Source organism: Diabrotica undecimpunctata, chromosome 1 (assembly GCF_040954645.1).
Source record: "Diabrotica undecimpunctata isolate CICGRU chromosome 1, icDiaUnde3, whole genome shotgun sequence".
NCBI classification, from domain to species: Eukaryota; Metazoa; Arthropoda; class Insecta; order Coleoptera; family Chrysomelidae; genus Diabrotica; species Diabrotica undecimpunctata.
Window position 1 is genome coordinate 178565007 of NC_092803.1, and position 72089 is coordinate 178637095.

At 32.5% G+C, this 72089-nt stretch overlaps 2 protein-coding genes across 2 annotated transcripts; one reads left to right on the top strand and one right to left on the bottom strand.

The window, feature by feature from the left end:
- The first annotated feature begins 2113 nt into the window (after nt 1–2113).
- LOC140432619 (uncharacterized) lies at nt 2114–26903 on the top strand. The gene is made up of 4 exons (XM_072520647.1): nt 2114–3012; nt 4270–4512; nt 9881–10244; nt 25970–26903. Exons 1-4 carry the CDS (start codon nt 2277–2279, stop codon nt 26319–26321), a joined length of 1695 nt encoding a protein of 564 aa, XP_072376748.1. The 5' UTR covers nt 2114–2276; the 3' UTR covers nt 26322–26903.
- On the bottom strand, nt 16082–21987 carry LOC140432620 (uncharacterized). Its single transcript, XM_072520648.1, has 2 exons — nt 21053–21987; nt 16082–16530 (listed from the first exon to the last, which is right to left on the bottom strand). Exons 1-2 carry the CDS (start codon nt 21845–21847, stop codon nt 16195–16197), a joined length of 1131 nt encoding a protein of 376 aa, XP_072376749.1. The 5' UTR covers nt 21848–21987; the 3' UTR covers nt 16082–16194.
- Nucleotides 26904–72089: the final 45186 nt, after the last annotated feature.

Below are 72089 nucleotides of genomic sequence, written 5' to 3' on the forward strand. Positions count from 1 at the left end.
AAGAGGACAAAAATTTAAATAATAAGAAGACACTCAAACAGAAAAAACTCAACCAGAATTCAGAAGACAACCAAAGACATGCAACTTGTCTCTACTGCTCCCAGAAATATTTTTCTTCAATTGACGGATGGATTCAATGCCGAAAGTGTTTGGAATGGGCTGACGAACTGTGTGCGGGAGTTGAAGAAGACAAAGATGAATTCCTTTGTGAACATTGCTGCGATGTTCCCTTTGCGTTAGCCAGATAAAGATTAGGTTTTAAAGACATTTTTTCTTGATATTATATTTGTTGTTTGTAGAAGGGGTCGTTTTATTCCCAATATGCAGGTAAAATGATGCCGTTACTGTTTTTTTTTATTTTGTGTATTCTTAAAAAGCGAATACAGATTTTTTTTCAAAAAAATTCGTGTTCTGTTAATATAAATTACCCTTTTAGGAGTTTACCCTATTAAAATGCAATCTTAAAATATTTTGCCATTTTGAAGAAGTTTTTTCTTGAGATCATTTTACCTGCCTCTCCCCTAAATTCGACAGAGAAAATCTAGAAATACTTAGGGGAAATTATACATGGAGACTGGTGACAGGAAGATGCCCCAGCATCTTCTACTTGCCTACTACCATTAGAACAACAAGGCAGTAATAATACTCAAACAGGGCTAAAGAAGTACGAGAAGAGTATAGGGAATATTTTCTAAGCAGCCATTGAGAGATTCCTTGTCAACAGATTTATGTAAACACTTATAATATTGTATATTGTATATTTTCATTTGATTTGAGAATTAAACTGCAAAAAAATTGAAATGTGCATTTTTTTACTTACCATTGGTAAATTTCTTTTTGCTGGTCTGCATATTAAACCACCTTGCAAAAATAATAATGAATTATAGTACGGCCACTTAGACATTTTCAGTTCATCATTGCCCTGGCCAGATTTTGTCTTCTTAATTTTTTTTGATTCGTTATTAAATTGATTCCTTAGGTTATGAATTTTTCTTTGAATCTCTTCCACTGTAGTATTAAATTCTTCTGCCATTTCCTTATATGCATAATTTTTTTTTAATCTGTCCTTATAAATTGCACTTGTAACATCCCACAATTCAGGTTTACATTGATACAAGTTAATTAAATGTTCTACTTCAGCTTTCAACCACTCTTTTTTATCACCCATCTTGTATCACGACACAAGTATCAAAAATAGAGTAGTCTACAACTTTTTGCAATAAATGGCCGACAGTTTCAAGTTAGAACTATAAATAACTGACTACTATTTACATCTATCGTTATCGTTATAGATGTCTCGACGCAAGTTGCTGACAATCGAAATAGTATATTGCTGATATAAATTTTTCACTGTTTACATTAGTAAAGATTTATGTCTGACACAAATTCCATACAATAAGTGTCAGATCTAAACCACCAATACCGGACCGTCTAACGTAGGTATCAGCTTGAAATGCGAATGCGAAGTCAAGCGATGGTTAGCGATGAAGTGCGATTAACTTAAGGACTGGCAGGTGCAACGTTGCCAATCATATTGTTTTAACAGTAAATGAACTGTTTTCGTCATGACATCCCTTGTTTCTGTTTTGGTTCATAACAGCATTTCTACTGCTTTTATAAGATGGACATTCCATGATAATGTTATGCTTAACTTTGTTGAAAGCTTTCTCATAGTGTATAAAAGCGACGTAAAGATCTATTTGCTTCTCTTCTTTCGAAACCATGACAAAAGCCAAACTATCCTTCAGTGATTTAAAATCACTGGAGTTGTAGGAAAAGTGTATTATTAACTAAGTATTTGACAATGTTGAAATTGAACAAATTAATAGAAAACTAAATGGGTCCATACTAATCGCATAATTAGGTCTTATGAACTTTCCTACAACAATATTGTGAAAATACAAATATTGTATTGTTATATAAACAATTCATTTGTGTTCTCTATGTATAAATATATGGCTTTTTTTGTCTATAGGGATGTAATCGATTATGATAAAAATATATCTTCTCACCGCATATAAGCATATACATAGTAGTTGTAGTTCTAATGAATAAAAGGCCATAGGAGTAATTCTGCGAAGAACGGTTATGTGTCATACATGTGTCACTTTTATTTACATACACACAACAGTTTCTCGCTCCCACTTATTTATTACAGATATTTTATTCTTTTCTAGCCAGGAATTTCAGAAGCAGTGAAATGAAAGGATAAAAAGAAATTGATTTAATTACCTGTAATTATTTTTCTAGCCGGTGACCTTCTTTAGAACGAATGTATGACAAAGTTAGTTACAAGTATGTCCAACACAAAAGTGCCTGAAGTCGAAAATTTTCCAAAATCTGGGAGAGTCAATGAGGTTTGCCAAGAATGGATGGTTAGAGAAGACAGTGCTCTAGCTTATCGCCTTCAAGATCAAGAATTTAGTGAACATTTTTCTGGTAACAAGTTTAGAAACGCATTAGTTCGTGAAGATTTTCCAAAAGCAAAAGATGAGCAAGTTAGAGAGCAGAAATTGGCAGAACAAGCAGCTGCTATTTACCAAAAAATGTTGGCAGAACAGGAAGAAATGGACAATAAACTAGCTAAGGAGTTATCCGATCGAATTGAAAGAGAAGAATGGCTTAAAAGGAAAACCATAGAAATGCAAGACCAAGAAGTAGCAAAACAACTACTAGAAAAAGAGCAGACAAAAGTTGAAAAGGTACATCATTCCCAATTACCAAATCCAGCATACTCTCCTCAAAAAGCGCCCAGTTTACCACCCAAATATGAAAACCAGATTTCACCACATCGCCCAAATGCACTGAATTACCAAGCAAATTTACCAAGAAGACAAGCTCTACCAATGCCTTTACCACAAAAAACCCAGTACCTGGAACATTACAGGCCTCAACATGATCAGACAGATGAAATAAATAGTGCAGAATTATATAATGAACCATATTTATCAGGTCAGCAGTTATCTGATCAACTAAACAGGATAGATTTAGCAGATATAGGTTCTGATATAGGTAATTTAAATGTTATTCATTAATAGATAAATAATATAGTTGAGTTTCTTATGTGTATTAAAACACTTGCGTGTTAATGTTTAATCTAAAATTCAAGCATTGCAACATGATAATTCATAATTGTTATTTGATGTTGATGAAGAGGAAAATATACAAAATATGTGTAGTTTTTATATAAGTCAAGTTTTTAACAATGCAACTTCAATCCAATGAATCACATAATTAAAAAACCTTAATGTATCCCTAATATTTAGGTCTATGTATCAAATGTGATTAGTGAGGAATTTTTAAAATGTCAACTATTTAAGGATACACTAGGCACTAGTCAACTGGATTTTTAAAATGAAGAACATATTCACATTTTCAAAATTTCTTTTTTTACTTTTCAGCAATATGGAACATGAGAATGTTTAATCCATAATGTTATAAAAGTTCATATAAAATTTACAGAGGCTATTCAGTTGTTTTGGCATTTTTCATAATTTTGTCATAATGAATTTTTAAAGCTATTAAGCTATATTTAATATGTACATATTTATAAATACAGTTTATTAAAGTTCTATATTGTGAATTAAATTGATACACAAATGAAAGAAACATAAACAGAATTCTTACTATAAGATTGTAAATTATCGTTAGTGCTGTCAGCATTCTGGCCACACACAATAATAAGAAATGTTTTTGTATATTTAATCAATAGAATTCTAAAATGCTCAATGTAATCACGATTACATTTTTCTTGTTATAATACCATGTTGACGCATAGGAAAGATCGAGCAGCTCCATGTGTGTTGTATTCTTAGATGTGTTGGGGAAATTTGAACTTTAAGGTTGATGTTATAGAAATTTAATATACAAGTGACGTCACTTTGTATAAATCGTGAGGTGAAATGATTATACTATGCAAAATACTATATTTTAATATTAAAATAGCATTGGATGTGGTAGACTTTGGGTATATGTTAGCATTGGGACAGTGAAGCTGAATTGTTAAAAACAATTGGTCACTTTTTGCATTATAGCAACAATATGTGATTTATTAAGAAAATCAAATTTTTGTCACCTAAGATTTACTTAAGGCTTAATTAGCTCCAACAAACAATAGTATGAAGGAAAGTAATTTACTGTAAGAAGTGCTGGGGAGATTCAGTCCAACTTTCTATATAGGTTTTTATTTGTTTTTACAATAAATTACTATAAACTATAATTTATTTATAGATAATGATCCATTATAAAGTACATTAAAAATATTTTTAGGCATACCATTGGATGAAGTTACTGAACGTCAAATACAAGAGCAACGAGATGCAGAATTGGCCAGAAAACTTCAAGAGCAAGAAGGTTATATAGAAGATAGGGATAGATTGCTTGCAATTGAAGCTCAAGACAAGGAACTGGCTAAACTGTTACAAGAAAGAGAAAGGGCTAAGGCTAAACGTGCCAGGGAAAGAGCGAAACAAAAGGCTTTAGCCAAAAAACAACAGATGGAACAACAAGAAGGTATATTTTATGACTTTATTGATACAATTATAAAATAATTGGTGCATTAATGTGTATGTTTAACTTTTATTGTATTTTTTATCTGGGTTTTCTCTAGATAAGCTTGACACATCCATTTAGAATATTCACACAAATTAGATGATTTCAAGTAAAACAGCCATTTCCTTTGTAGAAATATTAAAGTATCTTCGTAGTAAGATTATCTTTTTGACTAGTTTGTTTGGATAGTTCAGACAATTTCTACCTTAGTATGATACTTACTGAGATGTAGAGACACCAATGCTTCACAGAATACAGGATGCATTTAATTTTTCTTATTTTTGCACTTTAAAATGTTGATCTATATATTTATATATATATATATATATATATATATATATATATATATATATATATATATATATATATATATATATATATTTCTGCTGGATTGTTGAATAATTAATTGTATAATATAGAGTATAATGGACTTAAGGCAATATTGTTAGAACAATTTCGGATTTAACAACTACCATCGACTTTGGATGACAGAAAGTAGATCTACTGTGTATCTGTGAACCAAATCCAAACTGCTAAAATACTTGCAAATACATTTATCTTCCAGAAAACCACATGTCTGTAAATTTGTTTTATATAGGGCAGCATAGTGTGTACCTTAAGGCATGCAAGCTTGCCTTTTCTCTCTAAAAATATGTTCTTTGTTTACACTACATGGCTTATCTTTAAGTACTCATCAAGCAGTGTCAGTGGTGGGGCCTTTCTCCATTATCCAAAGTAGATGGCGCTACCTAGTGAAGTCACTCTTTTAAGTGAGAAGTTTGCTTAAGAATCATTTTTCTGTCTCTGTCTGTCTGTCTGTCTGTTTTGGATCTGGCACTAGCTGATGAGACTCAGTAAAGACAAGACCTATACTGCGGATGAAGAACCAATTCAAATGCATAATATGCTGCCCTCTATAAAACGAATTTTGCAGGTTTTTTATTCTTCTCGATGTGCCTATCCCTTACGAATGTTGGCGATCATCATGATAATCTTTATCTTATCTGCAGCAGCGCGGTAAAGCTGCACAGATGTGACAGACCTCCTCAGTTGTGACTCAGCCAGTCCACGGGATCTTAAGTATTCTCCGATATAGCCACATCTAAAATGCTTCCATTTTCTGCACATATCTTCGTTCAAGGTCCACGATTCAACACCATAAAAACACCTGATTTTCGTTCTTATTAATATATTTATGGTTTTATATTTAACTGGTTCATTTTTGGCATCTCTTCTCTCGTCCATTAGTTTTAGGATCTCAACTGTCATCCATGATTTTTGTTTCATTAATCTATCTGTCTTTAAGTGTTTATCCTTTACATTTTGCACTATTTCTGTAATATGTTTGATCGTTTGTTCTTTGTTCGATTCGTCTCTAATTGCAGTCACTTGCTCGTCAGGTTTTTTTATAGGTTATATATAATTTGAAGTAACTGAGCCCTTTAGGACATTCAACAATTGCGTTGTCTTATTTTTTAATCACATAAAACGAAAAAAAAAATTTTTGAACAATTTCAACACTATGATTAACCTCACAAAAACCCTTAAACACTAAGAAAACATCTTTTTGGGGGGTTTAAAGGTGTTTCGCCCAATTTTTTATTGTCCTAAAGGACCCAGTTACTTTAAATTATATGTAACATATAAAAAACCTTGATTTGATCTATTTTGAAGTCTATAAAATTGAGAAAATCCCCAAAAAAGGTAGCGCACATGAAGAAAAAATCCAAAAAAAAAATAGAAAAAAAAACTAGAGCTGCAGCCATCTTAAAAAAAAGTTATATGGTTTGTGGTGGGTTAAGATTGTGCCGAGTCTTATTTTTTAATTACATAGAACTTAAAAAATGAAAAAAATTGAATTCTGAAGGTTAGTGAATTTTGTCCATCACGGGGGTACCCTTTGTTTTTGGAACGTAGGGGAATTTCAAATATTACATCTAATATGCTAGCAAATATTTTTCCAGTTATAATTAAAACTCAATCTCTGACTAGTGGTCATACTAACTTTGACTATTTATCTTAGTAACATTTTATTATTTTCATTAAGTTTATTTTTAATTATTAAATTGTGTTGTCAAATATTTATGTGCAAGGCTATTTAATGTAGAAATGAAGTTTGCTTATTTTTAAAACACTACATAAAATATTTAAAAATATGTTACAGTAAAGAATTGTAAAATAAACAATTAGTTCCAATGACCTTCAGATATACTTAATTGTTACAATGTTACAGCACAAAACGCATACATTTTAAATATTTGTTTACTCAGTTTTTTATCTTTTTTATTTAAATATTAGCAGGTAAAACAGGCCATAATTTTGCGGAAACAACCAAAATTGTTATTTTTTTATAAATGAACATATATTTTTGGCATAAGATATAAAAATAAAAAGATATGTATAAGATATATATAAGAATGTAGGACTGGGCTCAAGAGTTAGACAAATAGGTCACTCAGAACTATTAAGAACTAGAGAACTTATAATATTGTGCTAATTTACGTGAATACAAGTGATTATTTCAAATAGATAATATTTTTTATAGTTGAAGAGAAAATAGAAAATATCACAGTTTTAATAGTTTTAATAGAAAATATGTCCTTCATTGCCTTAATCTTTCGTTAATGATCTCTATTGGTAGATCCAGTTTCTCATCTTTTGTACTAGCTTTGTTTGGTAATCGTGCCATTTTTTTTTTCATTTGATAATACATTTTTCTTGTCATTTTTTCTTTTTCATTTGTCTTTAATAATCATCGGAGGAATTATCACTGTTTTATCATGTTTATATACGCCTTTGCGTTAACTGCGTTAGTGGTGCAGTGGTAAGAGCATCTTGTCACTAAGAGAACTTACTATGCGTTAAAACTCAGTGGTCATGAGTTCAAATCCGGCATTTTTATTAAAAAAAGAATCTTGTTTGACGGACCACTCACCCAAAAAAAGTCAAAGTTCGGATGACCTCCTGGTTGACGTCTGGTGTTTTCAGTCGTGCAATCGCCTCTAACATGACTTAACTACCACTTACCTAGCCGGGACCGCCGGTTTTACCTGCTCTGCGAAGCATTGTGTGTCTTTATCATTTTTAGAGATGAAAATATCGTTGTCGGTACCGATGATCGAACTCATGAGTTCAGACTTGATATACCAATATATTTAACCGCCAACTCTCCCAAGATACCGCAGTCGTTCGGACATAATAAACGATTCTTTGTCAATGAAGCCGACTTCACTTAGTTGTAAGGCAATTACCTAAAACGTACACATGTTTAATGTTTTCTTTCCATTTGTGAAACTTTTATTTTGGATTTAGTCACAAGATATATGTCTACCTGTTTGATCGCTTTAATGATTTCAAAGTTGATATTTGTTTTTCCCAATGTCCTCCACAACTTTTTTTGGGGCAGTCTGTCTTAGGTCATTTTTAAGTCCACATAGACCGAGTGTACTTCTTAGTTAAACGCAGTATTCTTTTCAACTCCTTGTGTTGAATAGAACAGGCGATCTGTTTCTTGTGAAACAGACGTTTTACGGTCCATGAGTTTTTTCTTTGTTTTTAAAAATTTTGCATATTTATTTTTCTTTAGGGGCGATCTGACGTTATCCCATTTATGCTTTCGTTAATGCTTATGGTAAGAAACGCTACTTTTGATTAGAATCTCCGTTCTTTCTGTGCTCCAACGTCTGCCAAGTCATAAATTTAGTTTGCCACAATGTCTTTCCCATGTTTCAAATGAAGCAACCTTTTTAGATGTCCTTGTTTAAGTGTTCAACTTTCCATTTCATATAGTAATGTACAGGATGCGTAACATCTAAGTGTCATAGCTCCCAGTTAATTTGAAAGATTCTGTTTACAAAGAAACGTTTTCATTATATTGAAAACATTTGCCGCAATTGTCACGTACCAACCCTTGCTGGCCTCCTCGGTTACTGCCGCAATATATTGTCGCATAGATCCTAACTTCGATTACATGGAACGCATTTTATTATTTTTCTTCCCTAGTCACTGTGCTGTAAACCAAAAATCTGCCTCAGTTCATCACGACTTATGCGGCAACCAGCAAACAAATTATTACACTTAAACACATTTAAACGTTAGAACCCAAAATTGTTTACTATATAACAAACTCATACATTCAAATAATTCGTTCTAGTTCATAACTGCATAAAACTGCTGGATAAATTCGTTTCTTATTCGTGTTAAAAAAAGACTAAAAACCCTTACGTGCGTATTCTTTATTCTAATACGCTGGTCCTTTTGTGGGTGCCTCTTGTCCTCAACATAAGACGGGAACCAAACTTCTAAGTGGTTGATTATGATAGACTCTCATTAAAAAATCTTCTTCGAAGCAGTTAAATTCGATGTGTAAGAAATTTTACATTATAAGTTTAAAATAACTTAATTTTATTTGAGAACAGTTACAAACGCTTTTATTTTACAATTTGTGTTTAACAAAATACTAAATTTAAAACTTGACCTCTTTGCTATGTCTTTATGCGTACATAATAATGCGTGGTCAGAGCGAAATCATTTTATTTAGACCGTGGTGTGCGCCGTGGGACTTGATGTTGTCAAACTTCTGTGATTTTACTATCGCCAAGAAGCTGCAATTTATAGGGAATTGTCCGAATGACTTTTCAAAGGAGTTTTAACAAATCTTTTTCATGGGCCTTTTGATTGCCTTCTAGTTTTTAAACTCAAAGCAATAAAACCTTTTGTTCTAATCGACTGTTAAAACCTTTTAGTAAAAATATAATGACAAAAAATACAAGTGTGTGATTTATGACTTATATTTACATATTAAAAGGTAATAAAGATGTTACTGTAAAGATAAATAGATATGCAGGTGTTAGATCAGATTACCAAGGGTCAGCTCAAATTACTTGTTTTTGGAGAGATTCAGTTTTTTATCGAGCTTGATCTAAATTAACTGGCGATTCAAATATATCCAAAAAAGAAGTCTGAGATGCAGGTGTAAATTTAAAACAATTTGAGAGATTTATGAGACATTTAAGGAACTATTTTTCGACCCTTTTTTGTAGTAAGATACATTTAAAAATGATACCATGATACAGAGACGCTTTCTATATTATTATTAAAGAAATTAGGGCCGTATTAAGAAAGAAATATGGTTTGGCTATATGTTACAAGGGTGTAACACTAGCAACCTATAGAAATACGATATCGTCATCTTCTCATTGGAGTTTATTTGAACCTATACACTATTATTACTCCGCTACTTATTCCTACTGCACTGCTTTGATTGATATTTGTTTATGTAGGTTCCTTGTTGTTTGGTTGTTCTTATAAAACTATTATTGAATTTTAGATCTGAGAACACCTCAAGAACGTGACAGCCACCAAATCATGCCCGATGATTCCTATGCATTTCCTGCCGATATTGTGCCACATCAAAATACATCATCTGTGCCTAGAACAGTTGCAGCTCATCCCGATTTGTATGCTATACCTAATCCCGATGAGGATGTAAGTTACAGTCTTCCAGTCGATGTTCTGCCCAGTGGAAGCGCAGTTGCCAATAATTTTAAATCAAACTATAGTCCTAGTAAATTTGATTATAGGACTGAAGTCAAAGAAGTCAATCATTTAGGTGCTATAGGCCCTAATCCGTCCTTAGATAAGGGAATTGCTTTAGGTCTGCCGGCCAACAGACCTACCCATTTAGATTTAAGGTAGGTGATAGTTTAAATATTTATTACTACCATTTAGTAGTTTATTTTTGGAACTAAACTTTACTAATTTCCAAAATTATGTTAGTAGTTATTTTTTTATGAATTTGTCCAATTGCTACATAGCATTTGGTATTGTGGATATACTGGAGGTGGACTAAATATCACTATTCTGTGATTTAACAACTGTGATAAGAAAATAACAATCACGACCTGCGAATAACAACAAAATATACTGTGACTGTAATTTCGGTCTTATTCTATGTCTAGTTCTTGATCGCTAAAACGTGATATATCACCTTCTCGTCTCAGTCGCAAAGTTGTGAAATGAGAGACGTGTAACAGGATAACAAGGAACGAGATAGAGGTAGTCGGCGCATCGGCGGTATTGTGAAGTCTCTTTCTAATTAGGAATGCAAAGGCAAAAATAATATATCGTCATTGGAAAAATATGATTAGTGTAATATTAGAATGTAAACAAATATTTGAAGAAAATGAAAAGGGTATTTAGAATTTCAGTTTATTATTTGTATGGATATTTAATAATTCTTATTCTCATACATTTTAAAAATGCCATCGGTGCCAAATAAAAAAAGGAAAGTTTAAAATACGCATACGACTATTTCGTTGCTATGTTAAATCACAATCACAGATAAAAATCACAATGAATGAAAAATTAACAAACAAATCTATCTTTTACAAAAAACTTATCTTTTTTTAGTTATGTATATCATATATGTTTTTCTAAAACATATATGATATGCTCTTTTGAAGATCGCTTGCAATTATGTATTGATATCGACGGAGACCATTTTTAACATTTATTATAAATTCAACGATTTTTGTGTTATTTTAGTTAAGTAAATATTTTGTTTTACATTTAATTTTATTTGTATATTAAACGTCGTTATTGTCTTGTCACTTTTAACTATGTAGGTATTTTGATATTTTATTAAATATTAACAAATTAATTATCAGTCGAAATTATGATGTATTTTTTCACGACAAAGCTAAAAAATTCAGCTAATTTTTGTTGAAATTAATGTTTGGCCCAAAAAATTACAAATATCTCACAAATTAAAGCAGTTAGGTATAGGGAATATTTAGTAAAAAGTTTGACAAAATAACATTTTATTACAGTACTAAAATACAGGGTGGTCCATTTAAGAAAACTCGAGTTTCAACCCACTATGTATATCAAAATTAAATATTTCGCTATATTCATAATTTCAGAGAATAGTAGACCATATTAAAAATCTTTTCAACATAAATATATTTTTTGATATCGAATCTCTACAATTCTACAGTGTTAATTTTGCTACGGAATTAATAAAAAAACGTAATGATCTTTTAAACTACCTCGAATACCAATGCCAAACCTTATATTGAAAAAAACGAGAACATCGAGAAGAGTCGAAAAATGTAAAAATATACAGGATGTTTCGTTACAAATGAGTAATCGAACTCCTCGCAATAATGCCGCACCCTGTATGTATATATATCTAGTCTTACACAAGTTTCGAGAAAGACAGATATATTGATCACAAAATTCGCAAATACCATTGTACATGCAAAACAATTTACAGAACGTTGACGCTCAATGACTACACACACTCTGCTATATGGATGTGAAAGCGCAACGATAGAATGAAAGGCATTTTAAGACTTGATAGACAGATATTGAGACAAATGGAGACAATCGTATATCTCTCCAATACACAAGAAAGGCACAAAGATGGATCCTAAAAACTATAGAGGGATCGCAGTGATTGCTACTATAGGCCGACTATACTCAAAAGTACTACGAAACCTGATAGAAAATGATATCAAAGACAAACAACCCGAAGAACAAGCGGGATTTAGGGCCGGACGCTCCACTATGGATAATATCTTCACATTAAAAATTGCAATGGAAAAACGAGTGCAGAGAAATAGAGAAACTCATATAGCTTTAATAGATTTGGAAAAAGCATATGACAGTGTACCGATCTCCCAACTATGGATAGAAATGGGTAACTTGAAAATAAACCCAATTCTTATTAACGCCACTCAAAAATATTACGAACAAAACTTTGCGAGAATTAAAATGGGACAAGAAATCACCTCTCCTTTTCAAACAACAAAAGGACTACGACAAGGCTGCTGTCTGTCACCCACCTTATTTAAAATCTATTTGGACAGATCCTTAGTGAAATGGGTAAAAAAATGTAGAAACATGGGAATAACGGTGGAAGAAAACAAGCTATATACACTTTTCTTTGCGGATGACCAGGTAGTAATTGCCGAAGACAGCTACGATCTTAGCTATATGGTAAGAAAACTGCAAGAAGAATATGAGGTGGCAGGTCTAAACATGAATATGACAAAATGTGAATATCTCTCAGTGGGAACAGATGAAATATGTGACCTAGTCTTGGAAGACGACAAAATCAAAGGCGTGCAATCCTGCAAATATTTGGGGGTCATTTTCAACAAGAAGGGAAATAGCGCAGATGAAATCAGGGAAAGAATAAACAAGGGCAGAGCAGCGACCCGTGCCTTAAACTCCCTTCTCTGGCAAAAAACAATTCGACGAGAAACCAAAAAACACATTTACGGTAGTATAGTTCAAAGTATTACACTTTACGGTTCGGAAGTATGGGACGTCACCAAAGCTAATAGAAACAAACTTATGACGACAGAAATGGATTATCTGAGACGAAGCTGCGGTAGATCGAAACTGGAGAGAGTTAGAAACGAACAAATAAGAAACGAAATGAAAATGGAGAGAAATATCAATGATGACATAGAAAGAAAACAATTAATCTGGTTCGGACATGTTAAAAGAATGCCAGAGTACAGATGGCCTAGGAGAGTACTGGAATGGATCCCTCCTGAAAGAAGAAAGAGAGGACGACCACGGAGAAGTTGGCGCAACGATATTGATGAAGCAATGGCGGCAAGAGACTTAGAAGAGGCAACTGCATATGACAGAAAAAGATGGAAATTGGGGGCGGAGAAGCGGCGACAGCCGTAATAAATCCGTTATTATATATAGACAGATATTGATGCCAGAAGAAGCAAGAAATGCCTCAACCCTGGTAGAAAGAACAAAAGTAATAAAATATAGATACCACAACATTTGATGCATACCAACCAGTTGAACAGGCAGGATTTAGAAAGGGGTATAGCACAACCGACCACCTTCACACCCTTAAAATATTGATAGAAAATACCAATGAATACAACCTTCTAATATACCTAGCGTTTGTTGACTATGAAAAAGCGTTTGACAGCATAGAACTATGGGCAGTGGAAGAAGCGCTAGTTAATTGCCGAATAGATTCACGGTACAGAATGTTAATCCACAATATATATCAAAACGCCACTATGAGAATTCAGCTAGACAGAGATTTACAAACTCCATTAATTAGAATTTGTAGAGGTGTCAGACAAAGGGATACAATCTCACCCAAACTATTTACTCTGGCGTTGGAAGACATTTTTAAATCTATAGACTGGGACAATAAAGGGATTTGTATAAACGGGAAATATTTAAATCATCTAAGATTCGCCGATGATGTACTCCTGATAGTAACAACTATGGAACAACTACGAATAATGATTTCAGACCTAGAAAAAACATCTCTTGAGAAAGGACTAAAAATGAATCTAAAGAAAACTAAAATAATGACTAATACAGAAGACAGATCAGTAATTACCATAGGTGAAACAAACATAGAACACGTCCAAGAATATATTTACTTAGGACAAGCTATCAGAGCAGACAAAAGTAACCAGACTAAAGAAATAACCAGAAGAATAAGAATGGGGTGGGCTGCATTCGGAAAACTCTCATATACTATCAAAAACCAAAAAATACCTTTAACATTAAGAACGAAGGTATTTAATGCATGCGTCCTACCTGTTCTGGCATATGATGCCCAGACGTGGACGTGTACCAAGAGCAACTTAGATAGAATAAAGAAAACTCAAAGAGCTATGGAAAGACAAATGTTGGGAATATCGTTGAGAGATAAAAAGAGGAACGAGTGGATAAGATGCAAAACCGAAACAACAGACGCTGTCGAACATGCATTGAAATTAAAATGGAAATGGGCTGGGCATAACGAAAGATATCAGGATGGAAGATGGAATAAAGAAATTGGCCGCTGGAGACCATATACTGCAAAAAGGTCAAGAGGTCGACCGCAAATGAGATGGAAAGATGACATTGAGCAAAGTGCAGGTCCAATGTGGAAAAGACAAACAGAAGACAGAGACAAATGGGAGAGGCCTATATTCAACACATGAATAGATTTTGGGCTATAGATAGATAGATAGATAGACCACAACATTGGGCTAAATACACAAATACACTATTTCTTTTGAATCAGTTTATTTAGTTTAACTTACCGCATTTTATGTTTTAATAAACGAAACATCCGTTTTATAGATCAAAACTTCTGATTTACATTCATCTGTTTTATATTGAAAGTTTGAATATATCATAATATTACACACTAACTAAAAGCTTGCAGACATTTCATTATTTATCTTTATTATTTCTAGTATTAAATGTATTACGGTTATCTGATAAGAATTTTATTGTGTTTCATGTAATATCTTCTTTCGTGGGTTCTTTGCACATTCAATTCTATCATTCAATTTATACGAGTTCAATCAAACGTATTTCGTCGATGTTAGAATTATGAAATGGCTATTACTCGATTAACTTTTTTGATTTTTTTTTTGTACAGGGTGTTTCATTGGGAAACGGAAATACTTAAATGGTGAATATAATTTTTTTATCGATTTTGCTTATTTCTTTCTGAATCCATAACTTTAGAATCACCGTGTATATTTTTATTAAAATTTGACACACATGTCTCATTCAGAACCCAAAAGACCCACTTACTACTTGCACTTCATTACGTTCGTTTAACTACGTCAATTTTGAAATTTTTAAGAACTCTGAGATTAAAAAGCAGGTAAAAGGTAAAATAGTAGGCTTTGAAAAAATGACAGTTTTCATAATATTACCTTTTTAATCGGTTTGTGTGGCTTGTCTTTATTGTTCAAAATAATTTTTTCTATAGAAGAGTTAACAGATATGATCTGGGTATTAGGAGAAAGTTCGAGAAATTGCTTACTTGCATGAAGAAAATATCACGAGCGATATCCTGAACGGAGGAAGCCAAACGCAAGAGCTTTTGAAAAATTAATGGATCGTTTTGTTCGCACTGGGTCAGTTGTATATGAAAAAAATGAGAGAACCAAAACTGTTCTAAGTGAAAAAAAGGAATATTTTTATAGGAACATTAGTCAAACTTCGGCGGCAAAAATCTTTCGTAAACATAAACTGCATCCTTACTGCATACAGTTACATCAAGAATTGACAGTCGATGATTATCAACGCAGGTTAGCTTCTTGGGTCATCTCTTTTGTCTTCGTGTACATTTTGCTTCCAGAAGTTGGGACAAAATGCTGTCAAGCACCGTGCCAAGGCTATAATCTCCTAGAGTTCGTCAGCCTCAGGGTTATCGCTTAGGCAACACTTTTTTCTCCACTCCATGCATCCCATGGGCATGATGGTGGTACTTATCGGGATTGGACAGCACAGTAGTCGCAGAAAAAATCTCAATGTATGATAAGCCAGTTATGATGCGGCTGTTTATTTGGTTATACCTTATTCACACCTTTCCTACCTATACGTCCATAGGAGGTTCCCATTGTGTGGAATCATACTCAGTATGGAGATAGATCCTCCCGCAGTCTTATACTGGGACCGATTTTTATGACTTATCTTCAAATTTAAGGCTAAAAAATTATTTTATTTTTTACAAATAAACAGACGAATTAAAACAAAATTTATTATTCCTTGCTAAAATATTAAAAAAGTTTAAAATAATTCTATGTTCACAGTTGAATAGGTATTTTTTTTTGTATTTTTTGTTAAAGATGTTTTCTTATCTCATTTTAATGTTGAACGTTTTCGGCTACTTCTCGATACTTCGGACTTTCTTGATGCTATTGATTTCTTTTTTACTCCATCCACGCTGGCTTCCAATTCAAGTTCTTCTGTTCTGGTCAATCGTTTTCCAAAATTTTTGGGATCCATCATACCACATTCTACCAAGTATTTTGGAGGTTTAATTTCTTGACGATCTTTATATAAATATTCACAAAATACTCGAGTTGATCTTAAATGTGTTATACCCTGCCAGACACTAGCCATGCTCTCTAGTTTAGGTGGTATATATTCGCACTGGAGCCATTTTGTGTAGAGGTCCTTGGGCGGAGGTTTTACCTGTCAACAAAACCGCATATTCAAATATAAAAAGTAATGTATCTTGAACTATATCAAATATTGTAGACCACGTTAGTGAGTTATTATATAGAAAAATAAAGAAGTAGTACAGAAGAAATATAACTTTCAAAGATGTTGCTAGTACGAATGACAAAAACAATATCTTAAATATTATCCTAGAAAATATTAAAAAGACAAATAGTATAGTTGTCACTTGTCAGTTTTTAAACATGTCCGCATTATTCCGCATGTCAGTGATTAGAATGATAAATTAGAGGCAGTTTGGGATTATTTATATCACGTACATGTGTATATTTAACCATAAAACTATAAACGTTCAATATCTACGCTAATGATGTACGTATTTTAAGTTTTTATTGATAATAAACTGAAAAAACTTATTCTGAAATCAAAGTGAAGAAAAAACGCCCTTTATTGTTGAAATGAAAAGAAAACTGATTTTCTCATTTGTTCTCCTCGAACGTTTAGAAGAAGCGGTACTAATCTGACTTGGCAATAGCAAATAAGTGTGTCCTTGATATTCTCAAAAAAACCACAAAATGTAGATAATCTGGTCATCAATAATACAACGATCGAAAGAGTAACAACATATAAATATTTAGGAACGTGGCTAACCGAAGATGGAGATCAAACAAAAGAAATCAGATCTAGAATAGAAATGGCAAGAAACACGTTCATAAAATTGAAGAACTTACTTTGCAACCGTAACCTTAATCTAGAGATTCGCACAAGAATGCTACATTGTTACGTTTTTTCTACTTTACTATACGGCATGGAAGCGTGGACAATAAAACAGTCTGAAATCAAAAAATTAAACTCCTTTGAGATGTGGTGCTACAGGAGAATCCACAGAATATCGTGGACTGAAAAAGTAACTAATGTAGAGGTGTTACAAAGAATGAAGAAAGAATGTGAAGTCATAAAAACTATTAAAATTAGAAAGATTCAATATCTGGGTCATATAATGAGGGGCGAGAAGTACGTATTACTTACATTAATTATGCAAGGGAAGAGAAACCCAGGACGACGCAAAATATCCTGGCTAAGAAATTTGAGAGAGTGGTTCGGTTGCAGCTCATTAGAATTATTCAGCGCGGCCAATAAAATTAAAATAGCTATGATGATTTCCAACCTCCATAGGAGAAGGAACCTGAAGAAGAAGTGTCCTTGCCGAAACGTTGTAAAGATAATGGTTTTACCAAAGCTTTTAACGCGGAGTCAAACCGGGAAAACCACATATAGCTCTCACGGAAACACCAAATCCAATATATATATATATATATATATATATATATATATATATATATATATATATATATTTCTACACTTTAAAATATTACGATTCCACCCAACTTGCTTTAATAAAATGTTGATATGAGGTTTTTCGTTTTAATTTTGCATATAGCAGCTTAGAGGGCGCCACCAATAAAACCTTCTGACACAAATGTAACCTCAATCTTTTGTTGACATAAATCGAGAGTTTCATTGCGATATATAGTTCATCCCAAACCCTTCTTTCAGTGCGTCATAGTTGATCGAATTCTCTCTAACACATTAAGCTAGAAGTGACAGAAAAAAACGTGAGTCTGTGATTATTATACATAGAACTTTGAAAATGATTTATCGTAAAGCTAATTCTACTTACGGATGTATAATTGGTTGGAGTTTAGAATACGCTAAATAGATATCCAATCAACGATGCGCATAAATATAATTTGACGCAAATTGTCTCGATCATGACAGTACTTTCATAATGTCAACTGATAAAATGATAATTGTCATTCCAGGTTAGTATTATCAGAGATTTTACAGTGAAATTTTTGTATTTATTGTCATAAAAATATTTTAAATATACCGAAATATATCGAGGAAGAACAAAGACTAATATTAAAATTATTAAATTATTTTCAATTAGAAAAAGAGAGATTACGATCCTACAACTGTCAAATTTAACTAAAATGTCATGCAATAATTCTCGACATTCTTAAAATCCTATATGACGTCAAAATTAGTGACGCACTGAAAGAAGGGTTTGGGACAGACTGTACCTAAGTGGTGTAGATACAGTGAATTTTTGAATTTAGCAAGTCGGTCGAAAAATGGATCTTAGCCGGGTTTTAAGCAATAATTTTTCACAATTTTTGGAGAAGATTATCCCATGTCTCGCTGAACTGGTTTTTGTGTTTGCGAATGAAGCATTACACCAGTCAACTATTTCCCGCAAATTTCAACTTGTTCGCTCCAATCTCAGGCCAGGTCCACCCAAAACTACAGTCTAACAGCAAAAAAAAATTGATGAGGTTCGTCAGCTAACACCGTGTAACATATCGGGAGATGGAGGCATCTTTGGGCATTTCAAAGACCTCAATCCAAAAGATCCTGCATGAAGAACTGGGTGTTACGAAGTTGGTTTTCCGTTGGATACCTTATTTACTCACACAAGAGCAAAAAGCGGTGTTCAATTTTTCACATGCGAAAAACCATTTCATTTTTCGCTGTATTACATATTATCATTCTTCACCTCAATTATAAAATTATTACCTTAGTCCAACTCTTGATAATATTCAACACCCCATTAGAAATACAGACAGTTGTAAGATAGCAAACGAAAAAGACGCTCTCTTGCCTGTTGAATACCGTTAGCACTAGACGTACGCTTTCTTCCCTGTTGACTATCGTTAGCAACATACTTATTCTCTCTACTGTTGACTTCCGCTAACAACATACATTCACTCTCTCTCTCTCGCTTATAGTTACGCGAAAAATGCCGCGAATACTCTTTTAAATCGTATACAGACGCAAATGTGATCTCGTGATCTCAGTGTTAGTACCACGAGGCACGTGTTCAGAAACTGGTAAAGACAGTTTCCCCGTTCGAAGAACAATCGCGAGTGTTTGTGAAACAGCAGTATTGGTAAGACTTTTTATAAACTTGATTTGCTATTGTCTGTATAACCCTTTACTACATATCCTAATTTATTTGAACCAGCCCTATGTAATACAGTCCTCATACACTGAAATTATATTCATGATTTCACATATGTACACCCCTTTTTGTACAAGCGGTTCGCGTCAATTAGTGTCTAAAAACATTGGAATGGTTCAACAAAGGAAGCTCAAAAAACGTGTATAGTATTGTTAGTGGCAATGAATCTTGGATTTACTCCTATGAACCGCAAAATAAACGCCAATCCGCTGCGTGGGTGTTTCACGATGAGAAAACACCAACAAAAGTGATCCGTTCTCGAAGTGTTTCAAAGAAAATGGTCGCAACTTTTGTGTCAAAATCTGTGACAATTGCTTTAGAAGATCGAAGAACGATTACTTCTGATTGTTATATAACCGTTTTGTTTACCACAAGTTATCGCGAAACTCCAACAAAGCAACACACAACGACGAATTATCTTACATCAGGATAATGCTCACTCTACCCAAAAAAATAGAGTTTTTGTAGCTCCAAAACGTCGAATTGTTGAACCATCCACCGTATAGCCCCGACCTTAGTCCCAAAGACTTCTTTACGTTCCCAAAGATCAAGAATTCAATGCGTGGGCAGAGGAAATGATAATTTGATGCATGATTTGATGTAGCTGATAGAAGGAGCCGATATGGAAAGATAGATATGCCACATATGTGGTATAAATTTGCGCTTAAATTTTTTGCTCATCAAGTTAACGCTATTTTTGTCAAAAAATATTAAGGATACATTATTTCAACAGAAAAAGATATATGTATATATATATAAAGAAATTTAATCTTTGCAGATTAGTTAAATAGTAAACTCTTAAATATTGGGGAAATCTGCAAGATCTGCAGATTTCCCCAATATTTAAGAGTTTACTATATGTATATATATATATATATATATATATATATATATATATATATATATATATATATATATATGTTAACAATTTAAAGACTCGACAGTTTTCGAGATAATCGTATTTTACAAATCAGCTGCATAATAATTCTTGGTTTATTAAAGAATATATTTTGGTTTATTAAAGAAAAGCAAAAAATGCCGAGGTCATTAGTCACAATGAGTTTAGGTATAGTAAATGCTTCATAAAAATGAAAGAAAAACATAAATGCAATATTTTGAAAAAATATATAGGGTTGTACATTTAAAAAATATGAGAAAATCGTAATTTTCTTTTGCAGTTCACCCTGTATACGAATATTCGTCAAATATTAGAGTTAATTTGAAAACTAGAACATATTATTTACCTTATTATATAAAATGAGTACTTATTTATTTATTCCTTCTTGTATATAAGTTCCTTTGGTACTTTATACAAGGAATTTCTGGAAAACGACACGATTTAGCGAAGGACCTGTCGGCTCCTTAATAAATAAATAAGAAGTACATACTTTATTCTTGATCAAAATTAGTATTTTTTTTTTATTTTTTATTCTTCTAAAATGACTAAAAAAATCTCAATATTTTAGCTGTACTTAGACATATTGTATAAGCTGTATAAGTTAATTTAATGTTTACCTGCATATAGGTGGGCAGTCGTCGTCCAAAAGCAATAATTTGTGGGCGTTTTTTCGAAGCTCTGCGATCATTTTGAATTTGTGCATGTAAAAAATTAATATTAGACTTGTCGGGTACATCTAGGGCTTCTGCTGTTTTTTGAGGTACTGAAGCCAACTCTTTTAATTCGACAAATATGGACGTTGCAGCATTAGTCTGAGAACCAACCTCAAACATCTCCTTGATACTTTGAACATTTAGCGTCGTTTCTTCGTCACCTCCCATGGTTTTTAACCATTCGACGTAATCTATAGCTATAGCTTCAGTTATGGCCTCAGCCATTTGTCCTAGATTCATTTCTTCCCATTTCAGTGGAGGTAGCTCTTTCCATATGGCTGCTCTGTGTGGTTTGCGCCGAAAGAATTCCAAGTAGGGATTCGTCTTTGTAGATGTTATTCCTAGTTCTTTTCGGAATTTTGAAATGACTGTAGACTTTTTTGCTTCAGCTGAATCGAATACACTTTCTATAGTAGTATTTTTTGTGTAGACCTTTTTTTCATCATCCTTTTCTATTATTGTTGGCTCGTGTATGTGAAACTGTTCCCGCTTAAATTCTAATATTGGTAATAGTCGGTAAAATAGTTCAACGGGTAGAATTTCTTTCAATGTTGAGTATCTTTCATCATCTTTAAGGTTGAAGTCAGATTCAAGCATTTTGAAAAGTTGTAACCACCATTCGTACATCTCGCTTGAATTCCGTTCGTATTTATTTCTTTTAACTGTTTTTTTACATTTCCGTTGCATTTCCACGTCCATATCTAACACGAAGTTACTTTTATGTAGAAAATAAGTATTTAAAAAATGATCATTTATTTTTAACGACTTATATTAAATGAAAATTCGTATATTCTGTCAAAATTAATTTAGGATGAATAGGGTGGGTATATTTCACCTAGATTACGATTGGTCGATAATGTTAACATGGTTACACAAACAACTAATGCGTTTATTATTGTGCGCTTTATTTGCCCCTCGTTTAATTAGTTTTAAACGATAGTGCTTGCATTAGGTACTAAAATTCACGTTACTGTTCGTTGCAAGATATTTCGGATTTAATCTTCTAGGTATACTTGTATACAGGGTCGGACTTATATAGTGATACATTTTATCAAAAGTACGGCAATCCCACAAATTAAAAGTATACATATAAGTAATACTTTAATATTAAAATATTCATATGATTAACATAGTGAAAAAATACAAAAAAAATAATTTTAAACTTAACTATCGTGTACATTTATCTATTTCTTTTTAATTTAGGTAGTAATTGCTGCTCAAACCACTTTTCAAACAAAGTACAGTCCATATCTTGATGATAATCTAAGCGACAATCTTAGCCGAGAGTAATAAAGCATCTTCTACCCATCCTGATTCTCCCCCACAATGTAAAATACAAATTATCTTCCCTCTAGAGGGAGGAACATTGGTGACGCAATTTTTACTACCATCGGTCCAACATTTTTTAACTATATCGTGGGCATCGGACCAAGTTTCACCCAAATAATACAAGTTCTTATAATTAACAAGTTAACAACATAAAAACACTGGACCGTCTTTTATAAGTTCGTACACAGTGGATCATGGCACTTCTGTCAAAAAAACCGTCTTTTTGATCGCTTCTGATTTAACCATTGTCGAAAGGAGACCTAAGAAAAAATAAGTAATTTTACTTTTTAAGGAATTCTGCTCGGAATTCTGTGTTTTTTATGAATTAATTAATCGGTAAATATGGTTAATCTTCCTAATACCGGGTGGGGCTAATTCTCGTCCCAGGTCTAACCTTTTTATTAATATCTGTAATTAAGTTTAATCAATCGCTTTGACGGTTTAGGACATTGATAGTTGATGTATTAAGAGCACAAAGAAGTAGTAAAACCCCAAATTCCACGAACAGAAAATTAACTATTCTTCGTTACAGTATTAAGGGAGTACAGTCATTTTGTGCTTGATATCGGCCCAGTCGCTTAATGAAGTTCTTTTCTTAATCTGGGGAATTCCATCAAAATTATCTTGCAACTGATCTTTGTAATTTTTGAATTTAGAAATCATTCTGTGAACAGTCTAAATTTAAAATTAGATTGAGTCGTCACGCCATCTGAATATGAAAATTGTACTATTACCACAGTTCATAGAGTTTTATATGACTCATAGTCTATTATGTTGGACATACTGAAAGTTATTATATATTTCTTGAGATGCATTAAAGACTACAATTTCATACATTCTTCATACTCATCTCCTCTATTGTTTTTTTATGTGAACTTTTGGAGAAACATATATCTATATAAATATATATATATATATATATATATATATATATATATATATATATATATATATATATATATATATATATATATATATATAAGAATTACTGGATATTAGTTACTTAATATAAACAAACAACACAGTTTATTAGGGTTGCAGTCAGAAAATTGGCCGGGATGTTAATGAAACACTCTTATGACTTTTTGTCTAACTTTCGGAATGGTTTTATTCCTTTTTCAAGACACTGTAATAAGAAAAAGTGTAAATATTTATAAAATATCACAAATCTTCAGTGCAACTTACTAGTCGTTGAGATTATTTATAAAAGCATAGACACTCAACATTAATAACACACACACATAAAATATAAAATAGTGGACAAAATACATTTTAAAATTTAGGTAAAAATAGTAAAAATTTTGTTGTCATCTTTTACTGGTGTGTTTTAACTCTGGCACATAGAGAACAAAAAGAAAAAATCCTATGATTAAAAAGTAATTAGGTGTACTTAATATCATATTTCTTTTTAAGAAATACTAGAGGCCCATCTTAGGTGATTTTAATTTTTAAACCTGTCTTAATGGTATGCAACATGTTATGCATATAACTGTAATTTGTGTGGGTACGGGTGCAGGTAGATATTAATTTTATTTTGGATGTTTTTCCAGTAAGTAACAATAAATGTTGCTCAGTTTATCTATGTCTGACTTTTTATTGATGCAAGATGTACTCGATTTTATGGAACACATTTCCAAGAAAACACGTTTTGAATGGTTCTTTTCCTTTGCCAAAATCCTGTAGGATGAGGATTCTGAGGATTCCTGTATTTTGGCAAAGGAAAAGAACCATTCAAAACGTGTTTTCTTGGAAATGTATTCCATAAAATCGAGTACATCTTGCATCAATAAAAAGTCAGACATAGATAAACTGAGCAACATTTATTGTTACTTACTGGAAAGACATCCAAACCCTCTATCCAAACTATTGAATTGATCTTTACATGAAACACAGCAACAGGCGGGAATGGATCTGACTCAAAACCTGAATAACACGTTTGCTGTTGGACCCTCAAAACTGTCAGGTAACAGCAGACCAAATATCTAGCCAAATATTGCTAAATAGTAATTAAATACGAGAAATTGCTACGATTATATATCCTATCGCGTAACCATTGTTTAGTCGATATAGAATTCAATTAGCATACGAGGGATGGACATTTAGTTTTATGTATCCTTATGAAACCAGCCAGTACTTAGACGCTATCGGCGACGAGCAAGTTCTAGTTAGCACACATATTTATTCTTCCTTACTACCCCAGTCTATGGAGAAAAAAAGCTGAAAAAATCTTATACGGATATTTGAAGGTTTTCAAAGGTATATGAAGTGTAACTGATGAAAAATTCGTGAAGATGTACAGCTGATTTTGCTTTGTTTTTTTTTTAACAATCTTAAAGAGTGAAAAAAATATTTTTTGCCCATAAAACGTTTATTTTACATTCTAGAGAAAAATGGTTCAAATAAAAGTTGTAGATCATAAAAAGTTCTTTATTTTGAGAGTTTCCAAATTAAACTACATTAATAATTGACCCAGATAATTGCAAAAAACCCTTTTTGTAGTAATTTATAAATGTTCATTACTATGTTTTTTGCATAATTGGGGCAGTGAATGAGTTATTAAAGTGTGCTAAATTTCGAACAGATCGACCAATTAATAAGTTATTCAATTTGTTTATCCCGTAGAGAGATTATTTAAACAACTGTACTTGCCCAAACAGTCACTCTAGCGGTATTTTGTAAATCACAATCGATTCTTTGAGGTTTCATTTTTAAGGTATGTTAAAATAACATTTTATTAAATTTGTCCTTAAAAAACAGTTTGAAAAAGGGCTGTCTTTTTAGCTTCTAAACATTTATAATAACTTAGATATTTTTTATGTGACACGGTTGTAAGTAGGCTCAATGAAAATCTGGTACAAAAACACACTTTTCAAAATGAACCGAACCTTCTATGAATAATAACAAGAAACAAGCCTAGATATTGCGGCGGACAGTTCTCCCCTTCACTTTTCCGGGGCGGTATGTTACGAGTATCGTCATGTTAAAGGGTTATAACTTTTTATTTCTTCACTGTGTATGCCATCCATAAGTTGGATCATAAAATCTAGGCTTCAGTTTTAGGGTATATTATAAAACTTTATGTCACACGCTTATAAGTAGGCTCAATGAAAAGCTGATAAAAAAACACTTTCCAAAACAAAACAGAAGCTTCTATGACCAATAGGAACCAAGATAGCATTTTAATCATGAACATTAGAGCTGAAAATTGAAAGGATTCTAAATGAAGATCTAAATTTTGTGATCCAACTTATAGATGGCATATACATTTAAGGAGTAAAAAGTTATAATATTGCTCATAACATAAGAATAATGCTCGTCCGCTATTGATTAGCCAAGCGTTTGTCTTTTTTAATGGATATATAGATAAATTACTTTTATAAACGTACTTATATTTTCGGTTTATAAATATTTCACCCTCGATTTATTTGTTAAAATTTAAACATGTATTATATAAATATTTCGTTATATTAAAATCAGAATTTTTAATTCCAGATCTCCTTTATCCCGAATTAACAAGCCTCGTTACCCAGACCCAGAAACCTGTGATAGTGTAAGCCCTTCGAGTAGCTCACCGGCTCAGCAACATACGAATATTGCGATGGCCATTGATCCCACGTATTCCAGAAGAGCCTATCGAGGTTCTTCCAGTTATGATACCGCGTCCAGTACCGTAACCACCAGCACTTCAAGCAGTAGTCCCGGTATATTACCGCCTCCTGATCTGGGAGAACACGACGATGATAGCCCTGCGCCACCTTATATGCCCATACAAGGTCAAAGGAGAACAGCTAGTTTGGAAAAGAAGCAGAAAAAGAAAAGTAAGGATGGCTGTAAGCAACAGTAGTATGTTCGTTCATTATTTATGATTTAGTTTTAATTTATTGCTTAACAGCTAGTGATGATCCTGAATATCATTTTAAAAGTTTAATTATAAATTTTCTCCTATTTATACGAAACAAAAACCAATTAAGCCATAAATGAGAGGGAAATTAAGATTCATTAATTTAATCTCATAGCAATAATAGCTAGATGTAAAGTTTGTTTCACGAAAAATGGTTGAGTGCTTAATGGTTACCTGAGTTGATCCTATTGTGTATACAAGAGTCTCTCAATAAACTACCGAACTACACAGGGTCGCACTTCAGAAAGTTTGTGTGTAATACACGATTATAAAAATTTATTAAATTATTTCGTATGGTATTTTCAGGTTGTTCAAGTGAATATACTTGATAATTACACAATTTTTAACATGAAGAAAGTAGTTTTTTTGTTCTACGCGAATAATTGTAGTATATGGATCTAAATTCAGAAAGGTACTTTCCTTCACACTTTTTACAGGCTTAGGACTGTCAGCAAAAAACTGGCGTGTTTAAAAGTTTTTGCTCTTCCTAATCGGATATCGTTAAAAATGTACAGTAATAATAGTTCTATTTACAGTATATACATACAAACGAATAAATAATGTACAAAAAATAGATGAATTGAAAAAAAAAATATAGAAAAATATATACAAAAGTTAATATTTACAATAAGTTAATATATACAAAAAAAAAATACCCAAAATAACCAAAATATATTTATGAATTCCTAAATACCTAATTCTGTTTCGCTGTCGCTATCCTCTTCAAGATTAATAACAATTGGTTTAATTATGTGATTCAAAGTAACATATGAATTTTCTACGTTTATTACATGGCGTACTGAATTTTTCCAACTTTCTGGGGAGATATCATCAACACATTTCCTTATTAATTCGACTACACTACCAGTTAAAGTCGGAGAAACATTTTGTGACCTAACATTTGACTTTAGTTGGTGCCACATATGCTCTATGGGATTAAATAAACAATAGTAGGGCGGAAGCCGTAACACTGTATGTCCCATGTCTCGGCCAATGCGTCACAAACATATACTTTTTTAATAGAAAATGATTTTAACACTTCTAACAGTTCATTTTTTAAATAACTTTCTGCAAAATATATATCGTTTTCCAACATGTAGTTTTGAATTTCAATTTTCGTGTTATTTGCACTTGGAGACTTATGTAATTGACGACTGTGGTAACTTGCATTGTCCATTACTATCACACTATTTTGAGGAAGGTTAGGTATAAGACAATTCTTAAACCATTGCTCAAAAAGCTCTGCCGTTGTATCCTCATGGTAGTCCACGCAGGAGTCTTTAATGTTCTTTGCAGAAAGCCATAAGGCATTTGGGACCCAACCATTTTCTGATCCTGCATGTAAAATTATTATTCTTTTCCCTTTGTTTGATGGAGCTTTTGTTTGACACCTGTTGGAAGAATCGGACCATCCTTTGGATGGTGTTTCATGAGTGTCAAACCATGTCTCGTCCAGATAAATTATTGGTCGATCTTCTGTACAGTACTTTCTTATGGAAGTTATATATTCAGTACGCCACTTTTGTAAACGATGGGACTCCATAACCACTTGCCTTTTGTCAATTGTACGATATCTGAAGCCCATTTTAGACAAAATCTTCCAAAGACTAATGCGGCTACAGTTTATTTGTGTATCATCATTAGTAAGCCGTTTTTTTAAAGCATCTAATGTAGGTATCCATTGCTCTTCGTACATTGTGTAAATTTTTCGTCTTATTAAGTCCTTATCACTTTCGTCAATACATTTGGTAGAACCGGCATCCTTACGCTTCCTTCTTGACTTAATGAGATTTGATGTAATTCTTTTCACTGTGGTTAGACGTATTTTCGTTAAATCAGATATTTCACTGGCAGCAGTATTAGCAGTAAGCCCTCTTGTAAGTAAAGAACTATATATTGTTTTTACGATTTCTCTAGCGTCAGCAGATAAATGCTTTTTCTTTGCTGGAACACTGGAAGAAGCACCATCAATGTTTTTCCACGGACGCCACATAATGCTGTTTTATAGGTATAAATAGGTATAACACTGGTAACACTTGTAACACTTTCAACTAAATGAAACAAAATGTATATTTAAAAATTTCTCATCGGTTTTATATACTTTTACAAATTATACAGAATAGAGGGAACCTGTATAATTATTCCAGGAAATACTTAACGATCAACAAATTTATTGTGGTCATTAAAAGATCAACCATTGATAGTGAAACTCACTGTTAAAATGTTTACAACTTTATGAAATAAAATGTATTCTAATCGTTTTTATAATTTTATACGATTTTAGTAGCTTCAATTTTACCTGAATACTTACCTGCTCAACTAATGTTGACTAAGCTGGGATACTTGCGGTCGGGTTTTATTGCAATCATTAAGCACTCAACCATTTTTCGTGAAATAAACTATACCACTGTTATAATATTACTTAAATGGATCAAATTTACCACTCCTGGCAAAAAATTCACATGCTTTTTCTCCAAAAGTAACGTTACCTAAGGCCCAATGGATGTACAAATCCAATATTCGCAGCCATTTAGAACTCGACGTCACATGCTAATTATCTAGAGTTAACGCTAGATCTTGCTTGTGGCGGTAAAATATAAATAAAGACGTCAAATGTTGTTGAAGGTAAAGTTTAGTTAAAAGAGAAATAAAAAGCTTCAACTGTTGCTTCCCATTGCTATCTACAGGGTATACCGAAATATCTAAAAAAGAATTATATATGAAAAATGCGTGAGACAATCATTTTGGGAGGAATACAAATGCTAGATGTTTCGTAAATTTATCATATCATCTGGAAATTATTATTCAACTTTTAGTTTTATTAATAAAAACAAAAACAAACTTCCGAAAAATATTAAGAGCGTATTAGGTATTCACTAGTACAACACTTGTACTATACCTAGTGATCTAGATTGTGAAAAATTAATCTTAGAACACCGGTATACAATAGACTCGAAGGCACCGTTGCTCAGTCTGGGTAGATTATGGGCACGGTCGTTCTTAGAAGTGAGGAACGTAAGGAAGAAAACATACTAAACAACAAAGAAAGGAAAATGAATCCTAATAAGTAAAGTAACATTAAATATTAAATAATAATAAAAAATAATGAAATATGCACTATTTCAATGTGATATTTTAGGCATTGATCTCATTTATTTAACTATATTTAATCTCTTTCTTATTTGAAAATTTTCTTAAAAAGCGAAAATCTTGATTGATATAAAATTTATTTCTATTAACAAATTAACCTCAAACTAAAACCAGACACATCTATTAAAGTAAAGAGATGTGAAGATAGCCACGGTTTTAGTGACGTCAATCCAAAGGAGAATGAAATCGGTGAAGTCGTTCTCAAGTTATGGCAAGACACAGGGAATTAGGGATTCATTTTTATTTAAGAGATAAGAAAAAAATTACGTTATCTGGTGAAATATATGAGGAGGTGGCGTTCAAAAAAGGGTTTGTCACAACTAGAAAAATATTCAGAAAATCAAAAAAACTATTTCTTTATTTTCCATGTTTGTGGTTATGACAATTTTTTTTCTAATGATAGATTGGTAGTTCTGGACACTAAAAATAAATATAAAAGTAAAAAATTATGTGCTTATTTTAAAAAAAATATTTTTATTCAATGGGCTAAACGCGTTTTTATCGACCGGTATGGACCAAACTTCTTTTGAATAAACTCTATGAGGACTAATCCTCTTTTGATTGATCATGTAGATAGGTATAGGTCAAAAAATGAACTTACAAAACAATAAATTTGATATAAACAGCAATACCTTTATGACTTATGAGTTTAAAATCAAAAGTTAAATGTATAAAATTCAAAACTCAAACGTCTTCCAATAGACAGTCGCAGTTTTCTTCATCATGGTCAGCTTCTTCTGTTCCAGGGACGTTGTTTGGAACGATACGAAAATACCAATATAGTGTTTTATCGTCCTTTCATTCTTCCCCAAAGATCTGCTTCAAAAGTTTGTCAACATCTTTCTTTTTGGCTGGAGGTATGCTGTGACCGAGTGGCAACTCATCTATCTCTAATAAGGCGCATTTTTTAGCAGGCCAACCTTTCTTTTGAAGAGATTTCCATGCCTCCGTCTCACATTCAAACACAAAGTTTATTAGACCTCTGACCAAGACTTTAAATTGTCGATTCACAACTTCTCTTTTTACGAAAATTCTGTTGCAGTCTGAGATACCGTCCAGACGCCTAAAGCAGCCTTTTTCTGTTGATGAAAGACTTTTGGTGTCAAACAGTTTCCAATCTTGTCCCAGTAGTTTTACTGTTCCAACTGATTTGTATACATGTAGTTTTGATCAAAAAGAGCATAAGTGTAATCAAAACGAAATTGTTTTTATTTTGAGCACCACACTCATCACAAAAAAGTCTGATGGTGTTGCAAAAGAGCTGAAGAGACCTCAGTAGAACCCTTTCCAGCTTCATCTTCTGTCCACATATAAAATGTTGGGTTCTTTCCGTCAATTCCAACAACACAGAAACAGTATAATCCAATTTGCCTAGAGTAATATGCTTCTTGAATCGGTGATTTTGGTAACGGTTGAATCTGCTGTAAGTCGAAGCACATAGTGAGTGAACCAGAATCTTCTTTTTTCATAGCCTTATAAAATTCTGCTGCACGAATCGCGTGAACTCGCTTGTTGGTCATGTACTCAAGCTGGATCCTTTGTGGTTTTGATGAAATGATTAATTTTGTAGCAGTAACTACACACTTCAAACGCTGGGGAGCGAAAACCAATATTAAAGGTTTGAAAAATTCTTCGAAACATCGTGTTTGATACTTTGTTCGAGATTTCGTCTTGTAAATCATTATACGTTTTCCATACTTTTGTGATGTTCGTGTCCTGATCCAAATAGATGCGCTTTGATATATTTTTAGAATAATGTGTTTCTTTACCTCTTAACTTTTTTATGAAATCTCTTACACCCGACTTTTTGCCAGCTGTCTTCGCTGATTTGCGGTCGCCCCCCTATTCTCATTTAGATGTTCCCCCTTACAAATACATTTTATAATGTTGCTTAATCTGGTTTGACTATCATCACTGACATAAAATACTTCTTACATACCTTGATAATTTTTGTGTTTTGCTTAATCAAAGTGTACTCAACGGAACAAGAGTTAGGCCGTGCCTCGTTGCTTGTATTTCGTGGCCTTCTTCTTTTGATGTTTTGAAGGGACACGTGACTTGAAATGAAGTTGTCCTGAGCAGTTTTATTGGACACAGATAGCAAGTTTTTCCTCAAATGGAAACAATCACTGGGAGTAAAGCTTTTACACGAAAACCTTTTAGAGCAATGTGAGCACGGGTTGAAGGTATTGTAACCTTTAGGTCGGGTTAGTCTTTTCTTCTTTACCAATTCTCTCTTTCTTGGATTTATAGTCCTCTTCCTAGAGCCATCATTTCCATCTTCCAAACTTACAAAATGGTCATCAAAAACTTCACTCATCCTAATAAATATTAAATTAAACACTACTAGCTCTGCGACACGGTAACAATGAATCTGAACAAAACATTGTGAAAACTCCTAACCTCAAACAACAGAACAACAGAGCATCATGGGTATGGCGAATGCTGCCTTGTGATTGGTTGGTTGTGTCTAAACATTTTCTGATTAGCTACTTATGGTGGACAAAACTTGTTCATATGTGAAAAACCATACGACAAAATTCGTTTTGATCAAACTTTTATTTACTAACATATGGGGTTCAAAATAAGTTTTCAAATGACACCAAAATCTCAACATGTGATTTATTGTGACAAATCCTTTTTTGAAAGCCACCTCCTCATATATCCCATGTATTGGTTTTTGCTTTGTATGAACAGCATGAAGCCGTATTTTCCTTCTTCACTAACCTGCTTATTATCTCACTAGCAAGACTTGGTAACTATTTTATTTTTTCAGTTTTAAATTGTTTCCAATTATACTTAGATTGGAATATTTTCTTATGTTTTGTATATTTAAGAATTTTCAAATTAATTTTATCTTATTTTTATATTAAAATATACCAAGTAATGTAAAGTATTGGTATTATTATAAATGATTAAAATCTGACAATATTGAAAGTTTTATCAAAATCTTATCAATTTATACCACTATCATAAGAAATTAAGATATTGCACCAAAATAGCCTACGATGATATACAGTTTGTCTCAGAGTTTATTTTAGTTCAATCAATAAATCTCGGATTCAGAACCGATTAAAAACATGTATTACTATAATAGAACATGCTAATTTTATTTTTTAAATATCACGTCGATTAGATGTTGACCATCTCGATCGTAGTATTCTTTTAATCTGATTCGTAAATTGAGAAAGAGGCATTCTTACATATTCACTCAAATTTTATTAATAGCATTGCGAATGTTTTGTTTCTTCGGTGGAGGCTGGTGATTTAGCGTAGTCGATATTCTTTAAATACCCCCACAGAAAAAAATCTATATCGTTTCTGGTTTGTGGCGTAGCACCATCTTGCTGGAACCATGTACTGCGTGGATTATACCTCGGAAAATTAACCAATTCTGGACGTAGTCAAATTCCAAACCTGGCAATGTATGACGGTTAGCGTGGGTCCCCTATCATCTCCAAAAAATGTAAGTCCGATAATCCCCAATGCAGACATGTCACATCAAAGCTTCATCTTTCTTGAATGCAACTGTTTCTGGTGTAGTTTGTTTGGATTTTCAGGATACCAGTAGCGAGAATTGTCCTTTTTGACATATCCATAAAGGTAGTGAGGCTCGCCACTGAAAATAAATTCATTTAAGCCACCTTCATCCCAAAAACGATTATTTTGTAAATAACATTAGTATAGTGTACTTACTGATTATTTAAATTTATAAATCATCATCATCGTCACTAAATTCACTACCGCTATCATTATGTAAATCTATAATCACTGTATTAATTTCACTAATTTTATTTTCCCGGATCCACCACTCTTCTATTAATTTTTTACATTTATTTACAGTTTTGGCCCATATTTTTGTAGTTGCAGTTTTAAGAGCTTCTTGTCATATTTCCCCAACTGCATCGTCACTGTGTCCACTGCATCCAACGTGATTATCATAATACGTTTTACATATACCCCAGATGTGTTCGATGGGATTAAACTGGCAGTGATACGGTGGCAACCGTAGTACTTGATGTCCATAACTTGATACAATTTTGTCAACTGTATAAACGGTTGGTTTTTCATTACGTTTCGAAATTTCCAGTAACTCTGATTTAAAGGCGTATTCCGGAAAATTGATATTATTTTTAACTAACCAATTTTTTATGCTCGGTACGTTCCACGACTGTTTTGGTTGTTTCTCCAAAGTCTCCGAATGGTAAGGTGCATTATCTAAAACTATAACTCATGGTTCACTCAGACTAGGTAACAGTTTCTCCTCAAACCATTTAACAAACATATCTGCATTAATGTTTTCATGGTAATCAGAAGATTTTGATTTTGAAGAAAAATCTATCTTTTCTATAAAGCCTTCTTTCCCTCCTCCATGAAGAATGACGTGTCTTTTGCCTTCGCTATCTGTGTGTTTTATTGATTTTATGCTGTCGTCTTGCCAAATTCTTGTAATTCCACCCTTTGCAAATATCCATGTCTCATCTAAGTATACGAATGTTGCATTTTCAGATTTAAGTCTACTATATTTTCTGAAAAATTTAATTCTTTTGTGAACCACACTACTTCTTTCGCATAAAAGTAACCTATTATTTTCTTTTTTAAATTTAAATCCTTAATCTCTCAACACTTTCCAAAGGCTAGTCCTCTTAATTTCAGAAACTTGTCTTTCTCTTATTTTGGCCAGTAAAGTATCTAAACTGGCATGTTGATTGTTTTCACGCATTCGATACAAAATATTGCGAGTTTCAAATTTTTCTCCATCAGGTAAGTCAATGTTTACGAGTTGTTTTCTTGTCTTCGTGATACTCAGTCACAGTAAGATCTTCTTGAGAATCTCTGACAGTCTTCATTGCAGTTTTTAGTTTACTTTCACTTATCCCGAGTGCGTCACAAACGCGTTGATTTATACATAATAATGACTTTAAAGGTCTACCATTGCCTCTTTCGTGGAACGACAGTTCTCGCGCCAAACTTGCCAGTTTACACGCCGTCGAAGGAGTATTGGTAACTGCATATCTAGAGATAAAATAGCAATAACATAGAAGACTTCTACTCATTGTTACTCTCATTAGTTTATAAGAAGTAAATATATACAACCAAAGAAAATTATAAATAATATTTTTACAAAATTATATATCACAGAAAGTAACTAATTGCAAAATTTTTAAAATATCGAATAAATACTAGTTATTTAAGAAGTTATTTTAGATAAACATACCATACTGAAGAGAAGTAAATGGTAAAGACTAAATATTTGATACATTTCACGTAGTGTAACAATACTTAAAAATATCTGTCCGATTCAATTGAATTTTAATTAATTATTGTGCCATTACGATACAATGAATATTTCTTTAGAAATTTACGTTGATAGTGTGAATAAAAATTATAGAAAAGTTATAAAACATATCTGCAACTGAATAAGGATCATAAAATCAGTAGGAATTTTATGGTTGATGTATTTTCCTCATATTGAAAATTTAGTTTGATTAATATTTTTAAACTTGCAAGGTGATGTGGAATTCCATTGTGATCGTGCTTACTCGTGGTTATTCCATTGTGATCGTGCTAGATCTCTTGTTTATCTATGTCTTTCCACTTTCATGAAAGATACCACGTCACATTTCCCATCTATATAACTCATAGTTGTACCTCATCCTTTAAATACCATTTCCAGAGATGCCTTGCTAAAGGAGCTACTACTCCTTTTATAGGACAAAAGCCCTTCTCGGCTATGACAAAACCCGCATAGTGGAGGTTATCCGAAAATGAGAACAGGAACAGGAAAAGTGTAATCTAATAGAAAAATATTGCAGGCTAAAGGCAGTGCTCAGTGGGAAGCATTCTCACTGGACACTGCTAACTACATGGCAATTTTAAACTTCAAGATTTTATAGCAGGGAGGATATAGTTAGGTTTGTTAAGTCGGGAAGATTGATGTAGTTTAGAAACGAGGAAAGAATGAAGAAGAGACAATAAAGAGAGCTAGATGAGGAAGAAAAAATTAGAGGACTAAAAATTAATGAATAAAAGCTGAAGTATATCATACTCCGAAGAAACCTATACAGCAGAAATTTTAGAGAAATCGAGCAATACGCATTATGTAGAAACAAATGTAGAAAAAATTGGTGGTAGTCAACAGTTTAAACAATAGAATCACAGAATCAAGTGAACGTGGAAGTGTAAAGGAAGACACCAACATTTACTGTAAATGCTAAAAATTACTAAAGATAAGAACCATACTACTAACATCAAAATTAAAAGTAAATAAGGCGTCAATCCGATTTTTCATTATCTATGCAGCGGAAATAAGTAGGTACCTGACTAACAGAGATGGAGAAAAAATCGGATTTCCAGGAAGAAAAGCTCTCAGGAGAATTTTCAGACCAAAATAACTCAAGAAGGCGATTATTGAACAACGAAGTTGGAACCCGACGATATCATTCGGTACGCAAAGGCTAAAAGGCTGAAATGGTTCGGTTTTAGCCAAAGAAAAGTGGAGATGAACTCTTAAAGAATATATTAAAATAAGAACCACCAAATTCAAGACATGTGCGATGGGAAGGCCAGGTTAGGGATAGTATTCAAAAGATGAACATTTTAAATTGGGGGGGGGGGTGGGGGATATACAGAAAGCTAGGAAACTCAACTACAAATGGAGTGCAATGACGCTACAACCTGCAATAGAGAAGAAAACAGAGCTGTGCAAATTTGATCCAGAGTGTCCATGAAAGAGGCGGCTTATTCTCCTACTCAGAATTGTCAGGTCTATATTATTAAACTTACGAATATTGAGAAAATGATATTTTAAGTAGTTAGAAATTTGTTTCATGTTGCAGTCGAGGCAAAGATTTGATGCTATGAGTGCAATAACAGACTAACCCAATATTAATAAGTGTTATATAATGAGAGATGTACTTATATAATTGCATAAGAATGACATTTTAATATTACGATTCTGACCGCCACATTGGTAACAATACATAATAAGTCGTTTCGATTTTACGAAGTTTTTTATGTAGTTATTAGTTTCCATTTCATGAATATTAAAGCAGTAGGTCCATAATTGCCGCTTGTAGTAACAAATTCCTGCGATAAGCACATATGTAGGTAAAGTCTTCATCAGATCGAAACAGATTGCCGACGCGTTTCCTTTTTTGCCATTTCGGTGTCTCTTTTTAAAGAATCTCTAGCACTCTTCGCCTTCTTTTGATGAAGTTCTTTTTCAGGTTTGAGTTGTTTACTTGATTCACTATTGACTGCCTTTATTTTGACTTCAAATAAATTACACTTCTTACAAGACTCAGTAATTGGTGGATGTAAGTGTGAATTATATTCCTTGTTAACGTTTCTCGGAAAATAAAATATGGGGATTCTGTGTTTCACCTTTATATAACTCGTACATTTACTCTACTTGTAACATCTTCATCGAAATTCATAGCAACAGAATAAATATATTTCACCATAATCAAAAGTGACAATGACAATTTACAAAAAAATCCAAAAATATCAATCAAGAATGATGAAAAACGTCATAACTGTCAGCAGCGCAGTGGATTAACCGCGCATGGTCCACTTTGCTTCTCTAAGATCCTATCAAATATGGAGTTCCAAAACTACTTTAGTGCAGCCATCTAGTAACAAATAGAAAAATGTGTATTGGTCCACTATGCAGCTGATAGATTTCAACTAGACAGTTAATATTCTACAATAAAATAAATTTTTAATTTTTAATTTTAATGTTACGTTGTTTTTCGTAATATTTTTGGTTCGAGAATCTGTCTACCGTTTAAAATATTGGAAAAGAATTATAATCAACCGTAAGATTCATACTGGGTCTTATAGTCTAAATAAAATATTAACGTATTTATTTTGTAATATTTATATTTTAGGATAGGTAATAATTTTAATCAAAATGATAATAAATCTAGTTATTTTATTAATAACACCAAAAATATATGCTCAATATACTTAAGATTTTATTATCGTCTATAAAGTGGTTCTTATCTTCTTTGAGATATTTATTTTACTTATACATACATTATTTTTTAACACGTAGGTTTAAATAATGCAAACAATTTCATGCCATCTTAACCAAGGTACGGATCGCTATACTATCAAATTTATAGTCGTACGAATGGATCAATATATATTATGGTGATTTTTAGGTTATCTAAAGTAACTATGAATATTTTTCATTTAACCTATACTCTTCTCCCTATACATATACACTTCTCAAGAAGCCTTTGAGATCTGGGTGTATCGGAGAATCCTACGAATAAGTTGGGTGGATAGAGTTCGTAACGAAGTTGTTTTGCAGCGGATGGGAAAAGTTACGGAAGTCGTCAAAACAGTTAAAAATCGCAAACTTGAATATTTTGGCCATGTTATGCGCCACCCAGTGAGATATAATATACTCCATTTAATAATACAGGGCAAGGTAGACGGAAGAAGCGGGCCAGGTCGAAAAAGAACGTCGTGGCTTAGAAACCTGAGAGATTGGTTTAACAGATCCTCTGCATCTCTTTTTCGAGCTGCCGTCAACAAAGTTACTATAACAAATTTGATAGCCAACGCTCAATAATCGAGCCCGGCACAAGAAGATTCTCCCTATACCTAACATTATAATGATGGCTATGATTGCAGCAATACTCCCATCGATTTTGACTTTTCACGTGTTTTATTAGATATTATTAGAGTTTATTGAAAGCTAAAATAAACAATTTGTGTGATCTCGTAATCATTGAGTGTTCTTGTTGGCTCGTTTCATCATCATCATCATTTTGGCTTTACAACCCTGTGTGGGTCCTAGCCTCCCCAAGAATTTTTCTCCAGTCGTCCCTATCCATCGCCTTCCTCCGCCAAGCACGTATTTCCATATTTCTCATATCTAGATCTATGTTATCTAGGAATCTTGTTCTGGGTCTTCCTCTTCTTCTTTGACCAATAGGTCTATCAAGGAGCGTTTTTCTAGCTGGGTCGGTTTGCTCCATCCGCATTACATGGCCTACCCGCCTCAGACGTCCTATCTTTATGTGTTTTACGATATCTGGTTCCTGTTATATCCTATAGAGTTCGAAGTTGTATCGTCTTCTCCAGACACCATTTTCATTTACCGCTCCATAGATGCGCCTTAGTATTTTTCTTTCGAAACATCCTAACATGCTTTCATTGCTTTTTGTTAAAGTCCAGGTTTCTGAACCATATGTTAGGACTGGGCGTATTATTGTTTTGTAGAGTTTTACTTTTGTATTTCTTGATATAACTGTAGATTTAAAAAGGAGATTAAGCCCAAAATAGCATCTATTAGCCGTGCAAATTCTGCGGTTTATCTCTGCGGTAGTGTCGTGTTAGCTCGTTTAGCTTGTTAAAATACAGTCTAACTAATAATTCTCTGTAACGAGAACTGAAATGACAAACTAATTACCTCGTTATAAGCCGATCTCGTTATATCAGACAATCATAATACTGTGCATACATATGAATCTGTAGTTTTCTAAACCATTAACTTCCTATAGTGAAGCCATTCGGAGCAATATAAGATGCTAATAAATATTGTTTGAATGGCGTTTTGGAAAAAAAGTTATTTACTTTTATTGTCAATGAAATATATTAAAACATAAAAGAGTTGTTTACTTTTATTATCAATGATATACGTTAAAACAAAAAAGCTGTATATTTTTTTCCATCTACATAATGTATAAATCGTATTTTCAAGGATAACATAAAATATTGCTTCTGCAATTTTAAGAAGTCTGTTATTTTTAACTGCTTTAAATGGTCCAGTATCATTCTATCATATATTTTCTAAAGATGTGAAACAGTTGTATTTATTCATTGTAAAGAAGTTTATTGCGGGCTGCAGTTAAGTTTATTGAGGGACTGTTTGAAAAGGTATTTATTTATAGCCACGACCGGACTAAAAACGTAAAAAACACGTTTTTGGATCTTATTTTCTCTCGTTATAACCAAATTTGCCTCGCTATAGACGGTTATAGTTCAATAGAAATTTCACGGGACATCTAATGTATCTCGTTATAAGCGAAACCTCGTAATAACCGTGTTCGTTATAGAGGGAGTATACTGTAATACGGTTTTTCTTTGAGATAGGATTATATATTCAAAAGCCATGTCTTGTTAAATCAACCAATCCAGAAATATTACTCTAAAGAATAGTTAGTCTGTCATTTTTGTCCTGAATTCTTTTTAAGTTTGTTTATTTTCGTTTGTTTTTTTTTTAAACGCGCTTACAATCGTTTCAGTCCTGGGTTCGACACCATCATTCTCCTACGCCTACATCCAGTAGATAGCTTTCTATGTCATCTAGCCAACTAATTCTTGGTATATCTCTTAGACGCCCTTCTTTTGGTATTTACTGATATACTCCTTTTGTTCATCTATCTTTGGGCATGCGCTCTAAGCATCTCAGCTACTCGTTCTAGCTCTTTTCGCTTTTGCCCTAGAACTTGCCTTGGACTCTCATCATAAATTTGTGGAAGAATTTTAGTCTCCCAACAATTCAACTTTGCTTCATCTCGTTTGAACTGTATAATACACTAAACAATATTTCCGTGCGACTGTTAAGTAGAATACCCGAATCTGAAACATAGTCCGAATTCAAACTCCCAAGAAATCTCTCATCTCATTGTCACTTTACGCTTGCTTTCGTTTAGGATCATTTTAATAAGGTTTGCTATTTTTCACGGAATTGTTGTTCTTTCATTGTTTTAAAAAGGTATGGATGCTCCACACTGTTTGCCTGTTTATATTCTTTGAGTACTTTATGCACCTTGATGTTGCATTCATAACTGATTTGCTGTTACCTTCCTCTTTGGAAGGCACATTGATAATCTCGTAGCATCGCATGTCACTCTCTCAGTACCTTATAGCTAAAATTTTAATCAAGAACCTCTTTTTTTGATTGCACAGACCGAAGCGCCTGGACGTCCCCTCATTCCATATTAGTCTAATGGATGTGAGGACTTCCCGGTCTATGCATTCTCCTCTTTATTTGAGAAGCTCGGTATTAATGCGATCCTCGTGCAGGGCTTATTATTTTTAGTCTATATATGGCGTCTTTTACGTTGTGTAGGCTTCTCTCTGGTTCGCCTATCTCATTGATGTCATCATCCAGATTGACATCTTCAGTTAATTCTTCAGTATGGTATATAGTTTGGAGTATATATTGAATGTACATTCAATATCAACACAAATCTGTCCCACTCCTTTCAAAAAAATTTTTTTTACTGTATTTTCATGAATTTACACGAAAGCAACATGTTTTGAATAAAATTCATTATTATTCACGTATCTCTTCGATTCCGTATTATCTTTTAAAGACTTTACATAAGCTTATCATGATATAGGTACTGTCCCAAAAGCCGTCTTATAATCGATGTAACAAGCATAAAAAGAAAAAGTACACATCTAAGAAAAGTGAGAATTCTTAAAACAACATCATAAAGCAATTTATAAGATGATTTTTAAGTTTTTTTAGAAGCAGAATTCATTGTTACTTTATCTACAAAATGTGTTGTCTTTTTTTTAAGTTATTTCAAATAATATAAGAATCACGAAATATTTATATTTACTGGATCTGTGTTTGTTTGCGTACCAATTTGGTGGAAGGTTTTATATTTTGTATATTATCTTTTTGAATATTGTACCCTTTTATATAATATATTTCAAGTTGTTTTTGGTTTTTATTTTACCATTTTATATACCCAAAAAAAGGCATTCTAAAATTCCTTAGTATGACAGAAACTACCCAACAGCAGAAGATTTGTCTAATAGATTAGCTTTTCATAATTAATATATTGTATCAATATATTAACATCTCAAACTGAAGTTGCTATACAGAAAATAGCACAGAATAGGTCTCTTGGTGTAGATGCAATTAAATCTGAATTTTAAAAATATGGAAAAAGCTGATTTACAAGTCATACAGTACTTATGCTAACTAATATGGACAATCTTGAAATAGCCTGGACTGAACAACCTCCTTTGTATAAAAAGCTTCTACCTCAGACTACAACATCATCACAATTGGCTCGACAATCCGTTATAGATCCTGACCTTCTCGCAATAAGTCTCCACTCCCTTCGATTCCTAGCAACTTCCTTCCATCTTCTAACCCTTAGAACCAACAGCAGAATGCAACTATAAATTACGCTCATTGATGACACGTGCAAGTAAAATCCTTCTACAGATAATATGCAATTGATTAGATCAATGGTTAAACGTTAAATGGCACATGATTAAACTAGCACAAAGTTTGTACGAAAGCAATGAAACAAATGAGAAAACCTTTATCTTCTTCAGATACCCTGTCCGCTGCGAACGTTGGTTATTAACATAGCAATTCTGATCTTGTTTACGGCACGTCTGAATCATTTGACTGGTGTGACCTAACCTACACCTTTATAGTGAACACCTAATAAGACTTTTTCTAGATGAGTGGGAAGGAGACATTTCAGTAAATGGAGTCAAGGTATCCAATCTTCGCTTTACATTTACTACCAATTAATAAAAATAAGTAAAAAGTAATGATTGTCGATAGAACCAACAGCAACTGAACGGAAATTCAGAACAGTGCAGGATATGAAATCGTTGACAGTTTTATTTATTTAGGCAGCACCAAACAACCGGGCTGTAAACAGGAAAATCGACGACGCATATAGATTGGTAGAACCGTTATGTCCAACTTCATTAAAAACGAAAAATACTAGTTTTTTTAAGAGGTTTCACATTGTGCTTGTTATATTTTAGGAAAACTTCTTATACTTGTTAAAGATCTGTTAATTCCGTTGCTGAAGTAGACTGCCAGCTATCTCTTTGGTAATAGCTTGCCAGCAGCTGGTTTTCATTCTTGCGCTTGAAAAGCTAAGGATTTTAACTTCTCTAAAAAGTATTGTTAACTTTGTGTGGGTTAAAGGTTCTCTAATATTCCAGACAATCAAAAAGTAGACCATTTGGCTAAAGACGCTACTTTAGTGGGTATAGAATCGATTTAGTTTCAGCTAGGAAGAAACAGGTTAGACTTATTTAGGAAATTGAGTGGCAATCCTTTACTAACAGTAGAAAAAATACATACTGCGGTATATATCCAAATCTACTTCCCCAAATGACAGAAACTCCATCTCTCGGAAAATTTATACTATGTATGTTAGATGCCTTTTTGAACATGCTACAGTAAACTCTTACCTATATATAATAAAACTTTCCGAAACTGATATATCGACGGTGTCACGACAGAAAGGCATAAGCGCCATTGACAGTTTTTTTCAGGAGACACAAAAAACGTTTAATATCGCTTAATATTTCTTTTTTTACATTTTTTTGGCATTTTATTATTATCGAACTGAGGCATTTTGACTTACCATATGTTAGTTATAAAACAATGATTATAAACATGAGATATTTAACATTTTGGTGCTTACGACTTTAATGTTAGGTTCTGTGGTGTTTAAGCCTTTTTGAAAGGCGGTTACCTAATTTGGAAAAATGTATTTTGATCAAAAAATGTCGCTTAGGAACTTGTACGCCTTTTAATTTTACGGAATTATAATAAAAATGGAGAATAAATCTTTTCATTTTAAAGCATAACAATTAAGTAAAAATAATACAAATTAAACAATACACAATAATATATTTATGAGTTTCTTAGAGTTATATTGGTGTAAAAAAATACAAAAATAAAGTTAATATAATTATCACGTTATATTAAGTAAAAAACAATAAAAACTATTAAAACGTACCATTTTTTCTACATTGATAACGAAGTAAGTTGTATTATAAAACTAAAAGAAATAAAATACAAATCAAAATTTGATAACAGAAAATAACATTTATCAATAACAAAACAAACTAATAGAAACGAAGGACCGATATAACAGAAAATTGAACCAGTTGATGAGCTAGAATTAATGCTGTCAATTTCAGTCTCATTTTTAAAAAGTAATGTCAAGGATGATGAATCTGATTCGGAGTTTAAAGAATCATTTTGTTGTATAAAATCATTACAACCTATCTTATCATCAACTAATGAACTAAATACTATTGCGGCATTATTACTACTATCATCACTATCTGAGTAAGGTACAAGCTTTTTATCACAGGTTAATAAATCGGTCTCTTCGGCAGTTTCATCAATATTCGAAAATAAACGGCTGTCAATATTCAAATTTGGACTTCGAGGAAAACTGAAATCCACAATGGCATCATCATCTAGAACAGAACTAGGCATTTGGAGTTCTTGTTCATGGTCTTTTAGTACAGGCTCAAAAGAACATCATGCTTTAGCGCTTCATTGAGGACCTCATTTTCAGTGGTAAATGAACCATGGTTTTCATTATTTCCGCAGGATTCCTGCACAATGCTTTCCTGATCTTCCCAAATGGATTGCAATGCAAGATTCATTATTTTGTGCCCCCGAGAAACCATTCTAAAAACCATTAAAAAAAAAAGGAGTAAGCGCCATTCAAATGTTAGTTTTTTAAAATAATATTACTACCAAAATATAACTTTAAAATTTAAAAAAAAAGAAAACTATACAACAAAATCAATATATATTTTATTTAGGTTCAAATCTTATTTAAGTCGGTTAAGTAGTAACTTTTCTATGGCTAATCTAAGTCATAGTGTATTTCAAATCGCCAAATGGCGGTTAGATAAACGAAAAAATTTTTGCTGAAAAGGCCTAACCGACAGTCGGTAAAATTGTACATTCTTATGGTATATTATGATTTCTCAAGATAAATAATCTAACTAAACGCTTAACAAAACATTAAATATTAATAATATTTCAAATTATTGTTTACCTTATTGATATAACCACGTTTTCAGACCCAAGACGTAAGCACCACCTTCCACTACGGATCTTGTCGCTTACTGATTTCGGTGTCTCACCTTTTAAGAAACTCATTTGGCGGTTAGAAAATTCAAAGCTTGTTATAGTCGAGTTGGAATTTTTTACAGCTGCTTCATTTTAATAGTCGATAGGACGTAAAATTTATTTTATTTTGATACCAAAACATAAATTTATAAATTTTGGCGCTTATGCCTTTTTGTCGTGACGCCATCGATATGTGAATGTAATGGCAGTTATGACGACCTTAACCACTGGATGTTTCAATGTTGGTATAGTCAAGAAGCCAAAAAATTTTTATTTCAAGCCATCTCCCAACAAAAACTCATACTGCCGCAGAACGTTACTTCTATTCTAGGTGCTCGAAATGCAACTATGGGAATTTTTCAAACGTAATAAATGGAAAATCTAAACTGCCTTTTTCAGTGTTGTGTGAATCCGAAATGGTAGGACGTTAGTTGTAGTATTTCCCATTGTCTTTACTTTTATGTCATTTACCTTTAACCGTTGGAGTCCAATGGTCGACAGTTCACCTGCGTTTTCTTGAGCTGTTTTGATCCTGATCATATTTGTTCGTAGATTAGGATTCTAAAATAGTTTCTAGCACAGTCTCTACTTACTAATTCCTTAACATTCATCTAGAGGATATCCGCCCTCTAGACATGCAACAAGCTGATACAGGATTCCAGAATCCTTTAATGGGCATTACGAGTGAATGGAAGATGTAAATAAACCAACTGCAGTTTAGCCAGTTTAAAACAGACAGCTTTAAAAAAAAAACAGGAAAACTAGAACAAAGAATCATTAATGAACTTCCTGTAAGAGCTGAAAACAGAAAGACTTTATAATATGGAAAATAATTGCAGTAAGAAATGATCTTTTAGGTCATCTGGTCAGCTAGCAAGAAAAAAAACTAGATGCCATAATAAAGTTAAAACTATTTGCTCACATGTAATGTTGCTTTATATATTGCTGACTTTTTAGGCTACTTTTTATGATACATTACAGTCTATAATAATCACACAAAACTTTGCCATATCTGTACTTTCTTAGTAGATGTAGCAATTCGTCAGTTTGATCATTGTAGTTGAACTATTATGTATAGGTGCTTAAATAAAACATAAATATTACTTTTTGATTAAATCTATTTTACTTTTTATAAAATGAATAGGTGGCAACAAATTAGTAAAACATGCACACTTTTGTCCAGACACATAATCAAAACTACCAATTCTTGAATCACAATTAGGGCAATTAATTCTACCTTTAGACCATTCTTCAGCTTCAATTCGATCTTTTATCCAACTAGGAAGATTCTCGTCATTTATAAATATATTGGTTTCTTCAATGTTAATATCACAAACTCTAGAATTGTCCATTGGACGACCATGGGCATTTAAAATTAGGTTAGTTTTGATGAGATCTGGGCTAAAGATAGTTTTACGGCATTTTTTGCATTTCATTTCTTGGAACATTCTGAAACAAAAGAAAAAATAAATTGAAAATTCTAAACAAATTGTCTGCATATATTACAACATACAAATATATATTATCAATTAATAAGACATCAATTGTGGGCGCTACTCTCATTCCTTATTGGACATTAAAATTAAATTAACTGTCTTCCAGGTGTTGGTGTTAGTGTTCCTGAAATTTCATCATCTTGATTTCACCCATCACTTTTAATTTTGATATACCATAATTACATACATATTAACCTGTTAGACACATATGGAATATGTAAAAATGATAGCCCTGCTGTTAGTAATTGTCTATTAAATTGTAAATTATGCAGTTCCTTAACATAAGAGTACGTTAATAAGTAAGTTAAATAATTTTGAGTTTGTTTTGGCATAAATCCATTCATGAATATTGGATTTGATACTATCAAAGAATATAGACGCTTATCTATATTCTTTGATACTATATAACAGATATTGGAAATTGGAATACTTCTCTTGTAAAGAATGTACACAACTAATTAAAAGGCGAGTATTAAACATGCTTGTATTTTTATTATTTTTCAGATATACCTACCTTTCTAAAATTTCTATATTCTTTTAAATATACAACATTAAAACTAAAGAAACTCAGAAAACTATTTATCTATCTTATATATTGTTATGATTAACCTATCTTAAATTACATAACCTTACTTTCATTTTTATTTTCTTCTTGTTTGATATCTGCATTTTGAGGTTTACCAGTATCGTTTTTAGTTTCAGTGAGCGGAGAAGTAACAACTGTTTGTAGAACGTTCCACTTTTTCATTTTGATTACAATAATTTGAATTTCAATATAAAATAAAATTTATATTAGCTAAAATATGGTTTAAGTGACTTATAAAATTCTTATCACTCTTTTTATTATCAATTTGTTGTCTTAGCTAATACAATCTGCAACTTTTTGTCTGTGTTTTTAAGATAAAAATGTAATTAAAGGCCCGTAGGTATAACTCACATAATAAAATTGTAATTCTTCACTCACATAATAAAAATGCGTATAATCAAATCTTACCAAAATTACTATAATAAAAGTAATTAATAGAAATACCAACCACAAATAAAATATCGAATGATAAGGATATAAATAATCTTTAAATGGGAATATTAAGTCTATATTGACAATAACGAGTATCAGGAATTTAAATATGTCACGTACTTCCAAACTTTGTAAATGGTAATTATAAAGAAATAAAGCGACTTTAGAAAATATTGAGGGCAAACATTAATATCTAGATACTGAATAAAGACGAATTAAAGATTTTAGGTACTATCGTTGACAAGTATACTTTAAGTATATGTGTGGATCATGCTTTGGTATAAACACCAGCATATTAAATGTACCTACCTATAAATTTTGTTTCTATATTTTTCTGATATCCAATGGCTCTTACTTGCGTCTCGGGACAGCAAGTGTAGAGCCACGTATACAATGCATGCGTTTATATTAGCCGTTGCTGATGCGAAATGTGTCATATAATCAGTGAAGATTAATTTTCCAGACTGCTCGTATGTTTCTAATAAGACCGCCTAGTTCTGAAATTAACTTGCCTTAAAACGGCGACGTGTATCTACGAATTTATATCCTTTATTGTTATATTAATTACATTATTGTGTTGTAACGAAATAGCCCATCTCAGATACGTCATAATTCTTAGAACGATAAATCTAGAAAACTTATGAATTGACATTTCAATAACGCCCGTCTTCGATGCGCTTTCCATGAGACGAATTAGAGGTGGGACTACCCCAGAAGATTCGAGAATAATACTTTTTTAAAAGTTCAAAAGTCACTGCTGAATTTATTTTTTTTAAACCCCACACCTTACACCAACTGTAGCGAGATTAAATAAAACGAGCGGTTCGAATTTATATAAATATATTTATTTATAAGTTTACAGTTCGGTACTCTCTTATCAACTAAAACTAACTCATAACATCGTTACATATATATATACCAAAAAGTATTATTCTCGAATCTTCTGGGGTAGTCCCACCTCTAATTCGTCTCATCGAAAGCGCATCGAAGAAGGGCAAGAAGTGAAAAGTATCTGAGATGGACTATTTCGTTACAGTATCATATAATATATTATATTACATTATATGTATAATATTCGGTTGTATTTATATTTTCAAAAGTTAAGGATGTGAAAATGACTAAATATCGTTGCAAAGTTTGCAACGTTTCTTTTTCTTTAAAAAAGAATTTATAAAGACATTTAAAAAAAAAACACGCAAAAAATTAAGTCAACTATGACTGTCAAATTTGCGAATATTCAGCATTGCGCCCGGATTCTCTAATTGTCTATTTAGGCCTAAATCTTACAATCATCGGCCTAATTGTGAAAAAGTTAATTCAGGTATAATAATCTTTATTAAACATCTTTATCCTTAAAGTATATTCATGAATTAATAATCTAAGTATTCATTCTAAATAATTAAAAATTTGTACAAAAAAAATAATTTTCAGTACGTCCGAACATACCAATTGAATCTTGTTTGACTTGCTAAAAATTCTAAACATTGTTGAGTTTTAAGCTTGTCCAAAATAGTATTTAAAACTTCGGTTGGCATCGACGATAAACGCTTATAATCGTGGGTCCGCATTGGCTGCCCCGAAACGTAAGTATGGCTCTTTACTTTTTCTTACATTAAAACTTGTGAAATACACTTAATGAAATAAAAATTGATTAATGTTAATATGAACATTGGTAAACTTATATTAATACTTGCAAAAGTCAAAAAGTGGATATACTTAGATATAACTAAGTAATGTATACTTGTATATTTATTAAAAAAATATATACAGATAAATAATAAAACCGGAAGAAATTACCATTGGGGGAGTTGGCCCATCCCAATAATTTCGTCATTTTTAAACGTACGCGAGTGTTCGGTTTGTCTCCGTCTAGAGAATATATAGGTAATGCATTAAAAATCAGAAGGTTACGCCATTTTTCAAAATACAGAGCTCTAGGAGCTCTCCCAATTTTTGATGGTGCATAGATATAAGTCTGTGTTTCGATCTTTCGAGTACTAGTAATGTCAATAAGAAAAGAAACTGCAAACAGAGTATTTGTCATATTCAAATGAGAAATATGAAAAAAGAAATGTGAAAAAAGAGTATTGAGGTATTTAAAAGACACTATTAATTGTTCTCTGATTTACTCAAAAGATGATTCAGAATTGCATGGTTTTGTAGATGCCGATTGGGCAAACAATACATTTAGATCGTAGATCCTTTATTGGATATGTATTTAAGCTTTGTGGCTCTGCAATATCTTGGCAAAGTGCAAAACAAAAAGCGGTGGGTTTATCTAGCTGCGAGGCAGAATATATAGCCTTGTCAGAGGCTGTTTTTCTTAGTGGTTTTGGTAAGTGATTTAATTGAAAAAACTGAATGTATTACATACTTTATTTAATGCTATAATCAAAGTGCATTATACTTATCAGCAAATCCAATTTATCACAAAAGAAGTAAACATATTGATGTAAGATATCATTTTTTGAGAGACCTACTGAAACAATCATTATTAAACAAAATTTAAATATTAGCGCCAAATGTCATTTACAGGAAGTTCACGCCAAATGTCAATTACAGGATTGTACAGGAAGTACAATTGTATTCACTTTTGGAACAAAACAAAGTTTCATTTATAAGTTTTAATACCTATTAATTCATTCGTTTGATTAAATTCTCGTTATACTTTCTTTTACTTTATTTCTATACAAACGTTATACGATCCGTACTGGATCAGTGTTAAATTTGACTGACAAATCGCAAAACTGCTTGTCTGCCAAAGAGATATTGTCACACATTTTGTTATACAGTCCATCTAATTACATACCGTTGCACGTCATTATCATTGACAGAGATCGAAGTTGACATAGTTGCCAAAGTATAAAAAAATCCTGAATCCATTTTAAATCAAATAAGTCACATAATTATTGCAAAAGTGGATTATACAACAAAACAAATTAATATTTAATGTAAATAAATAGAAACAAGAGTTAAGAAATAATCTTGTTAAAAACAATTTGAGCCGCTTGTATGCATCGTATAAAGATATTAAATGGAATACATAGATATTTATTTTATTTTATGTAAAATGTAAAATAAAAAGTGTCAACACGGCAACTGTCAAATAAGTGTTAAGTACCAATTTATGCCAAAATATCACCTTCGTTTGATTACAGTTACAGTGTGTTCCGAACAAATGTTCTTTATAAAAACGCTTTATAATGCATTTATACAAATTAAATGAAACATATTATTGTGTATTTCTTTAAGTTAACATTAATAGAAATCTTTAAATATTATTTCTACGCGTATATAATAAAATATGTCTAGTGGCTGTAATGCCAATGTACTCGGCAAAGTGATTCTAAAAAAGAACACACCTACCACCTAAATATTTCGTGTTGGTATCATGTGACCTCACGGGCTATGACGCGGATGACGTGCAACGATATGTAAATTAGATGAAGTATATGTATTTAAAAAACTTTACTATTATAATTTTACAAAAATATTAAATGGATTGTTTAGTTTTATTTTCTTGAAAACAAAGACTTTTTTATATTAGACAAATTTGAAAATAAATCGACCTCAAGTATCGATGTAAAATAAAAACATAAATAATAAATAAAAAAGTCAGTAAAATTAAATCATCGCCTGTCAGTTTAAAACAAACAAAATTTACCTTATGCATTAAAACACCCACAGTTTTCTTTGTTTCTTCTTTTCCCCTGTCGTGACTTTTAAATTTCTCGTCTTCTTGTTTTTTATCACCGTCTTTATGTTTCCATTTATTATCTTCACTTTTTTCTGCAAGACATTTTTCTTTCCACACATCTGTATTAGATTTCCAAATAGCATTCCACATAGTAAAATTTGTAAAACAATTTATGAATATCGATATAAATATGAGTTTATGAACGTTTTTAATCTGTGTAACATGAATATTTTATCTGGACTGGAATTAATAAACATCCTGCACACTGGAGATAACTATATACCTATTACTCATTAATATTTCAGCATAAAATTATAACGTACTGTCGAAAAAATCGGAATTCAGATAGGCCATTAAATAGGCCTTCCTTGTTTTGGATGGTTAGTCACCCCCATACAAGAAATTCGAAAAATTTGAAACGTAAACTAAATTTTAACCACACTTAATAGATTCGACTGATTCGAGGCTTGGCCGTCATGAGGATACCATGGCGGCCAGCCACCGAACTAGTTTGTGCAGAGAATATTAAGTTTATTTCAAATTATCTTAAGCATCCTTATAAAAAAGTAATTTTTTAGTTAAAGTCTGTAAAAACAAAGCTCTTTACTGTGTTTGTTGAGTAGAATTATTAACGTTATTTGTGAAAAATAAGTTTTTTAGTGTTGCAGCATTGCTTAGAGCAAGACCAGCTGCAAGTACTGCAACACTACCAAATGCGCTGGCAGATGCACGAGTATGCAAGCCAATAAATAGAAAAGAGAAAAAAAAACACACTTCTTTCTTTTTTTTAAATACAAATTTAAAGAAAATATGTAATTTAAAACACATTTCAGTCCTTTTTGTTATTCTTGTAACATATACAAAACATCTATTTACCAGGAGTAAAATCATATAAAAGGTTATTCAAAGTTAAATCATCTTTGTCGTGCTCATATTAAACTGTGTGTATTTTGAACATTTGAAGTGTTTTTAAAATTATTATCAAAGAATATAGTCGCATATATGCGTCTACATTCTTTGTTAATATTCTCATCGATCTTTTTTTCTGTAAAGTGAATCTCTTCTTCTTCTTCTTGGTCGTTAACCTGATGCAGGTATCGTGATATCATGAAGCTATTAGCTAAATTTCCCAATGTTTCTCCACGTTTTTTTCTCTTCTGCCATTCTAGCACATTCTGACAATGGAGCGCCAATGGTAGCAACAATATGGTCCGTGTATCGTGTGGGAGATCTACCTCTATTTCTTTTGCCTTCTACTTTTCTCTGGATGGTAAGTTTTTCAAGACCATTTCTTCGAAGCACATGTCCAAAATAGCTTATTATTTGTTCTGATATTTGTGTTCTTGGTCTTTTCTTTATGTTTAGCTGGTCCAGTATGGATTCATTTGTTCTTCGGGCCACCCATGGTATTCTCAGCATTCGTCTCCAGCAGTACATCTCAAATACATCTATGTTCCTTTTGTCTTTCTCAGTAAGGGTCCAGCATTCCGATGCATAAGTAAAAACTGGAAAAACTAGACTTCTTACTAGTCTCATTTTTGTATCGGTAGTTATTTCATGACTTTTCCAAATTTTTGTTAATTTTGCCATAGCGCTTTTTGCGATTGCTGACCGCCACTTTATATCTTCAGTACAGCCTCCTTTGTTGGTTATTAATGAGCCCAGATACACAAATTTATCTACAACAGCGATATTGTTTATCATGACCAGATGATTTTGATTGTTGTTAGCTCTGTCAGTTATCATGATTCTCGTTTTATCTCAGTTGTGAAAGTGAATACAGTTACTTTATTCTGGGTTAAAGGACACAGTAGAGTAATTTGAAACGATTTAGTGGACAGTATGGAAAAAATACATCTGAGACATCTGAAATTACAAACATTTTCTACTTTACAGATCTTTTTTCTATTATTAGGAGTACCTATAGGCAGGGAAAGATGGAGGTGAAAATATAAAGAGGACCAGACGACTTGAAGAAACCATTACTTCCATGCTTACCAAAAAATATTCCCAAAAGTACATTCCTCGTTGATAACCCGGCTAAAACTTAACCATGGCCTCTTTCCAGAGCATCTGCATAGGATTGGAATCTATGAAACTCCCTTTTGACCGTGTAATAATAAATCTATCGGAGATTTGAACTACTTATTTTTTTATAGTCTTAATCATAAGGAATAGACTCGGAGCCTATATTTAGGTTTAATCGATCTCAACATTAGCCTACAAGTTAACTTCAGCAATTTGTTATCTTATTCTGACAAATCTATAAGTACATAGTATTCTAATCAAGTTTATAAACGATAAAGATAATAATTTAAACATCCTTGTACAATTTTCTGTGGCAACAAGATTCTTTGTCTAATGCCATCTCCCTCTCCACATAAACAACTGTAAAGTGATTTATTTCCTGTTTTAATTTTTTTTTCTAATAAACTTAGTATTTATGAATTATGAATAACAAGTTGATTTAAAATCCGCAAAAGTATACAGGGTTTCCCATTTAAATTAAATGTCCCATTTAAATTAACTAAATGGGTAAGGGTTGAGGGTATTTCCGGTGAAACCGAAAGTATAGTAGTAACAAAAAATATAACGTCAGAGGCGTCATGTATCATTGTACTTGGAGCAAAGTTTCATGGATAGCGTATTTTTTTGTATTAAAGATATTAAGTTGGATTTTACTTTATCCCAACGCTGTATAAAATACTGCTTACCAATTGATGGGGATCATAATTATTATTTCAAATATTTTAAAAGTTTGGTGATGTCGTAGTATTTTTTCGTTGGTTATAATAAGAAAAAATATATATTTTTTTAAATATAAATAATGAAAGCAAAAATAAAATATTTTAACAAGAAAAACAATTTATTGAAATAAAGTAACATAAACTTGCGTTCTACAAAATTCAAAATAACGAGATAATTAGCCTATAAAATTGGCCTTTGTTGGACCTCCTCGTGAATAAATTAAACTTGTGAGTCTATTAGGCATACCCACTCTCAGTTCATGTATTCAAAAAATGTTGATGTTAAGTTGTCCATATGTGCTTCACAGCTTCACTTAACTGTTGAAGCGTATTCATATAATATCGGCGATGGTGGTTGATCGTCTATGATCGGCACAATCATGCTGCAAACGTCCGTAATAGTATGTCGAACCACAAGCATCAAGCGATTTCCTTTGATGCGTCTCCGAAAAACCGACAATTCACGTGTCGTAAGCGATCAAAGAAAATGATGGGCAAGTGTAGCCGAGTGTGCCCTCTACACAATCGTGCTTACTTGTCTGTAATCTCCGATTATGAAGAGGAGCTATGACACATTTAGTTGTCGTGTTATAGCGGCCCAGATATGTTCCATGCAGTTCATATCTGGTGACCGGGCTGGCCACTCTATTCTGCCAATACCGTGATGTAATCTTTCGTTCGCAATTATTGTGAACGGGGAAGGGGGGGACATTGTCGTCAATAAGGACAAAACTTTCTCCGATTGTACCCGTAAATGGTACAACAATTGGTTTTACAACCATATCTCCATATCTCCATATCTCTGAGCCGTTATCATCCTACCGAAATTGTTTATATGAAATCTAGAATTATCTGTAAATAAATAGTTACTCCATTCGTTGATTGTCCAGTTGTGGTGTTCTTCAGCCCATAGTCTTCTCAAATTCTCGATGTTCCCTGGTTAGTACTGGATGAGGTGAACGTCTTCTTGCTCTTAGTTAGTCATATGCAACCTGCTTCTAAGGATTTGGTTTGAAATTATTCTTTCAGTTGCGGTACGCAATGTTCTGTTGATGCGAGAAGCAGTATACAGTGTGTAAAAGCCAAATGGAATAAATTCATTATTTAGGTTACTGTACATATTTATAAAAAATCCCGAAACACGTCAAATTTAAATTATAACTTGACATTCTTTGACTTGAAAATGCAACCCCTACCTTCAACCTTCTTAGAATGACAGGTACAACCCCCAATTTTTAAAATAGGAAGTATAGGCTTGTGATATATCGTTTGAAAGGTCTTTTCATTCTCCATTCAAAAATGTTGTCGCTTTCAAGTTTATTAAGATTAATTAAGATAAAATAAATTAAAATCATGTGGTTACCGAAATTCGCTACAATACAATCAAAAACTAAAATGTAATGCAAAACGTAATAAAATGTAGAACACGAAAAAGAACTATGAATGTTAATGAAGTAGATGTTCAAAATGTTCACCGCGAACGTCTTGGCAACATCCTAATCTCAAATAGAACTGTCTTCTAACATTATTTAACATAACAGGCGTGATCGACCTAATCGCAAGCGTTATTCGTTCTTTTAAGTCATTTAAATCAGAAGGTTTAGTTTTGTACACATGGCTCTTCACATATCCCCATAAAAAGAAATCTAATCATCGATCCTCGCCTTCCTATCCACCGATTGGGAAATATTGTATCGAGGTACTGCCGGACATTAAGTTGGTAATGTGGTGGTGCTCCATCCTGCTAAAACCATATCGTATTCGCTGGAACTTGAGGGTTTCCTGGATCAATATATAAATTTGCCAACGTTGGAATGACATCATTTTGAAGTAGTGCCAAATAATTGTTGCCATTCAAGTTGCCCTCAATGAAAAAGGGACCAATGATATTGTTTCCTACAATCCCTGCCCAAACATTAACCTTTTGAGGGTATTGAGTGTGTTCTTCTCTCATCCAGTGAGGATTTTCCGTGGCCCAGTAGCGGCAATTTTGCCGATTAGCATGACCATTAAGTGAAAAAGTACACTCATCAGAAAACATAACGTCTTCTAATTGGATAATATTGTTATCCAACATGTCCATCATTTGCTCACAAAAAAAAGTTCTATCAAAATCGTCTTCCATGAGCTCCTGAGTAGGTATCATCTTATAAGATGCAATTTAGTTTCTTTTAATATGTTTACTATCGATGTATGGCTAGCATTGAAACTCGCGAAACTGCTTCTCCATTTTACTTATTTTCCTTGGGATATAGGCGGTAAATTAAAAAATTTCTCATGAAATAGGCGAGTTACTTCCTGTTGTGTTCGGGTGTTATCTCCGTAACCAATCATTTGTAAAACTGTTATTTTATGCATTTCCGTTAATCTAACCATTTTTCAGAATTGAATTGAACGAACTTTTTACTTAAATTAAAATACTGACAAGTTAAATAAAACAATTTACTAATGCGTGTTAAAATAACGTTGCCACGGAAATTCTTTAAAGTTTTTTAATGGTTACCATCTAAAAACCAAATTGCTATGGTTTTTGTTCACTTTCTCATTATCAAGACCTAAACGGGAAATAAGTTTTGAGTATATTTTAGCGAATTTCGGTAACCACATGATTTTAATTTATTTTATCTTAATTAATCTTAATAAACTTGAAAGCGACAACATTTTTGTATGGAGAATGAATAGACCTTTCAAACGATATATCACAAGCCTATACTTCCTATTTTAAAAATTGGGGGTTGTACCTGTCATTCTAAGGGGGTTGAAGGTAGGGGTTGCATTTTCACGTTAAAGAATGTTAAGTTATAATTTAAATTTGACGTGTTTCGGGATTTTTTATAAATATGTACAGTAACCTAAATAATGAATTTATTCCATTTGGCTTTTACACACTGTATGTTGGATTCCGTCTAGCAATAATTCGCATATATCGGTCATCAACAGGATTGGTACTCTACCATGAACATATGAAGCTACACAATTTGTGACATACCGATTCCAAGCTCTATTTACAACACTTTGTGGAAACCCCAAACGTTGAGCCACTTCACGTTGTGTTAACCCTTCGTTGATCCACCTCACAGTGTGTTGAATTTGGACAAGATCTAATCGTCTTCGAGGTATAGTTTATAACTAATTAATAAAACTACTATACTATTTAAAACAACTTAACCCAAACTGTGTTGATATCAAATGAAAATATACAAAATATACGAATTTAATATTCATTTTTTTGCTGACGATAGTAAAAAAAAAGAAAATACGGACGGCCACAATAAAAAAATTTATTTTATTTCGTTTAAAATTGATAACAAAGTCGAAGTATTAATATTATTTTGTTATGTTATGTGAACCTACCTTAATATTTGTAAACCTACCTTAACATGAGTGACAGGTGAAGGAGATGGACAGCGGACAGCAATCGAAAAAGATGGCTCGTTAGATATAATCATGTATTAAGTTTAGTTGGTCTTTAATAAAAGATATTAAAAAGAAACTGGTCGTCAATATTATTAAAAGCCCACAGAGACAACGTAACATGGTGTCAGAAGAAATTCAGGTCAGATTATAGCAACGAGTATTATAATAGTCATACAAAAGTCGAAACATGGTCTAACAGCACGTGGTGGTCTGGTTGGTTTTAAAAGAAATTGAATTAAAAACGGTCAAAAGATAAAGTTCAACCATGTCGGAACAAGATTCTATAGAGCAGAATCAACCTGTCGTTGTAAAAATAAAAAGTAACGTAATAGGAAATGAAATCCAACCATTGTCAATGCAAGGAAATTTGGCACACAACTGGGGAGAGTGGAGCATAAATTTCAAAATATTTTTGAGGGCCACAGGTTTAGAGGAAGAAAACGATGCGAGAAAAGTAGCTTTATTATTGCACTATATTGGTACAGATGCAAGAAATATTTACAAGTCATTTGAGGTTAACATGGATACTGTAACATTTCAAGAAGTTGTAGGGAAATTTGAAAAATACTGTAACCCGAAGAAAAATTTAACAGTAGAAAGACATTATTTTCTTACTAGAGTACAGAAAGATGGTGAAACCATTGAAGATTTCATGACTAGTCTAAAGAATTTGAGTTTAACATGTGAATTAGGAATTTTAAAAGAAAGTTTGGTGTGTGACATGTTCATTATTGGTTTAAATCCTAAATACCATTCAATTAAGCAAAAACTATTGCAAGAAGTAGATCTGAAGACAGAAAAGGTATTACAAATTGCTCAAAATATAATTACAACTCAAATGCAAGCACAACAGTTAAATAAAAATTCAGAAGCAGTGGTATACAAAGTAGAGAAGAATAAAGATGGTCCAGGTCCGAATTTTTACCAAAATAGTAGTTACAAGAGTCACAATTCAAATCATTCAAGGTATAGAAATGAAGTCCCAGGTCCAAGTTGGAGAAATGATGATAGTCAAAGGTACAACATAGATGGTACGAACACAAACAGTCAAAGTCAGGTAACGAGTCAGAATTTTAAATCAAGATATAATGGATGTGCAAATCAGAGTAAGAATAGTGAAAATAATCAAGTTGTAAGAAAAGTTTGTCAAAGATGTGGTGAAAACCATAGAAATAAATGTCCAGCATTAGTAGCTATTTGTCATTATTGTAAAAAACAAGGTCATTATGCAAAATGTTGTCAAACTAAAAGAGTAAATAAAATAAATTTAAGAGAAAGTACAGTACAATCATCTAATAATGGAAGTGATCCATGTTTTGTTATTAAAACTATTAGTCAGAATAGTATTAATCAGAATTGGTCAATTGTAGCCAGAATCAATAAAATAAATGTAGTATGTTATTTAGATACAGGTGCACAAGCTAATGTGATGTCAATAAAAAATTTTAATGAGGTTAATGTAGAAAAGTTAGAACTGGTACCTACATGTATAAATTTAAAGTCTTTTTCAAATGATGTCATACCTATTGTAGGAAAAGTAAATTTGTTATGTGAAATTGAGAATAGGTTAGAAAGTATTGAGTTCATTATTGTGAATTTGGAGTGTCAAACAATTTTGGGTCTAGATACTTGTCATAAATTAAAATTAATTAAAAGAGTTGGTCTAGTAAGTCATGAGTCTATAATAGAGAAAAATAAACAAGTTTTTACTGGTCTAGGTTGTCTACCTAATGTATGTCACTTAGAAATTGATAAAAATATTAAACCTATAATAGAACCGCCAAGAAGAATACCTTTTTCTTTACATGATAAATTAAAAGAAGAATTAAACAGAATGTTGTCTACGGGAGTAATAGAAAAAGTCAATGAAGCAAGTGAATGGGTAAATTCAATAGTCTTAGTCGAAAAAAGTAATAAAAGTTTGAGAGTTTGTCTGGATCCCCGTAATTTAAACAAAGCTATAAAAAGATGTCATTATCCTATACCAACATTTAATGAGATTAGGTCAAAATTAGCAAAAGCAAAATATTTTTCAACACTAGATGCACAGTCAGGGTTTTGGATGATACCATTAGATTTAGAGAGTTCTAAGCTATGCACATTTAATACACCCTTTGGAAGGTTTAGATTTACAAGATTACCTTACGGTATAAGCTGCGCTCCTGAAATTTTTCATAAAGTAATGAATGAAATAGTTGGAGACATAGAAGGAGTTTGTTTATATATAGATGATATTTTAATTTATAGTGAAACTTTGGAAGGTCACAATAAAATACTAGAACTAGTACTAGAAAGGGCAAAACAATTCAATTTAAAATTCAATATGGACAAATGCAAATTTCTATTATCAGATATAAAATATTTGGGTCATATTTTTAGTGCAGAAGGCATATGTCCAGATTCTAGTAAAATAAGTGCAATTTGTCAAATGTCTATTCCTAACAGTGTAGCTGATATTAGAAGATTTTTGGGAATGATTAATTATTTAGGTGAGTACATAGATAATTTAGCAGAGCGTACAAAAAATTTAAGGTTGTTATTGAAAAAAAATATTAGTTTTCATTGGACAGAAGAGCATGGAAGAGAATTTGAGTCGCTTAAAGAAATGATTAGTCAAACGCCAGTACTAGCATATTTTGATAACAATTTACCTTTAACATTATCAGTTGATAGTTCACAATTTGCAGTTGGTGCAGTGATTTTACAAAACAAAAAACCTATAGCATATGCATCTAAATCTTTGTCACAGGCTCAGTCAAATTATGCACAAATAGAGAAAGAGTTATATGCAATCCAGTTCGGATGTACTAGATTTAAACAATACATTTATGGTAGAAAAGTTCAAGTTGAAACAGATCATAAACCATTAGTCAGTCTTTTTAAAAAACCATTATCTGAGGTTCCAGCACGTTTGCAAAGGATGATGCTAAACTTACAGCTTTATGATTTAGAAGTTAGCTATACTCCAGGAAAATTTCTTTTCATCGCAGATACATTAAGTAGGGCACCAGTAGAAGGTCCAGATAATACTGATAGTGGAGATGAAGAGTTACGTATACATGGAAGTTTATTAGTTAACAATTTAGCTGTGTCTTCAAAGAAATTAATGGAAATACAGGCAGCAACCAAAACTGATAGAGTTTTACAGTCAATAATAAGATATTATAATGAAGGTTGGCCAAGTTCAAAAAATAAATTGGAAACGGAGGTTAAACCGTATTACAATTTCAATCATGAAATACATGTTGTGGATGGATTAGTCTTTAGAGGAAATCAAATAATAATTCCTGAATCATTGCGTCAAGTTATATTAGAAATAATTCATGAAGGACATTTAGGATATGAAAAATGTATTCGACAAGCACGTACAGTAGTTTTTTGGCCAGGCATGACAGTAGATGTAAAGAATAAAGTTGAACAGTGTCCAGCATGTATTAAATATCATAGATCAAATAGTCCAGAACAACTATTACCACATGAAATACCAACTTTGCCTTGGCAGAAAATTGGTGTTGATTTTTTTTATTATAGTAATGTCACATATATATTATTAGTAGATTATTATTCTAAATACTTTGAAATAGCGCCTTTAAATAATACTTCAGCAAAAGAGGTCATTAGTACAATGAAGTCTATATTTGCGAGACATGGAATACCATTGATCTTAATGTCTGATAATGGTCCCCCATTCTCATCAAAAGAGTTTCAGTCATTTTTAGTAGATTGGGACATTACTTATCAAAGTTTTAGTCCTTATTATCCAAAAAGTAATGGTTTGGTAGAGAGGACAGTTCAAACTGTAAAGAATATTTTTAATAAGTGTATAGAGTCAGGCTCTGATCCATATCAGGGAATGTTGCAATACAGAAATACAACGTTAGAATGTGGTTATTCTCCAGCACAGTTATTAATGTCACGTAATTTAAGAATGAAATTACCTGTTAGTGAAAAAATACTCATACCAAAAACAATTGATAGGGACGAATATAACAAATTTATTAAGGAAAAAGAAAGGAAAGTAAAAGAATATCATGATAGGTCAGCTAGAAACTTACCGAATCTGTTTGTTGGAGAAAATGTATTTTATAAAAAGGTTCCATCATCACCGTGGTTACCAGCTACTGTGATAGAAATAGGTCCTTTTCCAAGATCATATGTCGTCAGAACACCTGAAGGTGTACATTATCGTAGGAACAGACAACACATATTAAAGCCTGCCAGTACAATTAGTAGACAAAATAGTGAGGTGATAGTTAAGCATGAAAATAGTACAGCAGCTAGTTCCAATTTGTATGAGGCTCCAAATATGAACAACGATACATCAATTTCAAATCAAAGTTATGACAATTTAAATGTTAGCTTAAATAGGTCACATAGACCAAATGTAAGTAATCAATTTTGTACCAGGAGTGGTCGAATTGTAAATAGACCAAAAAGGTTTTCATTTTCAGAAGAGTAATGCAGCAGTGTAGTGTTGCGGGTAGATTTAGGTTGTTGGGATAGTTTAGTTTTTTTTGTAAAAAAAAGGGGCATGTTATGTTATGTGAACCTACCTTAATATTTGTAAACCTACCTTAACATGAGTGACAGGTGAAGGAGATGGACAGCGGACAGCAATCGAAAAAGATGGCTCGTTAGATATAATCATGTATTAAGTTTAGTTGGTCTTTAATAAAAGATATTAAAAAGAAACTGGTCGTCAATATTATTAAAAGCCCACAGAGACAACGTAACATATTTTAATTATATTAAATTTTTACACACTCCGACTATTTCTGGCGTAAAATATTACTTTGATCCTTATCAATTGTTGAGCACTGCATTTACATTATTATTGTAATAAGTGTTTAAATTATATTAAAAGTTTTATATCATTTAAAAAATATATAAATTGTTTAAAATTATTGGTAATGGTTCATTTTATATTATATGTTTACAGACCGTGGCCTGTAGGTGTCTCCCAACACTATTACATTAAAGAGAGTCATTTCAGATTCTCGGAAAATTCCAATACCGATTCGGAACAATGGACAAATCTCAGGAGGCACACTAGGGCTATAAATAACACAAATCAAAGTTGTAGACAAAACATCATGAACAAACAGAAATTCTAGTAAACCCCGAATATAATCTACTGTTATTTGATTTGTAAAATTACCTCAAGGTTTGTGTGTTGCTTCTTTTTTGCCTTCTTCACGTTTCCTGCTTTTTTCCTCTTCCTCCTTTTTCTCGTTGTCCTTACGTTTCTCGTATTTATTATCTGCGAGTTTATTAAACTTTGACCTTGGTAAATATTTTTCCATAATTATTTTCTTTATAAATCAACACTTTATGCTATGACGTTTATAAACTAAAAACTTAAATATATAATTTTATCGCAGATCGTATTTGTAAAGTTCATTATTTTAGTTCAAGAACATGCCGTTCCTTTTGTAAACAAAAAGGATAAAAATACAAAGTAAAGGTCGATTCAAACACATCAGTCCCGTCACAGTTCCGGCGCCGAACCGGTACCGTCTCATCACAGAACTATTCGTTCGTCTATTCGCACACACCCGTAATGCATTAGTCTTCAGCGGCCAATCTGTTGAAAAGATGGAAAGTTTCTCGGATGAAGAATTAGCAAATATTATTATTATTTCCTGCCAAATATTATTTTTAAAATTAATGTCCATGTATTTTGTACGCGACAAATCATATAAAACATTATATTTTCTCACACATTCTATTAACTGTTCGTTGCCGGCAAAACCAAAAAAATCGTTGCTGAGATTATAAAATCGTTCGGACGTTAGACGTGTCGAAGCCTGACTGCTAGGAAACTGTTCCTCAACTGATGAATGTGAATGCCGGCGGCATATTTCTGTTAAAGAATATTTTTTATGAAGGATTGTTCGGTTCGGCTCACGAACTGTGACAAGACGTGACTGATGTGTTTGAATCGACCTTAACGTCACTGGATTAACAAAATAGTCAAATTATTTGATTTCCTAACATTTTGAGAAATGGTAAGTAAACACCTTGTTCAAAATAATGTTTTACAGCTATTTGCTTGTGGCATAGAAACTGAGTGCGATGACGTAAACCTAGTGTGGGAAACTATTAAGCTAGTTTGACGGACTGTAGACGTAGACGCACTGCAGACGTAACAAACGGACTGTAAATATTATTTCAATTTATAAATCGACGGAGTGGAATTTTTTCGCATGAGTAGAAACAGTTGCTAGAGTTGGTGACCATGATACTATAATATCCTTTTAATATTTATTATTATTATTTTATAAATTCAAAAAACAAATAATCAACAAAATCAAAATTCGAATATGTTGATAAACAACTTTACAAAATGGTGGGCGGGCCAGACAGTTCACTTTGGTTGACAGCACAAAATTCTTCCTTTTGATTGGCCAGACGCAAGTAACGCACTGTAAAAGATGAATGTTGGCAACTCTACCGTTGCAGTGCGTTTCACTTACGTTCCGTCATGCGTTTACGTTCATTTATAAATAAGAGTACACAAAATACTATGTTGATCTTTTTCCAGTGCGTCTACGTTTACAGTGCGTCAAACTATAAATCCAGCTTTAAAGGGCAAATGAACAACGTAATAGAAAACATCTAAAAGCAATACCCAGAAATAACAAACAGGAATGGATAACAGAAAAGATTTTACAATTCGAAAAAAAAACCGAGACAAAAGGGGGACGGCTAGAAACAAAATGCGTCGGAATAGAATAACTGCCACAAAGGCACGATTTTTTTTTAATTTACATAAAAAAGTAAAAGAGTTAACATCGACTAATAAGAGAACAACCTTGTACACCATGCTGAACACGGATGGCAAACTGCTAGAATCGACTGAATATAAACTGAAAGAATGGGAAAATTATATCAAAATACATTTTAACGGCATGCGAGAAGAACCAAGAAGATTGGACAACAACAACAAAGGACCAGAAATTTTGAAAACCGCAATTATAAATGCCATTTATCAAATCAAAACAAATAAGAGACTAGGTCCAGATGGAATATACAGAAACTTTAAAATTAATCAGCGAAGGAAACATCGAAATATTTGTTCTTTTATTCCCACTATCGAAAAAGCCAAACATTGCAATGAGTTCCGTCTGATAAGCCTTATGACTCATGCCGTAAAAGTCCTATTAAAAGTCGTACATAACCGAATCTATAAAAACTGCGAAACAATCATCGGATACGATCAGTTTAAATTTAGAGCCGGCATGGGAATGAGAGAAGCCCTGTTCGGTTTACTGATCTGGTCCATACATACTACCACCAACAGAAAGATATATTTATATGCTTCATGGACTTCGAAAAAGCATTTGATAGAATAAAACACGACTATTAGAACGTTTGCAAGAAGTCGGTTTAGATGGGAAGGACATCAAACTACTAAAAAACTTGCACTAGAATCAAAACGACTCAGTTATGATCGAAGGTTCCATGTCCGCAGAAGTAGAAATTAGGGAAGGAGTTAGACAAAGATATGTTCTGTCACCCTTGCTGTTTAATCTTTATTCCCAGTTTCTATTTAAGAGGCTGGAGGATTCCTGGAATTGAGTCAAGGTGAATGGCGTAAATATCAAGAGCATTAGACACGCTTATAATACGATGTTAAAAGCAGATTCCGACTATAACAACTCATCGACAGGACCAACTCGGTTTGTGAGCAATTTGTTATGAAAATAAACATTAAGAAAACCAAAGTGATGTCAATCGAAAAAAAAAACAAAATGTACTTCTACCTTGCATAATAAACGGGCACATTTTAGAACAGGTCAACAAGTTGAAGTAACTGGGATGTTGGATCTTTAGCAGTTTAAATGCTGATCTAGAAATCACGTTTCGTGATTCATCGACTACGTTTATCAAAATGCCAAGTCTGGTCGACTATTCTCTCTGTAGTTAAAACGTGAGTTCTTAAAAAATCAACGGTAAATAAATTGAGGGCCTTTAAAATGTGGATCTACCGGAGAATCCTCCAGATTTCATGGACATCGCATACCTAAATCGAAGAAATGCTACAGAGAACGCGGCAAGGAACGAGAACTTTTTAACACAGTGAAAATTAGAAAAACATCATCCTAGGCCAAACGCTGAGAAATAATAAGTATCAATATGCTTAACTAATAGTGAAAGGAAAGATTGAGGAAAGAGAGGACTAGGTAGAAAAATAATGTTGTAGCTAAGAAACATCCAGATGTGAGATACATTTCTTGTTCTTTCATGCGCACCAGTTTTTTCTTTCGGAGTTTAATTAATTTGAAAAATTATATTTTTTGTGAATTTTGTTTCTTCGGTATGGATGCCCTCTTAATATACCTGTTTTCTATATTTTACTCTCTCTTCTCTTTATTTTTTCTTGTTCCGTGCTTATTTATAATTTTTATTTTTGTATAACTTCTTGTACTCAATTATTAGTATTACCTGGCATTCCCTTTGCTATTCTTAAGAATCTATTATTACTTTTTTTTTAATGTCTTTTTAATTTTTGACAGTTTTCGCAATACGTTATCCACTATTTTTCGTGTGGTTTCCCCCAATCTTGTCGCTTTGTTTTTTTTTTATTATCATTTATTACAACAGGTATTTAATAACGAATCGGATTATCATAAACAGCCATTCCCACCTCAACAGGTCGGTTCTCAACTTCAGAGCAATAACCTTTATCATTTTTTATGAATATTTTTATAAGCTATTTTTTAGGTTATCTAATATTTTAATTTTACTCACCGGAAAAGCTACTCACGGTTACTATTAGTGAACTAATCTTATTCATTGATGTTCTTTACAATCAAATCCACTCCTTGGTAATTTTCCACCAAATTAACTCAATTATAACAGTCAAGTTTTAAACAATGTCAAAACAAGTCCAAAAAAAATCATACATAATACACCCAGACTGCCCAGACAGCACCCGTAAAAATTACGTAAACTAGAGATGGAAGCTATTCCAAAATATATTATGTACCACAGTGTTATTTTATATAAAAAGCTGTCCAAAATAAAAATTTTTAATACTAGCATTTCGGACCGGTTCTTGTCCTTACAGCAGGTAGCAGGTAGCTATGTGTGACGTTATCTGGCACTATACCCTCCCAATCTAACCAAACGAATTTGACAGCTGACGTAACACGTTTTGGCTGCGTTTAGTTTTGAGAATTTACTCTTTTTTGTACGATTTGCGATTTTTTTATTTTTATAATTCAAGTGATTTTTGTAATCGCGGCAATTATGAATATGCCAGAGGAAAGTAAGTACTCAATATTGAACAATTTTTTAAAAAAATACACAAGGAAAATAATTCCTGCAGCTGGCTGTATACCACGTATAACAAAAAGAGGTTAGTCTTTGTATGTGGGTATATTTTATTTTATAAAAACCCTTAAAAGGGCAACATTAAAAGCACGAACGTTTTCGGAACAACTGTTCCATCATCAGGTTAAAATACCTAAAATAAGTATAAACCATTTAATTACAGCAAACGTGGTTTAAAATTTTGACTAAGGTTAAAAAAGAGCAAAATGGTTATACTTACAGGTTACCATGCCTGAGCCACCAAAATATTTGGGTAAAAACCCTTTAAAATGTAATGTGTTACCAAAGATTGTACATGATGTTAATAATATTATATGATGTTTAATATTTTAATTAAATTTTACTTCAGGTAACATACACCCATGCTTAAGTGAGTTCCAGTGTCCGGAGAGTAAACCCCTTCAAACGGACTTCAGCTGGTAACTGATTGATAAGAAGAAACCCATGAACGGTGTCAAAAACAAAATGTCAATGTACCATGAAACAATGTTAGTTAAACATAGTATTACTACAGCCAAAAGATTAAAAAACTTTGATGATGTTAAAATGATAACAGCAATCCAGGTGTTGGGATTTAAAAATTTTTCTATAATTATTTAATATTGGATATAAAAGATGTAAATTACTGGTGTTGTTGAAGGTCATGTTTGAGAGAATGACGTATGCATTAGGCAGCTTATGTTACTCTTTATCGTATGGAGTGTGGTCTAAAAAGTGTGATTTGTGACGAATTAGCTTAAATATATGGAAATGTCCTTTTATGTTGCTTACATCTAGGACAAGGAAAAAATAAATAGTATATATTTGTAGCTAATGTAAGACTTCGTATTTAAATGAAATGGTTTAATACTGCTCGTATCGTAAAAAATTTTTTAATATAAGTGAGTCCAATAGATTGAGAAATGGGATTAAAAATCTTCCGGCTGAAGGAATTAAAGTTATAATATATGTGATTAAATTTAAAAAATTGAAAAGGCTGAGATCCTCAGAGACTTGGCAGGAATAAAAGTAAATGAAATGACTAAAGAATAAAGGAGAGTGGAATAAAGGAAAATAAATGAGTTAATCAACAAAATTAGAGATGAAAGAGGTCCTTCATGCTTAAAGCATCTAGCACCCTGAACAAAATATATTTTGATTATATTAAATTCGGTACATAAAAGCCTGAAATTTTATTTGTGAGTATGATGTACTAAGTTGTTGACTAAGAGAGGGGGGAGCAATGGTTGATTAAGGGTTTTGGCAAAGTGGGAGAAAGTGAATTCTGATGAATTGCTGGATTGTGTTTAAATGGTTACTGAGTTTAGAACTAATGAGTGGATGGTAGATATATGAAATGACAGAGAAATAGCAAAAGAAAAAAGAATGGACAGGAATATGATGTAAACGTGGAGATTGTAAAATAATGAAATAGTGAGGTATAATAGATATTATGTTAACAGTAGGGGGCTGAGATCCTCAGAGACTTGGCAGGAATAAAAGTAAATGAAATGACTAAAGAATAAAGGAGAGTGGAATAAAGAAAAATAAATGAGTTAATCAACAAAATTAGAGATGAAAGAGGTCCTTCATGCTTAAAGCATCTAGCACCCTGAACAAAATATATTTTGATAATAATCTCATAACCCACACTTCTCAAATTTACCCCATCTTCTTCATCTGACCTTCCTCGATAAACGTCAACACCTTAATCCGTCTCAACAATTGTTGCTTTTAAAACAACCATTCTCTCTACACTACTGTCATAACACTCCCTCCAAAAGAATTTTTCAGCCTACAGGATGAACAAGTCTACAGGATGGGTACCATATGTTTTGGAGTCACTTGGTGAGCTCCAAAAAGTACCTATTTGTTGCCTACTATTTGGTGCCTTAGTTATGTAAACTATAATTGACTGTTTCGGGTTCTTTGCCATATAATCTACATTTTAAGTGTCCGTAAAACAATCTTATTGTGTGTATATGTCTCTTGATTGGCGCATGTCAAGTAAGAATTTAGCAGCCTTCAACATACAATCCGTCTAATACACATTATGCCATACTGCCTGGGTATACTTTCTAGAGTTATGTTGTGTTTAGAACTGAGATTTTTTCAGTCGCGACCGAAGTGCGTTTTAGCAATTGCAATGCCGGCGCTAGATAGAAGTATTTCGTACCTGGATCCTCTTCTAATAAGTTCATCAGCTCTTTTGTTGCCGTTAACCCTAGAAACACAAGGTGGGGTCGTCGGTGAGTTGGCCGCCCATCTACCTTCAGTCATAGATAAGAGGGTTAGGCCTTCAATATTTCACATGACTTGTAAATGGTGATGTATGTTTTTATGTACATTCACATTTAGTCGTGTTTGTAGCGCATTTCCGATTTTTGACCCCACCTTGTGGTTAACGTAACAAGTTTTTGTTGGTAAAAAATTCTGAATTTTGGCAACTAGTTGAAAGTTTAAGTCGGATATCTGCTAACGCTCAATTTGCACATTCGTGTGTGGCATTGTCCCAACGATGTATAATACATGTGTTATAGTGTCCGGGCAAACCTCAAATACGTTCCTCAATATATAAATAAATATATAAATTATATATTGTACCTCTTATTTTTGGCGCTTTTCATCTTTTTTTCTTTCCTCTTCGTTTTCTTTCTCGTCATCTTTTTCCTTGTCATTGTACTTATCACTTTTCTTGCCATCACTTTCTGTTAAATGGGAGTCACTACAGTGTTCTTTCCGCGGGTAATCTTTTGTGGTTTTAAATAATCGAAACATGTTTACTGTTGATGTTTAAACAAAAACAATTACGGTACATACGAGAAATATTTTATACCTAAATGTGTATTTATGAAATATAAATAAATAAAATGTTATTATCTAAAAACAATTAGCTATAAACAATGATCGAGATAATATAATTTTTGATACATGAGATAAGGATATAACATGAGATACATACGGGGATGTATCTATAGACATATAATACAAACAGACTGAGCGTTGTAATACAGCGGCGCCAGCGTCTCATTAAGCGAATGGCCCGGAAATCATTGCAGGATACAGATTTTGTTTTCTTTGATACAGCAATAAACGTTGACTTCAGCTATGATCTTGGTATTACTCCGTTTACATATATGTCATTGAACATTTTTGTTAGTCGTTAAGTACCGCCGGTGTTAAATAGTTTTATGAATTCAACATATGCATTGTCAGGTCCAGGAGCTTTGCCATCTTTTAGTTGTGATATTGCTTTTTCCATTTTGATCTGATGTGAATGGTAAGTGGTCATTACATATGTAGGACGGAGCTTGTTCGGACCTATTATCATCAAAGAATTCTTGTATGTATTTGGCCCGTATGCATATTTCTTAATTTTTATCTGTGATGATGTTCCCCTCTTGATCTTGCAGTTTGCTAACTGTGTTGAACTTTTGAAGACCAGCTGCTTGTTTTACCTTTTTATGCATATTAAATGTACCGTGTTTTTGTTCCAGCAACTCTATCTCTTCACAATGTGTTTTTAATTAATTTCCTTTGGCCTTTCGTATTTTGGTTCTTATTTGTATCTGAATATTTTTGTACAATGTTTTGTTGTTCTTTGATTGTCTTTTTTCTTCCATGAGTTGCAGTATATTGTCATTCTTCCAACTTTTCCTGTTCTTTTTCTTTTCTATTAGATGTTCTTCTTTGATCTAGTTACACGTTTCACATATACTCTGGAGTGATTCTTCGGTATTATATGTTTGTTCCATGTTACTTAGCTTTTCTGAAAGAATCCGTGCGACTGTCTCTTTTGTTTCCTTATCTTTTAGTCTTCTCATATCACATTTTTTGTTACTATTCTCCTTTGTAAACTTTTTAAATCTAAACCTAAATTTAGCAATAACAGTAACATGATCTGACAATATGTCAACACCGGGGTAACTTTTAGCTGATAGGCATCCATTACGAAATCTCTTGTTCACCATTATGTCATCATCATCATCATCATCATCGGCTCCACAACCCATGGTGTGTCTTGGCCTGCTCAAGGATAAGCCTCAATTCTCTCTTATTCTTCGCCTTGACTTTCCAGTTTCGTACTCCCAACATTTTTAAGTCTTCCTCCACCTGATCCTTAAATCGTGCTCTGGGTCTGCCTCTCCTTCTCACTCCATCCATTCTTTGGTTATAAATTAAGTACCATTATGTAATCAATTTAGTTCCGTATTATATTTCCTGGTTGCTCTCACAGAAAGACCCAAGTACACAAACGTCTTGGTGGTAGTTTGAAGAACATATTTAGTAGCTACTGCGAATTCTTCTTTCTCTACAAATGGTTTTAATCTTTCTCCCCTTTCATTTCTCTTCCCTAGACCAAAATCAGCAATGAATTCACGCATTTTCCTTTACCAATTTTCGCATTCAAGTCACCCTTAATAATAGTTATATCTTCTTTTTTAACTTGTTTAAATGCATTTATCAACAACTCACAGAATTGCTCTATCTCTTCTTCTGGTTTATCGGTGGTTGGAGCATACACTTGTAAAACATTTAATTTGACCGGAGTAGTATTCAGTTGGATTACTATTAATCTTTTAAAAACAGTCATAACATTTGTAACATATTGACGTAATTGAGGAGATACGATTACTCCAACCTCATACATATGTTGACCGTCATCATTTCCTGGCCGTCCTATACCATATGGTATATGACAACCATATACCATATGGTTGTCAACAATACAAGCATTTCGCCACCTCATTTCGTTTACGCCCATTATAACTACTGTAGTCTGGTCATTTCTTGAATGGTATTATGAAGTTTTCCAGCCTAATCAAGGAATTCACATTCCAGGTACATATTTTAATAACCAACTCTGAAGTTTTTAGAGACACTTTTCCAGTTCTGTCACAGGGGTTTCTCTGGATTACGACCTGGGAGACCCTGTGAGCTAGAGGTGGATCACCTCCCCTGCCGAATCTTGGCTTGCGTATACCATGATTAGTAAAGTAATTGATAGTCAATGACAATTAATATAGTCAGAAAATAGCAATGTAATTTTTAGTAAATATGTTCAGTGTATGCCTTGTTACTAAGTAAAGCCAGCTTCATTGTTTTTACAAAAACTCACTTATTATCTACGAACGGCTGCGGTATCTCCATTGAATACCAATCCGACAAAGGTGAGAATTTTTTTAATAAAAATTCCCATACTTTTCGGATCCGAACTCACATCCCCCTAGTTTTTAAGCTCAAAAGTTAATCCTCTTACCACTGCGTCACCGAGGAGTTATTTAAAAACTTTATACATAACACAACTAAAATAGTTTCGGTAACGTTTTCTTCACTTTATTTATTTTTTTTTTTTTTGACTAAACCGACATTTCACAGAGAATATTCATATTTGACAAATATTCATGAATATTTGTCAAAAAAACTGATTCTTTTTTTCAAAAAATAAATAATTATGTAAATTTTACCTGTTCTTTTATTTTTATTTCATCATTTTTTCTTTCTTCTTCGTTTTCTTTTTCATCATCGTTTATTTTATCATATTCCTTACATTTTTTTTTGTCGTTATCACTGATTAAATAAGCACCCCTGCGTTCAATATAGTTTTCAAATGACAATTTTTTTTTAGTTTTAATTTTAAATAATCGACACATATTCCGAAAACATAGGTACCTATATACTTTAACTGTAGACTGTAGTGCTACAAATATAAAATATACTATTTTATGAGAGATAAATTGATTACAAGTATGTATCTCAAATTTAAGCATAAACAAAAATTGAGATAATGCAATTTCTAGAGATAAAAATTCTAAAGCTATTGTCTTATTAGTATTTTTATATTATTTATGGTAGTGATGCCAAATAAGGCCAGTGTCTTAATAAGGTCAATTATAAATATTTCCTTAAAGGTCGTGGCATATTATCGTGCACGTTGCGTTTAGAGCACATAGCGTTTAGTTTCCGAAAAATAT

Bases quoted from the DNA above. Each gene is read 5' to 3' on its own strand.
- LOC140432619 (XM_072520647.1), top strand. From the start codon at position 2,277: ATGACAAAGTTAGTTACAAGTATGTCCAACACAAAAGTGCCTGAAGTC. The intron at 3,013-4,269 runs GTAATTTAAATG...AAATATTTTTAG, and splicing joins AGATATAGGTTCTGATATAG to GCATACCATTGGATGAAGTT. The intron at 4,513-9,880 runs GTATATTTTATG...ATTGAATTTTAG, and splicing joins ACAGATGGAACAACAAGAAG to ATCTGAGAACACCTCAAGAA.
- LOC140432620 (XM_072520648.1), bottom strand. From the start codon at position 21,847: ATGGACGTGGAAATGCAACGGAAATGTAAAAAAACAGTTAAAAGAAAT. The intron at 16,531-21,052 runs GTAAACATTAAA...TTTTGTTGACAG, and splicing joins GACTGCCCACCTATATGCAG to GTAAAACCTCCGCCCAAGGA.